The sequence below is a fragment of the Tenrec ecaudatus genome, chromosome 17 (assembly GCF_050624435.1).
Source record: "Tenrec ecaudatus isolate mTenEca1 chromosome 17, mTenEca1.hap1, whole genome shotgun sequence".
NCBI lineage: Eukaryota > Metazoa > Chordata > Mammalia > Afrosoricida > Tenrecidae > Tenrec > Tenrec ecaudatus.
In genome coordinates, this window is record NC_134546.1 from 40,050,417 (window position 1) to 40,122,284 (window position 71,868).

Here is a 71,868-nt window from a genome sequence, read left to right on the forward strand (position 1 = left end):
CCACCTGTCAAAACTGTGACTATTCTCACTCTGCCCCCGGGAGGAAGCTGCGAGGCAGGGCCCGGAGTGGAAATGCCGCGGCCGTCGTTCAGAACCGCAGGAAGGGCACCATCTGCCGGGGCAGCGGGCGGCCCGGGCGCCTGGACGGGACCGGGGGAGGGGGGTGCGGGGTGGGGCAGGGAGGGGCGAGCCCTCGGGACCCAGCCCGCCCAGGACGTCTCGGCTGGGGCTGCGGTTCTCCACGAGAGGACCCGCCACGCAACGGCCCCGGAGAACCTCTGACCCGGCCCAATACCATTTCATTAAAAAAAAAAGTGTTCCGTTAGTTTGTTTCATTTTATTGGCTCAAGATTAAGAAAGCGCCAGCGGCGGCGAGCAGCGCGGCCCGGACCCCGGGCGCGGGGCTGGCGCGGGGAGGTCCCGGCGCGCGGCCGCCTACCGGGCGGCGCTGGTCTCGGCCAGGCGGTTGTTCATGATGCCCAGCGCGCCCACGCCGCCCGAGAAGCCGTTCTGGCGCGTGTGCACGCACGCGCCGCGCGGGCAGCCGTTGGCCGTCTCCGACAGCTGCTTCTGCAGCAGCGCCAGCGACACCTTGTTGGAGGCGGTGAGGTCGCGCATGGAGATGAGCTCGCCGGACAGGCGGCGGCCCTCGGCGTCGCTGTCGCGGGCCGCGGGGTGGCCGCCGAGCGCGGCCAGGCGGCGGCGCAGCCGGGAGCCGGGCGTGATGGCATTGCGCCGGGCCAGGGGCGCGCCGGGCGCCGGGCAGCAGCGCGCGCAGCAGCGGCAGCTCAGCTTGCGCAGCATCCAGTTGAGCACCTGCTTGATGAGGATGGAGATGACGTTGAAGAGCGAGTAGATACAGCACACGCCGAGCAGGATGAAGAGGAAGTTGCCCAGGCGGTAGAGGCCCTGGTGCTGGTACGCCGCGTGCTGGCTGCTCACCAGGTCTCCGAAGCCGATCGTGCTGAAGGTGACGAAGCAGAAGTAGAGGGAGTCCACGTAGTCCCAGCCCTCCACGCTGGTGTACATGGCCGAGGCGCAGCACGACAGCAGCACGGCGAACAGGCCCAGGATCAGCAGCACGTGGTACACCGAGGGCTTCCAGCCGGCCAGGCCGTCGGCCTCGGACAGCGCCGAGCCGCGGCGGAAGGTGGCGGGCAGCAGGCCGCTGCGGCGCAGCTGGCGCTCCCGGCAGGTGCGCATGATGAAGGCCAGCAGCGAGATGATGCGCTCCAGGAAGAGGTTGAAGAACAGGATGGTCCCCGCACAGCCGAACAGCCCATAGGCGATCAAGAAGGCCTTTCCGCCCACCGTCGCCGGGGTGGTCATGCCAAAACCTGCAGAGACAGCGCAAGGGTCAGCGGAGGATGGGGCCTGACTGGCGGTCCCTACCAGCACCAGGGTGCCCGCGGCGTATGGGTGCGGCGTGGCAACACGCAGCTCCAGCGAAAGTGGCCCTTGCGTTTCTCTCACTTGAGGTCACGATATAAGGTGCCTGATCTTAGCAATCACACTGACGGAAGGGACATGGCCCTTCATCTTGAGGATATAGAATTCAAAATGCACGGGGCAGAAGAGTTACGCGGGACCCACACAACAGGCCCAATTGCACACGTGCACCCACGGAGATGAACATAAAGCACACGTGTGTCCACTCAGCGGCTCCTTTCCCCCAAGCACACCCAGCCGCCGAGCGCTCTGGAAAGACAGCTCTGCCAGGGCTGCGGCTAACCTGGAGCTGCGCGCTCACCCTGGTGACCAGAGAGCTATATTTAACAGTCTCTGGAAAGGACTTTGTGGCACTGACAAAGAATTGAGCCTACACCTCTGGGGAAGGGGTGGAGAGTGAAGCTCTCAGCCTGGTGCTTTTATCGCTGTGGGTGCAGCTAAGGTTTGGCTTCAGCCTGGGTCTGGGCCTTGGCTTGGGTTGTGAACGTCCTGGGAGGTTTGCTGTGCCGCCTGGGCAGATGCCTATTGCTTTAGAGCCGGATCATTCGCTTTAGCTTAGTGGTTCTCAACCTTCCTAATGCCTTGACCCTTTCATACGGTTCCTCATGTTGTGGTGATCCCCCAACCATAAAATGATTTTCGATGCTACTTCATCACTGTCATTTTGCTACTGTTATGAATCGGGTGGCCCCAGTGAAAGGGTCCTTCGACCCCCAAAGGGGTCAAGACCCATAGGTTGAGAACCCCTGCTTTAGGGGCTGCACTTACTTGGAGACACAGTAGTTAAGGGAGAGTCTTTCTCAGTTGGTTTCTGCAAAAGGGCTGGCTCCCACCATGCTGCTCAGGGCCCTGCCCAGCAGCAGCCTGCCCCTGTCCAAGCCCCTCCTGGTGCCAGCTGCCATCTCTCGTGCGGCCCAGGGCCGCCTGACTCTGGCTGTGGGCTGGGGTTTGCGATCGTGGTGGAAGATTTACTCCATGCTTGGACTCTGACCTGACAGCAACATCATGGCACCTTTCAATACAGGAGGTAGCAGACATTCAGGGGGCGTCCCTGTTTACTTCAAGGCCAACGCTGCCAGTGGAATGGGGGCCAGCCCGGGACCAAGGTGTCGAAGAGTGTTGCTCCATTCGGCTTACTGGTTCCCTAAACTGGCCAGGGGGAAACAATTCTTGTATTAATTTCAGGCTAAGTTCTGAAGCCTGTTTGCTAATAATTCTCTAGGTTTCCCGTGGGAAATGTCCAGTTGCCTGACCACAGTCTCTACACGTTGCTTAATGAATGACTCAAGGGAGTCTTAGATGGATCACCCAAATCTTCAGCAACATAAGCTGGGGAATACTACACAGCAACAAAAAAGCACAGACTATAGTTATTTGCTACAAAATGGATACAGTTGGGCCAACAAAATGCTGAATAAAAGAAGCTGGGCACAAGCAATGTATTCTGTATTCTAGTTATACAAAATTCAAAACTAGGCAAACTGAGACTGCAGTATTTAGCATACAAGGTTGCCTATTTGACTGGTCAGATGATAAGGAAATGCACAGAAGTATCTTGATCAGTCAGAACTTTGGTTTGGAGGTTGGCAGGGGGGGGAGGGTGACTGGAAGGGGGTGCAAGGGGCTGGCTAGGGTAGTAAGAATAAACTGCTGACTTGGGCGATGGTCAGTCACATGGGTATTAGCTACATAATCATTTCTTAAACTGTAATAAGTTAAAAAGTTGTAATCGCATTTTAAGAAAAACATATTGAAGTCCCTAGGCTGTTAGAATGCTATCAGCACCAGCTGCGGTCCAGCTGATTCTGACTCAAGCCATTCCCAGAGGGTCTTCACTCTGTATAGTTTTTCTCAATGGCTTTTTGCCTGAAGGTAAACTCCTCCAGTCTTTTGACTGTCAAGGTCTCTTCCAACCTTTCTGTTAGCGGCCAACAGCATTAACCATTTACCTCCGCCCCAAGGGCTCTAGTGGGAACTGTAAGGAACCTTACTTCCGATCTCCCTAACTCTCACTGCCTAGGTGAAGCAGCAGGGACAGAGGGCATGCTACGTCCAGCTAGTTGGGGGACAGACTTCTGTCCATATATCTCGGCTTCTACCCTGGTGTCTAGATCAGTAAACAACATTCTATGCATTCAGAGAAAAGAAGACATCTAGCAGATGGAAAATCCTGAGCCTGGAAAAATCAGTCCTTTGCTTAAGAGGATGCTGAGTGAGCTGTTCCTATATTTTAGGATGTTTTCCCCCCAGTTGATTCCCCAAAGCTGAGAACATCATGCAATGCATTATTCCGAGTTTGATGGGAAATACTAGACATCCATGCTGGACACAGCAAACCCCACCACATCTCCAGGCTACACTGCCTTCTCCCGGGTGGAGGGAGGAGAGGAGTGCAGGGAGAGAGATGGTGTGAAGTGGGGAGGGCTGCAACCTTCTCTACCCTAACCAGGTGGGGTGGGGGAAGGTTCTGGAGACCCTCCTGGTGGCAGCTCACTGCCCAGCAGACACTGGCGGCTCACCCAGGAGCACTGGGGCTGAGCTGGGGCAAAGTTCTGGGTGTTTGGAGCTGTGCTGGAGACTTGTCTGGGCAGGAGGTTGGCAGGAGTGGGGAGGCCCAGGAGGGGGCGCAGCAGTGGGAACCATCTGCACCTTCAGGCCTCACTGCATGGAGGAGGCATGGAACTGACATGGGACAGTGGGCCCTGTCCGGGAGGAACGCAGGGGCTGGCAGGCAAGCCTGAAGGGAGGAGGCCTGGGGACAGGTGAGAGGAGGTCACGGAGGTAAGTCGGAGAGTGACTCTCCCACCCTGGGGATGGGACTATTGTCCAATATGGGGCCTCCGTCCGAGAAAGAGGGCCCTGGAGGCAGCCCCATGAGCCCAAGCTGCGGGAGAGCTCTGGTGGCTGCAGGGATGAAAGGAGGGAGAAGAGACCCTGGATGAGAAGCGAATTTGAAGATCTGATTGAGACTGGACTGGATTCTCAACACTTGAGGATGAGCCTCAAATCTCAAAATTCTTGAAATTTGTATTTGGAAAACTAGCACCCGCCCAAGACACTATGAAGGAATGAAGACAAAGGCATTCCCCGGGTCGAGTCATGTAATGAGCTGGCTCCTGGGTTTCCTCCAGGCACTAGAGCTCTAGTGGCATAGTGGGTTATGCGTTGGGCTGCTAATGGCAAGGTCAGCGGTTCGAAACCGCTACCGGCTCTGTGGGAGATCTGCCCTGTAGTAATCATCTTGTTGGCAGTGGGGTTGGTTTTCTGGGTGGTGGTAAAGGCTCGTCACCTACCAGTGACAAATGCCACACACTGTGACAGCCCTGTGCTATCATTCCACCAGACAGCAACCCTGTGAGGCAGGCATATGGCCATTCAACAGCAGCACGAGGGGGTGAGCAGCTTGCCAACATTCCACAGCGCTGAAACAGCAGAGCTGAGGCTGAAAGCTAGCCCTGCCAGGGTCGAAAACCCGGCTCTTTGTACAGCACCAGATTGTCTCCCAAGGGCACCTAGGAATCTGCCTTCCTGGGGGAAGGGGAGAGGTGATGTCTCCCAGGACTGACCGTTTAAGGTGGGAGGGGCCTGCCCTTATAGTTAGGACTCCTGTCCCCCGGAATCCACTGGCCACTGCTACCCTTTGACCTGGGGCAGCGGGGAGGGGCCACTGCTTCTCCTTTAATGCCTCTACCAAGATGCACGTGGCACCTTCTCCTGACACAACTCAGGCAAGTGGGGCTGTGCAACAAGGCCCAGGCTAGGGAATGGCAGTGGGGATGACATGCGGGCTGTCTGGCTGACCACATATGCTACCCTCCTTACATTCCTCGGGGTCCCCTGCTCACAACCCCTACCTAGCCACCCCCACGTGCATTTCCAGGTGTCTGGACTCCCTAGGAGTCTGTTTTCCTGGTCTGGGCCTCTTCCCTGGGTGGTGAACCCAGAAGGAGACCTACTGTCCCCTATCCTTCCGTCCTCCCCGTCCTCACACCCACCTATCCAGTCCTTCAGTGAACGTTATCAAGGAAGGACCCTGGTGGGGTAGCTGACAAGGCCAGTGGTTCAAACTCACCAGCCCCCATTCCCTTGTGAGAAAGATGGGGCTTTCTACTCCTATAGAGAGTTACAGCCTCAGAAACCCACAGGAGAAGGTCTATCCTGCTCTGTAGGGTCACCATGAGTTGGCAGTGAGTTTGGCTGGTTTTGGAGGACTGGCGGGCATCATGCTGGCTCCGGGATATGATGGAAAAGACAGGCACAGGGGGCATCTGGCCTGCTTCTTAAAGGCCCCACGCTGGGTTTCTCAGGGGCTCCTTACAGCCCCTATTTCCTCTGCTGCCAGTAGGCTCTGTGCTGGGATGTGGCACGGCTCTCTCTGGCTATCTCCCCCCCACCCGCCCCCCGCAGGCTAGCCCGGTGACCTGGCTCAGCTTCTGGTCAGCGTAACCACCTGTGAGTGTAGGACCAAAGAGATAGCACATCTTTGCCTGGCCCACTGCAAGGCACTCTGCCCAGAATGAAGGGCACAGGCATGTCAGGAGGGCGGCCCAGCACAGAGTGCGGTCAGGGAACATGTTCTGCCCCAATTCCTATGGTCAGACTCCTGTGCCCATCCCACCCTCCTGTGGCTAGCTGCAGATCACCCTCTCACGGGCTCTGGGATAAGGTGAGGGCCACAGTCCAGCCTCCTTCCCCATCAACCTCAAGAGGCTCAGAGCCCGGGGATGCATGCCAAACTCGTGGGGCCCACACGCTGCCACTGACAACCTGGTTGCGTCCTTGAGTTGGAGGTGGGGTGGTGGAGATTTCTCAAGTTCCAGCGATGTGCAGGGAGCCAGCCTTGCTCAGGAGAAGGGCCTTCCTGGAAGCTTCAGCCAGAGAAAAGGTCAACCCAAGCACCCCAACCATGCCTTCTTCTCCCAGTCACACCCCGCAGAGGCGTCCTCTGCCCCCAGTGGGTTCGCCGCAAGCCTGCTATTTTGTTTATACCACAATTGATCTGCCATCCAGTTTGCAAAGAACAGACACTTGGGGGCTTTATTATTGCCACTCTGACTAAAGCTGTGACGCTCCCACCGCCTGTCTGATGCCGCCTTCGCAGTGGAGCCCCGTGACAGGGCCTCTGTGGTTCCCAGGAGGAGCAGGCCCCGTCAAGTCACAGCTTGTAAGTGGCTGAGCCGGCCCAGAAGCCTGAGCCCCTTTTCTGGGGAGTGTCGTCCTGCCCAGGCACCTTTTCCTGCTGGGCTCTGGACTGCCCACTGGGCTGTGGGAAAGGAGATGTGCTGCCCAGTCTGGGGTCCTCTCTGAGAGTGAAAGGGGGCACTATTGATAACCACGTGGGGACAAAATGGTCGAAGGCCACTTGGTGGGGAAGAGAGAGTTTCTTCTACAAAATGGTGTTGGCAAAACGGGGAATTAAATTGCGGAAAAATGAAACCGGATCCACATGGCACACCCCACACAGCAACAAATTCCAAAGGAATCAAAGACCTGAGTGTTAAACCTAAAATGATAAAGTTCCCGGAAGATAACACAGGGACAAAGCTGGACCCGGGTGTCCAAATCTATGGCACACATAACACTATCAAACAAGAACAACAATGCTCAAACAGAAGAGAAGCTAGATCATCGTGGCACAAAAGCCCTAGCCAAAAGAAGAAAAAGAGAAGCTACGTGTGTGTGTGTGTGTGTGTGTGTTTGCATTTTGGGGTAATGACATATCTGACAAAGGCCTAAGTGCTAATATACAGAAAACGTCAAAGCCTCCACAACAGGAAGACAGACGATCCAATGAAAAAGAGGACAAAGGCCGTGGCTTCACCAAAGAGAGCATTCAGGCGACTAGCAGACACAAGAGGAGGTTGGTGATCAGTAGTCAGTAGTCAGTAGAGAGATGGATCCAAAAGACAGTGAGAAGCCACCTCCCTCCTACAAACAGAGCTCTGACAAAGAGGTAGAAATCCACGGATGCAGGTGAGGTGGTGGGAGTCTGGGGCTCTCATACATTGTGTGGGATTGCGACGTGGTACGGCCACTATGGAAAGTGGTATAGTGTTTTCTCAAAAACTAGAAACACATGTGAACTAGTCATTCCATTTCGAATCCTATATCGTTGAGCAGCAAGAGCAGTGACGTGAATAGACGTATGTCTACCCAGGTTCAAGGAGCCCTGGTGGTGCAGTGGTTATGGGTTGGGCTGTGATCTAGGTCAGGAATTCGAAACCACCAGCGGCCTCGAGGGAGAAAGACGGGGATTTCTACTCCTGTAAACGGTTACATTATCAGAAACCTGTAGGGGCAGTTCTACCCTGTCCTATGAGTTGGCATCGACTCACTGGCAGGGAGTTTGTTTTTGTTATCCATGTCCATCGCGTTATGCATAATAGAAGGAAGATGGAAACAAGTTTCCATCCGTGGATGAGTAGATGAACAAACTGTGGTGTTGACAAACAATGGAACACTGCAGTGATGGAGAATCGTGATGAGTCCTCAAACATAACACAGACAGATCTAGAGGAAATCTGTCAATCACAAAAGGACAAATGTGTGGTATCACTCTTATAAAAAGTCAGGGATAGGTTTAGTCACAGAAAGCAACATTCTTTAGTGGCTACCAGGGTTGAGAAGGGGAGGGAGGGAGAGTCTCTTACTACAAAGTCAAAACTTCAACAAACCCACTGCCAGTGAGTGGATTCCACAGTGGCCCCACAGAGGGTTCCTGAGACCTCACATCTTTACTGGAACAGACAGCGTCATCTTTCTCCCACAGAGACCGGTGGGTTTGAACCCTTGGCCTGGAAGGTTAGCAGTAACCCACTGTAAAACCAGGCTCCTGTGGCTTGGGACTGCCCTGGTTTGTACATGCTGTCTGGGCATGATGGTTTTGCCTGGTGTTTGGACAGTTTATTGTGTCTGAGATGAAAGTCTGCATCGAACATTAGTTTCCCATCCAACGATGCGCACACCGATCGTCCTGCCACATGGAGTGCTAGCCCCACGAGGTGTTGGTGCTGTTCCCACTTCCACCTTGCCTCCTCCTTTCCTGGGTCTCCAGGTCTCCTGCCTCAGCCTCTGGGCACAGTTGATTGTGCTAAGGAACATTCCTGAAGGGGTGACCGTTAATGTTATAGGCCAGTCTCTCGTTTGGTTGAAAGGTGACCTCTGAGAGTGGTACCAGTCCGGGTTAGCAGGATCCATAGCAACAGGGAGGTCTGCGTAAACCTCAGATCCCAAGGCAGGTCCCACGCCACAGGTTTTTGAGGGACGTGGTCCTGGGATCTCTCTTTTAACAAATGTCCTCTGATGAGATTGGTGCACATGGACCGAAACACTTTCCTTGCAAAGGGGACGCTACCAGGTATCCTGGATGGAGTCTACTCAATGAAAAATCTTTCCATTTATACTTCCAGGGACCTGTAAGGCGTGGACACTTCACTGATGACACAACAGCTATGTCTGTAACTACCATTCTCCCCAACTCCGACCAGGTAGCAGCCAGGCCCGTGGAAAATGCCCCTCTCTCCGTTCTTGAAATGGGCTCTAGTAGTCTCGACCAAACAGCATAGCCCAAGCCCCTTACGGGATAGCTGAGAGAGCCCTGGTGGAGTATTGGCTGCAAACTATACAGGTTCAGAGGTTTGAAACCACCAGCTGCTTGGAAGGAGATAGATGGGGATTTCTACTCCTGCAAAGAGTTACATTCTTGGAAACGCATAGGGGCAATTTTACTGTGCTTTGGAGGCGTCATGGTTAATCCCTGGACTGCATGCGATCTGCATGGCCGGCAGTTCAAAACCACAAGGTTCCAAGGGAGAAAGACTGGGCTTTCTGTTCCCCGTAAATGGCTACAGTCCCGGAAAGCCACAGGGTTGACTTAATGGCAGTGAGTTTTTAATTTATTTTTTAACTTAAGCGGATTCAGCCAAACAGGGCAGGGCTCTCCTATAGCAATCGTGATTAGCTCAAGAATAGGCCTGTGGCCACATTCCGGCCAATAGGATGAGGAGTGGGGTCTGAGCATTTCTGGTTAAAAGTTCCCCCACTCTTAGGAGAGAGTTGGTGGGATTCAAGGAGCAGGACGTGGCTCCAGGAGCAGCTACTTGGGAGCTGCATGGGGCTCTGAGGAGCAGCCCGCCTCGAGATGAAGCGGAGCTACAGGAAGGTAGAGAGGGGGCAGTCTGAAAGACAGGTCTTGGTGACTGGTGACCTGTGAAATCCAACCGCCCTACCTCTGGGCTCCAGGTGCAAGAGCCCATCCATTCCTGCAAGCAACTCAAACACCAAACAGCCCAGAATTAAGGAAATTGCACTGCCTTGAACAGAATGGTTTGTGTCTCCTAAAAGCCGAGAGGTAGCGGGAAGTCACTGACTTCTCTGAGCCCCGTTTCTTCACCTGTGAAATGTAATAGGCACCCCTGCTGTAAGCGGTACTACCCCAGCCAGAGTGTGTTCGTCAGGCTGCGGTCTAACTTAGCGCAGGGCTGGGGTGACGGGTTCCCACGACGGAGGAGCAAAGAGAGACGAAATAAGGGAAACCAGAGTCTACATGGCTGGACGTTTCGGGGCACCTTCTGGGTGAACATGACTTCTACATGCAAGAAGAACTAGGTGACGCGATTCAGTGCCCCGCAAGCGAATCTGACCTAGAGAGTGCATTTGGTCACCTCCGGTCACTTTTGTGTTTCCTTGGGCCATGCCGGACTCTACTCAGAGGAAGAATCAAGAGCGGCACTTTGTCAAGCAGTGACATTTTTAAAGTTATAGTCACACTGCATGGTCAAGGACGGTGGACAGTTCGTAGCAATGGGGGGGGGGGCAGGTTCGTTGAGTGCATAAATGGAACCCTTGCTTCGTGGAGTCTTGGGTGGAGCCTGTGACTTTTTAGGTTTCACCTGCCTCCAGGCGATGCCTCCGAAGCTGACCAGCGAACCTTATTTTGAACAGCCAGGACTTGAATCACCGCTCATGATCAAATTGGCGACATACTGTGCTAACTATCTTTGGGGGCTTGTCTCCACAATGAGAATGGGGACTCCCTGCAAACAGGGGCTACATGTCATTGGCTCTTTGGCGTCTGACTGAATCCTAGCTCCGAGATGCCTTCACTGTGGGTCTTGAAGCAAATTAAATCTCTCTTTGCCTCAATATCCCCATTAGTGAGATGGAGATGATAATAGTATGCGCTTATACAGACACACAGCGGAGACACGCGCAGCCCTAAGAACAGCGCCCGGCACGCCAAGACTCCTTCAATGCGAGCTCGTTAGCATTAATCTACCCTCCACAGAGAAGAGGGGAATCTTGCACAAAGTAGGCACGGACAGCCATTTGTTGACTAGATGACTAAAAGCAAATGTTTAGAACTATGAGGGCGTGTGACTAACAGCGCTGAGCTGGGGGCGGCGATGGGCAAAGACGGAAACACCGGGATTGCCAGATAAAATACGGAATGCCCTGGGACATATGAACATCTGCACCACAACACATCTCCTTTCAATTCACTCACTCCTCGGACTGTCTCCTGATCCGACACTTCAAATTCACGACACAACACATGAACCCCCGACATGGATTTTGCACAAATGCTGAGGTGATGGTGATGGTGACGGTTGAGGTGATACGTCCTGGCGGTGAGGCACTGATGGAACTTGGCATCCATGTGACAACATAGGTTTGCTGCATGTTAAGCTCCGGTGTGATCGCCCTCCTTTTTCACACAACAATGCTTTTCACCTAATGAGCTGGTCTTTGGAGAGTGTGTATATCTCTAAACTGGAGCATGGGGCATGTTTATTTTTAAAAAAAGATTAGTTGTTTATCTGACATTAAAATGTAACCAGCTGTCCTGTGTTTTTATTTGCAAAATTTGACGACGCTGTCCATGGTCCCAGTTGTCTGCTTGGCACAGTTCTGCGGTAAGCTTTCCTGATGCACCCAGCTGGTTTGGGCCGTGCCTCGGGACGGGCGGGAAGAGGCACTGGTGGCCTCACTCTAAGAATCCAGGAGCACAAGGCTTGCACACGACGGTGCCTGGTTCAGGGCCACGCTACCTCTTGGGCTGTCCAGCTTCCGCTCGTAAAGAGAACAGTGGGAGATGGCTTCTTGGAGGCCAGGTGGCCAGGTACACCATGGGGTGGAGGGCTAGGGGCAGGGAGTTGACAGGTTCTCTTATGGGTGGAGTCTAGACACTGATTCTTGGGAAGGAGGGGGCCTCCTGGCCCTGTCCTCTGGGGGAAGGGCTGGACAACTGAGAGGACAAAGGGCAGCAGCCTCATGGCTGCCTGCAATGGTGTCTCCATGGGCCACCGAGTCATTCCCTGGCTTTGCCTGGGGCCTTCTTGTGGTAGTGGGGCCTAGAGAACGAATGGCGGAGGCAGGTCGGTACAGAATTTAATGAAGAATGAACAATTGAGGGTGAATCAAAATAACAGCCGTTATTTTTAACTCACTAACCTAGGCGCCCCGGTGGCCTGGGGATAACTTGTTGGGATGCTCATCCAGTTCCAAACCAAGAGGAGGCTTTCTGCTCCCTCTAAGAGCTGCAGCCTTGGAAACCCACAGGGGCCGTTCTGTGGGGATGGATTCGGAAGCAGTGAGGTTTTGGAGGTACCAAGATCTCCCTCTCTTCAGTCCTGTCTATCAGTTCATTTAATGCTCACAGCGCCCTTCCGAGGAAGTGTGTGTCGAGTCTAAGCCACGTGTTTCTTGCCCTCCACATTTTAGCATCTTTATAGCCTGAGCGTGTTTTACAATCGATGGCCTGGCGGAGTTTACCTGGCAGCATTTTTTAATTCTTGATGACACGGACAGTGCTAGTGCATTCAGAGGTACCTCCGAGTCGAGGAACTACAGTGAGCATTGCTGTCAGTCCCATTTCTTAGCGCAGTAACCTGCGTCACACGGAGCAGCAAAAGACAAGGAGATGCAGTAGCCGGCCTACGATCCCAGAGCAAACACTGCTTAACCTGGGCCTGGAAACTAGAGGAAGGAGCCCGCGTGACCAGGAAGAGAGGCTTCACACAAAGAAGAAAGAAGAAAGAGGTTGCTTGTTGTGGAGAGTAACAGTTCTCAGCTCTGTATCCCAACAGAAGGACCTGGGAAACGTCCAGCGATCCCAGTGCCAGGCGCACCCAGACCAGCTGGATCAGCGCAGGGGCTGAAGCTCTCCTGGTGGTTTACGGAGGCAGGATTTGTGTTCTGTTGTGAAAGTGGCATGGTAAATTCATTCCGTAGGAATCTTGGTAACGGTAAAATCTCCCATGTACAGGCCCAAGGCTAACTCTGCCATTGACCTGCCCCTGGTGCCAGCTAGAGCCACCACCCTCTCCAGTTGAGCGTGGCATGGGTGGCATGCGTGACAATGGGATGTGAGGAAACGGGGTTGTTTTGGGAAAGCTGTGGTGATAGGCTGTTGGATTTTCTGCTGTTCGAGGGCTGGTGGCCCTGTGCATTAGGTTACAGTTCAAACCCACCTGCTGCGCAGCAGGAGAAAGTTGAGGCTGTCTGCTGCTGTCAATATCTGAAGTTTTGGAACCCCAGTATAGAGCTGCTCTGAGTTGGAATCAACTTGAGGGTAGTGGGTGTTGGTTTGTGGGGTTGTCTAGCAGGCTGAGAACAGGGGCTGGTGTTTTCTCGGCCCCTCCGCAGTGAACTGGTTGCTCAGAGAGCCGCCCTCACCCTGTGTTGGTATTTGCTTTTCTGTCTTCTTCTTTGGGGCGTGGGTGATAAAAAGAACAGTGTCACACGGGCTGCACATCTTTGGCCATTGGAAACATTTCGGCAAATATGAGACAGGGCAAGTAACTCCCAAATCGGGGCTGCGGCTTGGCACTGGCACTGCTTCCCCTGCCACCGGGTTAGAGGCTGCCTTCAGCCTCCCCTGCCGGCCCGCTCAGCGCTTCAGCTGTGGGGTTCACGTTTTCTCTCCTCACCAGAAATCTTTCAGCAAAATGAGTTATTAAAAGCTGGTTAACTGCTTCTGCCTCTGGGTAGCTCCAGCTTAATGACCTCTCCTGGGGAGCAGCTGTCAAGATAGGCCCCCAGGAGCTGACTCATTTACATAGAGCTGGCCTCCCTCCTGCCTCTCCCTGTTTCTCTGATGACTAATTCCTTTCTGGGATGAGATCATCACCCCCTGCTGACCCCTACCGAGAGAGCAGAGAAGACTGAGTCCAGGGTCGCCATTGAGGGGACAAAGGCCAAGTCAACCACAGCCCTGGGGCAGGGGGGTGGGGGTGGGGGGTTGGGGGGGAGGGTTGTATGTCGATCATTCTGATTGGTTCCCCCTCTCCTGCGTCTCCCACCACCTTCCCCTTTGCTCATGGTATTACTACTCTCATTGGTCCTGAGGGGTTTAACTGTCCTGGATTCTGTGTGTCGAGAGCGCTTATCTGTACCAGTGTACATGCTCTGGTCTAGCTGGATTTGTAAGGTAGAACTGGGGTCATGAAAGTGGGGTGGAGGGGGGAAGCATTAAAGAACTAGAGGAGTGTTGAGTATTGTTGGTGCTATACTGAACCCTGGCTGAATCGCTCCTTTCTTGTGACCCTTCTGTCTACAGATGGGCTTTGGGTCTCCACTCTGATCCCCTTCTCGTTCACATTGAAATGGTTGTTTGCTTTGAGTCTTCTGATGCCCAATACCATCAACACCTCGTGATCCCATGGGTTGATATGCTTCTTCCATGTGGGTTTTGTTGCCTCCCTGCTAGATGGCCTCTTGTTTAACTTCAAGCCTTTAAGACTCCAGATGCTATATCTTGTAATAACCGGGCACCTTCAGCTTTCTTCACATTAGCTTATGCACCCGTTTTGTTTTTAGCAATCGTGTTGGGAAAGTGAGCATCATAGAATGCCAGGTTACTAGAACAAAGTGTTCTTGCATTGAAGGAGTACTTGAGTAGAGGCCCAATGTCCATCTGCTACCTTGATTCTTAACCTATAAATATATGTGCATAGACCTATATCCCTATCATAATATATTAATATATTTATATATGTACATGCCCATTTTATACCTCTATAACTATCTTTTGCTTCCTAGTTCTTTCCTCTATTTCCTTTATTTCCCACCTGTCCCAGTATCATGTTTGACCTTCATTTAGCTCTCTGTACTTCCTCTTGGCTACATTGCACTTGACTGAACCCTACCAGGCATTCTAAGCCCTCCAGACATTGAGTTTAGATCTCTTGTTGTTCCCTTGTCCCTGGGTTAGGGGTCTGGTTCTACTGAATAGTTGTCCCAGCTCTTGGTTCCACTCCCACCTCTTTCCACAGCAGGTGGCCCTGGTTGAGGACTAATAACGATATGAGGGCAATTGGAAACAAGCCGTGCTGCCAGCTGTAGCCGGGGAAGCATCTCGTGGGCCATGGTGAGTTTTCACGATGAGACTGACCTGCTAGCCCCCTGCTAACATGGCTATGGGAAGAGGGGGCTGGTCTGAACCTCTGGCTGGAGGCTAAGTGGTGAACCAAAGTGGCGTGGGTGGCCTGGCTCCAACTGGGTGTTCTGTTTTCAGCCGCCGTGGAGGGAGTGGAAGCCATCTTCTCCCTGGCTTACAGAAACAATGGAAGAGAGTGGAGTTAGGGAGCCCCCTACCCAATGCCAAAGGAGGCCTGGTGGCACAGGAGATGACATGTCAGGCTGTTAACCACAGGGTCAGAAGTTTGAATCCACCAGCTGCTCTTCGGGAGAAAGATGAGACTTACTGTTCCTATAAGATTGACAGCTTTGGAAACCCACAGGGGGAGTTCCACCCTGTCCTGTAGGGCCGCTGTGAGTGGGAATGAACTGGATGGATGGCGGGCAGTTTTTAAACCTGGCGCCGAGGACACACTCTGCTGCTGTCCCCACACACTCGCTCCTCAGAGCAACTCTGGGCCGGAGGTGTTGTTATGCCCATTTTATGAGGGAGCTTCAAAAAGTTCACAGAGAAATTCCATTACATTCTCACTCTATTTCTCCACACACTTTTTGAAGGCCTCCCTTCCCCGGAGGCCAGGTGAGAGAACTCACATTCCGACAAGTACCTTGAGGGAAAGAACAGGCCCCCGGCCTCACACACAGGTTCTTTCCATCCCACTCTTGAGGCCTAACAGGGCCTTGGGTCAAAGAGCGCACCTGTGATTTTGCTCTGAAACACGTATGCATCGGTCACCCGAGACTTGCTATGCCTGCGCTGGGTCAAGGGCATGAGTTTGCGTTCAGGGGACCTGTGTGGCAGAGGAAGATGAAGGCTGAGGTTCAGAGAGGTTGAAGACCTTGCCAAGGTGACAGGAGATGGAAGATGCCGGATTCCAGCTCAGGTGTGCAGAGCTCCGAATCCCACATCCCTTCTACCTCCCCACCTTGCATGCTGCAGGTGTTCATCACGGGGCCATCAAACACACAGAGGTTCAGATGAGGGCGGAACCAACCTCTCCAGCTTTCTGGGGACAATCTTCTCCATTTGGTCTGTTCTGCCTACTTGCCAGGCCCCTTTCTCCCCACTGGACCACAGCCCTGCCGACATCACCCGGTTGGGATGGTCTTTGTGTTTGTGCAGAGCTATCAAATCTCACAGAGCATGAGCCACAATGGTGCTGTCAGAACAGAGCTCTGGTGGTGTAGCAGTTGTGTTGAGCCCAGTAGGTGGGGAGGGTGTGACTCTTGGCACAGGGGTCTGGGAAATGTGGGTTGGCGGCATGGATTCAGGGATCATGGGGATAAGAATTCCCAGGGTCGGGAGAGAAGGAGGTGGGGGAAAGGAAGGGTGGAACTAACAAACCCAGGGACAAGGGAACAACAAATGATCTAAAATCAATGGCAAGGAGGGCACAGGATGCCTGGTAGGGCTTGATCAAGTGTAATGTAGCCAAGAGGAATTAACGAAAGCCAAATGAAGGTTAAACATGATAGTAGGACAAGAGGAAAGTAAAAGGTAATAGAGGAAAGAACTAGGAGGCAAAGGACATCTATAGAGGTCTAAATATAGGCATGTACATATGTAAATATATTTATATATAACCATAGGTTATATATATATTTATATATAACCATGTACATATATTTACATGTTAAGTATTAAGGTAGCAGACGGACATTAGGTCTCTACTCAAGTACTTCCTAAATGCAAGAACACTTTGTTCTAATAACCTGGCATTCTGGGATGCTCACCTTCCCCACATGATCGCTGGAGACAAAATGGGTGCATAAGCAAATGTGGTGAAGAAAACTGATGGTGTCTGGCTATTACAAGATATAGCATCTGGGGTCTTAAAGGCTTGAAGTTAAACAAGCAGCCATCTAGCAGGGAAGCAACCAAGCCTATATGGAAGAAGCATACGAACCCGTGAGATCATGAGGTGTCCATGGGATCAGGCATCAAAAAAATCATATCGATGTGAATGAGGGAGAGCATGGAGTAGAGGCCCAAAGCCCATTGTGGCCAATTGGACATATCCTCACGGGAGGGTCACAAGGAAGAGAAGAGCCAGGCAGGGTGCAGAACAGCACAGATGCAACATACAATTTTCTTTTGTTCTTTAATGCTTCCCCCCCCCACTATCATGGCCCCAGTTCTACCTTACAAATCTGGCTAGACCAGAGCATGTACACTGGTAGAGATAAGAGCTGGAAACACAAGGAATTCAGGGCAGATAAACCTCTCAGGACCAATAATGAAAGTAGTGATACCAGGAGGGTAAGGGGAAGATGTGGGGAGAAAGAGGGTACCAATCACAATGATTGACGTATAACCTCACCCCCAGGGGGAGGAACAACAGAAAAGTGGGTGAAGGGATACAGTGGTCATTGTAAGACATGAAAAAAAATTATCAAGGGTTCACGAGGGAGGGAAGGTGGGCAAGGAAGAGGGAAAATGGGGAGCTGATACCAAGGGCTCAAATGGAAAGAAAATGTTTTGAAAATGATGATGGCAAACATATGTACAAATGTACTTGATATAATGGCTGTATGCATGGGTTGTGATAAGAGCTGTGAGAGCCCCCAATAAAATGATTGAATAAAAAGAATTCCCAGGGAAAGAGAGCCCCAGGGAACTCAGCCTCTGAGTTGACAGGAGCCGGTGCAGGGGATTTTCCTTCATTCACTAGCGGGCCTGTGGGAGGTACTTGGCACCAGGCACTGTGCGAGGCCCTCGGGAGCCTCTGGCGATCAAACGGACAGAGTTCCTGCCCTCATGCGGGTGACATTTCAACATGGGAGATGGAGTGTCAACTGCAAATAGATCAGGTGGCATGTTAGAAAATGGTGGGTGCTATTTGGAAGAAAAAAAAAAAGAGTAGGTGAGGGGTGGGTGGTGGGTGGGGGGCAGTGCATACTGTTAAGTTGGAGTCCCCACCCCAGAGTACCTTGTTAGAAAGGACTGGCAATCTGCTTCTGAAACACCAGTCGTGAAAAATCCTACGGAGCACATTCTGCTCCGACACATGTGGGTGAGCCTGGGGCTCGGTCGGCTTGAGGGCCTCTGGCTTGGCTCCTGTGAAGGGCCTGACAGCCGTCTCAGGTGGCAGCATTAAGGGGGAAGGGGAGGGCAGGCCCGGTAAGGAAGTGGCATCCGTTAGGTGAAGCCCTTGAAGAAGGCAGCCTCTCGAGGTGAAGTGTTCCAGGCCATCAGCAGCCAGAGCAAAGACCCTGAGATGGGAGACAGGGCTAGAGAAGGAGGAGAAGAAAGGAAGAGAAAAAGGGGCGAAGCCAACCCTCTTCCCCCTAGCGAATGAAGAGATGAGCCAGCAAATCCCTTATGCGCACTCTGGGCAGAATGCAAACGGCCCACATGTCCGGGCACAAGAGGGAAGAGCAGAGGCTCTCAATTGCTTTCAGCCCGAGGGGGAGCCCGATAAATCGGTGGCTGTGGAAAAAGAGGAGGAGGGGTAATAAATGTTCATGTAGACTTCCCATGACAATGGAGAGGCCAGAGATATTCGATACCTGCCTTTCCTGCTAGCCAACCGGCTGAGTGTCACACAACCTGAGAAGGAATTTTGATGAGAAAAACCATCCACATTAAAAAAAATCATGCCGGGCCGTTTGTAGAAGCCGACTGTTATGTCTTGTCTCATGTGGTCAGCACCATCACCCAGAAAAGAGACTGCTGCCAATGTTCCTGCTTTATGGACGAAGAAATGGAACCCGGGGGGCATAATGTGACTTCCGTGACCTCTGAAGGCTGAGCCAGAATGGGGACTCCCCATTAACATCCCCACCTTTCCAACCTATGCTCTGTCAATTGGACAAGGGAAATGCTGCGGGCACATCAGCTTGCACTCTGCACACCATTCCATTTAGATGCTCCTCCCCCGGGTTCCTCTGTGGAACAGTGGTCTGGAGTGAGCTGCATTCCCCTGACCTGTGTCCTGTGGAAGAAAGCTTTCTTTGTGGTGTCAGGGAGGTCCTTCCAACCACTATGGGATGTGTGTTACACCCCATCACCTCTGAGAGGTGAGCGGCATAGAGATACACAAGCACAGCAGGGAGACAGATGTCGTGGCAGGGTCAGCAAGGAATCCAGGATCACGCCCGATCATAGGTGAGATATACACTCTCCCCTTGAGAGGGCAGACAGACTTCTAGTCTTACTAAGAAAGCAAACTCTTGGGACTTCTGTTATAGCAGCATTAGGAACTCACCAACCACACCAAACTCTCTGGCGTTATGCCTGTGACACCACAGGGAGGGTAGCACATAACTCTTGATGGGAATAGAAACCCCCCTTTTTCCCTCCCCAGGAGCTGAGGGTGGTTTTGAACTGCTGACCTTGCAAATCACAGCCCAATGCCTAACCACTGAACCATCAAGGCTCCTCCGAAGACACCCAGGCAGTAATTTATACAAACTATCTCCCTGGCTGTTGTGTTGAGTACAGACTGCAGGGGGCGCCAAGGAGTCCAACCTGATAGGGCTGGAAGAGGATGGGCCCAACCAGGGTACGGGGAGAATGAGAAGGCAAGTAGTTCAAGGAGGAGGAAGGAATGAATGGGCATGGGGTCTAGGAACTGGGGAAGAGGTGGGGCATTACCTTCAGGGGAAGCAGAGACAAAGAAGCAGAAGAGGGAGTGGAGACTGCCTTTGCTGCGGCTTGCTGGGAAGGCAAGGGTACCCCACGCCCAGCAGGGGCTCAGGACTGAGACAGGCACGCTCCAAGCCCACTGCTGTAGGTCCCTCTGCTTCTACAGGATAGAGCAGGACTGCTCCAGAGGGCTACTAGGGCCCATATGCCATCTCGATACTGAACCTTAACATTGAATCTTTACATTAAGTATTTAGAGAAGCCGACTGCCACATCTCATTCCTATGGAGTGGCTGGTGGGTTCGAACTGCTGTTTTGGGGTTGGCAGCCTTAAGTACAGAGTGTAGCCACTGCACCACCAGGTCTCTCCCGCCTTCTCTTTAAACCACAGTGTCCTCTGATGTACCCAGGTCAGCAGAGTGTAGCTGTTAGAAATCACCAGCCCTGCAGCCAGAGATTTGAGCTCTGAGCCAACTTTTACCGTACACTGCAGGCTACTTCCTATGCCTCAGTTTCCTCGGCTGCAAAACAGATACAGTGTGACATCGCAGATGGTAGGAGGGTTAGATGGGACGATTCATGTACTCGGCCAAGTGCTCAGCACAGACGATAGCGTTCCTATCTTCATACCCCACAAATGGCCAGGACGGGAGGGGAAGGCCCAGCCAGGAGCAAAGACCAAAGGTGGCCTGAACATGTCACAGCAGCAGTGCTGCACCTGGATGCTATGTAATGCTATAGAAAGCCTACTATGTGCCAGACACGAGGTGCAGCCATTGTGCCAAGAGATGTCGTTTCCGGCCTGGGAGTGAGGGCACAGGCTTACCACCCCCTGGGGGCTTGAGCCAGAGCCTGGCGACCAACCTTTGCAGTAGGGCCCCTCTTACGGCATCTCCAAAAGCCACATCCATATTGCCAGCTCTTCAGGCCATTTGTCCTTTCTCCCCACAGGAACACCATCACTGGGGTTTCATGGTGAGCCCTGGCAGCATAGTGATTATGCATTTGGCTGTGATCCAAAAGGTCGGCAATTCAAAACCACCAGCTGCTCCCACTGGAGAAAGACGGGGGCTTTCTATTCCTGTAAACAGTTACGACCTTGTAAATTCACAGGGGGCCGTACTACTATGTCCTATAGAGTCGCTATGAGTGGAAGTGCGGTTTTTTTCATTCCTCCTCCCCCGCGGGGGCCCCCCCCCGTTATAAAGGAACGGGGGAGTCCTGGTGGCGTAGTCGTTACACATTGGATTGTAATTCAAAAGGTCAGCAGTTTGAAACTACCAGACACTCCTTGGGAGAAAGACTGGGCTTTCTACTCCCATACATAGTTGCAGTCTCAGAAGCATGTGCAGCTCTCCCCTGTCCTTTTGGGTCACTATGAATCAGCATCAATTCTGTGGCAGGGAGAGTGGTTCAGGAATAGTCGGAGCACCCACTCAAGGAACAATTTCTGTGTCTTTTGCAAGACCCAAGGGAAGAGCACCACTGCCCAGGTCCTTATTTAAAGACCCATGAAGTTCATTTCCCCCTAGAGTCCAGTAACTGAAGGTTGTTTTTCCTGGGGGCTTGTTCCCACTGACCACCCAGCTCAGAGCTGATGTGACAAGGGATTGCTGAATGAGTCTGTCCCAGCACTTGGTACATTCCTTGCCTCTTTCTGACAGCTGTCCAGCTCCCCTCACCCTCCCTGCTGTCTTCCCCTTTTCCTTCCTCCTTCCTACAAGATCTGCTGAGCTCACGCCTTGTGCAAGCACTGGGCTAGGACACAGCCCTGCCCTCTTAGAGCTTGCACTTGTTTGGCTCCTTTGTGGAGTAAGCTGGCCTTGAGTCATCTGGAATCATAGATCATATATAATAAGCAACAGCCATTTCTAATGATCCTCAAATCACAATGTTGTCAGGTGCAGTCACCCAATATAGGGCATCTCTCTAAGATGGTCTTTCAAGTCCAGACTGGCTCTCTCCCCTGGAAGGTTCTGCTGAGTCTGCCTGAAGGCAGGGGCATGGCGGCGTTGCCCCTTGTCCCCTCAATACTGCGCATCGCTACACCCTGCTCATTCTGTGTTTTGTAGCAGAAGCCGCCGCAGGAGCCCAGGATGCAATGCTTAGCTCCTGATCCGGAGCTGGTGTTTATATTTATCCTGCTAACTGCAGGGGACTGTTTATACCCAGAGAAGCCAACTCCCAGGCGAGCTGCGGGCAGCCAAGGACTGAGAGGCTTCTGTCAGACCTGCTGGGCTCCGAGCCCAGTCCATGCTCTCTGGTCCCAGGTTCTCATGGTGCTCTCTGGGGGGTTCCCCAACCCCACCTGGGCTCTGGGGACAGGGTGGGGTCTGGCGTTCCTGAGCACCTGGTGGTTAAGGAGGCTGACTGCTTCTTGGGAGCACGCCAGACCAGGCCAGCCCCAAGGGCTGGTGCCTTTTCAGACTAGCACGTGTCTCCTCTCAGTCAGATGCAGCCCAGTGCCTGAGCACGTAGCAGGTGCTCAATAAACCAAAGAAGCTTCTTGGTTTTAAAAATCATCATCTTGGTAAATTGTCAAATGTCTGTCATCCCCCCCCCACCCCCTTCATGTTCCTTTTCCAGGAGAGGTTTTGTGGGGGAGGGGCGTTCTTGACACTGGGCTTGCTCTGGGGTCCTGTAGTCAGACTGGGGTCTCTCAGGAGCCTGGGAGGGATTGATAGATTCTTGTTTGAGCAGAGGATCCCTGCCAGCACTTGGAGGATGTCACAAGGCCAGGGAAGGTGCCCGGTTTCTGCTCTCTGCAGAGGGCCTGAGGGAGATGGGGTGCGAGCGGTAAGGCAATGCTGTGCCTGAGAGGGGCAGCAAGCAGGCTTGGGAAAGAGCAGTGGTTTCCAGCGCTGGCTCCCAGGCTATTGCGTACTTCTGGGCAGAGAGACTCGGGGTCCCTCCACACGCTGGCACCTGGCCTTAGAGGCAGTATTTGAGGAGGGAGACTGAATTTCCTTGAGCAGATGTGAGCAGGAACCAGCTGCCACTGAATCGATCCATTGAACTCCTGTGGGTCAGAGGAGAACTGTTCTCCACAGGGTTGCCACGCTTGTTCTTGCAGAAGATCAACGGGCTTTTCTTCTCAGGTGGCTCTGGGTGGACCTGAATGTCTACCTTTCGGTTAGCGGATGAGCACGTTCAAGGTTTGCACCCCTTGGATTCCTTCAGCAGATATGTGGTGCACGCGTCTGCCATCCCTCACAGATCCTGTCCCAAGTCACAACCACCAGCCCCGGCGCCGGCCCAGATGTCAGCACCGAGGACAGCGACATTTGTTTCCCTCTGTTCAGCACACCGCGCTGTGGCTTTCCTAACTAGGACTTTAGAGAGAAGTTCTGCACACAATTGCTTCCCTGCTCTCTCAGCTATCTAGTGAGGCAGTGCAATTGTCCTTGGGTTTCCCACAGGCACTGGGCAAGGCCGCTCAGTACGGTAGCACGAGGGGGTGTCAGAGTCTGGGCCGTCGGCTGGCACTGCTTCCCCACACCATCTCAGGTGACCCGGCCAGGCTCTTCAGAGCTCAGCTTCACCGCTGGGCTCCCCGAGGGTGTGCTCGTGGGGAGAAGGAACACAAGGGCCTGGACACTGCCAGGGCCTGGCCTTCTGGGAGCTGGGCCGGCACGCTGGTTGGATGGAGCCTAGCTCATTCCCCCTGCCCCTCCCCCCTTGCCCTTGGTGACAATGGTTTTTGGAGATCGGTAAAGAGATGTTCCTGTTCGAGAGTCCCTCCTTGTCACCACTGTCCACCCAGCTCCCATTCTTAGAGCTACTGTGCCACCAAGAGCAAATGGGCAGAGGTTCTCTCAGCTGACGGGCCAGGAGGAGGTGCCATTTCTGCTCTCGGGAGCAGGGGTTCCCCCAGTGTGGCACTGAGTTCTCAGGGCCCACTGCTCCTCGTCCGCTCTCAGTGGCAGCAAACGCCAGGCAACATGCTGGGAATGCCACCACCAAGTCTCACCTCTCCTTCCACTGGCTGACCACTGCCTGTGAGCAGACCACTAGAAAGACACAAAGGCCGAGTGTGACCCTGAGGTCAGACACACAGTCCCCTGCACTCGCCCGTCTCTGCCTCCCCCATCACAACCACTTGATGTCTCAGGGATAGCGTGAGACCCATGGCAATTCCATTGAACCGACTCTCAGACTAGTGGTCTAGCTGACGCTTCCTGTGGTGGTGACATCATTTGTTGTCAATTGGAGTCTTAGGAGTGAAGAGGTGGAGTCTAGCCTGTCATTCAGGTCGCAGCTTGATGACCTCATTTGAATCCGCTAAGGAGATAAATAGCTCACTGGAGGCAGGACTCAGGCTCATTCCCTGGGAGACATTGCAGCTGACAAGACACATGGAGTTAGGCTAGTGCCCTGAGCTGGAGAAGTCACGTGGAGACCCCTCCCAGCACTAAGATGCTTAGAATGCCACTGGATCCACAAGACTTTCCACCCACTGGCCTGTAATCTTCCTGCGTTCGGCGTCATTGCATATATTTTGTGAGTCTGAAGAGGAATTTATAGATTGGTATCAGACATATGGGCTGACATCAATTCAATTGATGTCAATTGATCTTGTATATAAAGTTCTCTCTTACACACTTGAGTGTCTATGAGTTTGTTTCTTTAGTCACACCGGACTAGCACACTTCCCATCTGAAGAGTGGCCCCATTAGCAAGCCCCACAGCCCAGCACTTCTCCGGGGCTTACACCATGCTTGCTCTGATACCGGGGTTACCAACTGAGGAATGTGTCTCGGGAAGCCTTGCTCCCTCCCCGCCACCTTCCCAGGCCTCCGGGCTGGCTGGCATCTTGTTTCCAGGCTTCTCACTAAAGCACCCCAGTCGTGGGTACTTTCATATACGAGTAACTCAGGGTTGCAGAAGCTGTAATTTCATGGGGTTTGTTTTAAGCGCCCTTTGTTGGCAGATGTGGGCTGTTTCAGCACTCTGTAATTTTCCAGCCTCCTAACCTCTCTTTCCAACCCCCAGACAACCCAATTACTCACTCGCTCACATGGTCTTCTCTAGGGCCCTCCTGGTCAGGGTGGGGTGGAGTGAATCCCCGGACAAGGTCCTGTGTGGGGGTGGGGGTGGTAGTGGCGGCTCCAATATTTATGACAACCTTTGACATATATTTCTCTCCAAGGAATTCTGTGCATCCAACAATAGAAACACTTGGGGGGGGGAATGTCTATATTATATGTAACGACGCCCAAAGCAAGGTCCAAAATTTATGCCCAGAAAAACCCCCACAAAAAACCAGACTCATGGGCAAATCTTGGTAGTAGTTTTATTCCAGAGGAAATATGGTCTATTTTTTCCTTTCTCTTCTTTGTGCTTCTCCATTTTCAAAGTGTTCTATAATGAGCATATATTTTCCCAAGGAACTAAAAACATTTCATCTCATCTCTATCTTTTTAAAGGCAGGGTAGACCAGAGTGGATGGAGAGGAAAGCCACCCAGGTGTGATGCTAACAAGGGGGCGGTGCTGGGTGTCAGATGGTGGGGTGACAGGATAACCAAAGTGCTATGGCAGAAGTGGCAGGTCACCACAGCCTGAATGATCAAGGTGGGCTCCCCCGAGGAGGCAGACCATGATTACTACGTGGATTTGGGATCTGTGAAGGATCCAAGAAAGGAGAGGGCATCCCAGGCAGAGCAGGGGTGAATGGAGACCCAGGGGTGGCCCAGGGCAGAGTTGGGCTGACTAGTCTGGACAGATCTGAAGGTGCATCGGGGGTGGGGGCCACGGTGTGCCACAGAGTGGGGTCTGAATAGTGGTTGGAAAATACGGTCTTGGTGATAGAAATGGAGCTGGGGGATCACATGATAGACTTTTGCCAGAACAAGACTGGTTGCAAATGCCTTTTTCAACAACACAAAAGGTTACTACACACATGGACTGCTTCAGAGAGAATACACAGGAATCAGATTGACTGCATCTGTGGGAAAAGATGATGGAAACGCTCGTTACTTGCAGTCAGTCCAGGGGCCAATCATGGAGGAGACCATCAATTGCTCATATAACAGCTCAGGTTCAAGCTAAAGAAAATTAAAACAAGGCCGTGAGATCCAAAATACAACCTTGAGTCTATCCCACCTGAATTTCAAGAACATCTCAAGAACGGGTTTGGTGCATGAAACACTCCTGGCAGAAGACAAGATGAGCTGTAGGAGGACATCAAGAACACCATTTATGAAGAAAGCAAAAGGTCATTAAAAATACAGGAAAGAAAGAAAAGGTCAAAGTGGTATCCGAAGAGACTCTGAAAGATGTTCTCCGGAGTAGAGTAGCCGAGGCAAGTAGAAGAAATGATGAAGCAAAAGAGCTGAACATAAAATTTGAAAGGACAGTTTGAGAAAACAAAGTAAAATATTGTAATGAAATGTACAAAGACCTAGAGTTAGGTAACCCAAAGGTAAGAGCATGCTCAGTGTCTCTTCACCTGAAAGAACTCAAGAAAAAAAATCAGGCCTCAAGTTGCAATATTTTAATATTCTATGGGCAATCTATTAGATGATGCAGGCAGCACCAAAAGAAGATAGAATGAATACACAGAGTCACTGGACCAAAAATAACTAGTTGACATTCAACCATTTCAGGAGTTAATAGATGAGTAAGAACCAATGGTACTGAAGGAAGAGTTCAAGCTGCACTGAACACACTAGACAAAAACAATTCTCCAGGGATTGTTAGGCTACCAACAGACATGTTTCAATAAGCTGGGGAAACATTGGAAGCACTCATCTGTGTATGCCAGGAAATTTGGGAGACGGATATTTGGCCAAATGACTGGAAGTGATTCATATGTATACCCATTGCAAATAAAGGTGACACAACAGAATGTTCAAATTATAGAACAGTATCACTGATATCACACGCAAGTAAAATTTTGCTGTGGTAATTATATAATCTGTTGTCAATTTGAGACTTAAGAGTGAAGGGGTGTCAATCAGGTTGTAGCTTGAGGAACTCATTTGAATCTGCTAGGGAGATAAATAGCTCGCTGGAGGCAGGACACACGCCCACTTCCTGTGAGGCATTTCCATTGACAAGACACATGGAGCTACGCTAGAGCTCTGGAGCTGGAGAAGCCACATGGAGACCCCTGCCAGGGCTGAGATGCTCACACCACCACTGGATCCACAAGACTGTCACCCCACTGGCCTGTCATCTTCCTGCATTCGGCGTCCATGCATGTATTTTGTGAGTCTGAAGAGGACTTCATAGATTGTTTTCGGACATATGGGCTAATTTGGGACTTATGGACTTGATCTGGACTGGGCTGGGGTGTTTTCTCAATATTCAACTGCTCTTGTCTATAAAGCCCTTTCTTATATACATATGAGTCTCCCTGGGTTTGTTTCTGTGTCGACGCAGACTCACACATTTGCGGAAGATCATGAAACAACAGTTGCAGCAGTACATTGACAGGGAGTTGCCAGAGGTTCAGACCGGATTCAGAAAAGCAAGTGGAACAGGGGATATCATTGCTGACGCCAGAGGGATCTTGGCTGAAAGCAGAGAACACAAGAAGGATTTTGCTTGTGTTTTATTGACTCTGCCAAGACATTCGACTGTGTGGACCCTAACAAACTATGGGTAGCCTTGAGCAGAATAGAAGCTCCGGAATAGCGGCTTGTGCTCCTGTGGAGACGGTACCTGGATCAAGAGGGAATTGTGCACATAGCACAAGGCAATACTGCATGGGTTAACATCAGGAAAGGTGGGCATCTGGGTTGTATCCTCTCACCATACTTATTCAATCTGTGTGCTGAGTGAAATCGTCAGAGAGCTGGATCTTATGAAGAACGCAGGAGCAGGGTGGGAAGAAAGAAAACTTACTAACAGCCTTCCACATGCAGCAATCTAGCTGAGAGGAATTACTAAGGGTCAGAAGAAGGGCAAGTGTGATGGTGGGGCAGGAGGAAAGTAAAAGGAAACAGGAAAGATCTAGAATGCAAAGCTATGGATAGAGGTGTAAACAAAGGTGTGTACATATGTAAAACTATTAATTCATAAAAATAGAGGTATTGTCCTATGTACATATATTTATATGGAAATATATGGAGGAAGTGGACAGACTTTGGGCCTCTGCTCAAGCCCTCCCTCAAAGCAAGAACACTTTTTTCTAACAACCTGGCATTCTGTGATGCTCACTCTCCTGACAGGATCGCTGAAGACAAAGTGGGTGCATAAGGAAATGTGGTGAAGAAAGCTGATGGTGCCTGGCTATCAAAAGATGTAGTGTCTGGGGGTCTGAAAGGTTTGAAGTTAAACAAGCAGCCATCTAGCAACAAGCCCGCATGGAAGAAGCACACCAGCCTGTGCAATCATGAGGTGTCGACGGGATCAGGTAACAGGCATCAGATCCCCCCTCCCCGCAAAATACCCCAACAACATATTGTTCAGAATGAAGAAGGTCAGAACAGAGACCCCAAACCCATCTGTACACAACAGGACATCCCCTCACAGAAGGTTCACAAAGAAGGGATGAGTCAGCCAGGGCACAGTATAGCACTCATGAAACACATAATATCCCTCTGGTTCTTTGAGGCTTCTTCAGCCCCCACTATCATGACCCCAGTCCTGCCTTTCAGTTCCGACTAGACCGGAGCATGTACACTGGTGCAGGTAAGAGCTCACAACACATGGATTCCAGGTCAGATAAACCCCTATGGTACAGAAATGGGAGTAGTAATACCAGGCGGGGGAGGAAGGAAGGAAGGGGGAACCGATCACAAAGATCAACACATAAACACCCGCCTGCCCCCCGAGGAGGACAAACAACAGAACCGTGAGTGAAGGGTGATAGTAGTCGGTTTAAGATATTAAAACAATAGTAATTTATAATTTATCAAGGGGTCACAAGGATGGGAGGGAGGGAAAAAAGAGCTGATACCAAGGGCTCAAACAGAAAGTAAATGTTTAGAAAATGATACCAAAGATATGATCACGTCCTTGAGAATTTTAAGTAATTGAAAGAAGTGATAAATGTGGAGAATATAAGGAAAAGTAATGAACATTGAAGAAACCAAAACCAAACCTACTGCTTTCTAGTAGATTCTACCTCAGAGCAACCCCATTGAACTGAGTAGAAGTAAGTGCTCAACAAGGTCTTTGAGGCTACAGATCTTTACGAAATCAAACTACCTCATTTTCCTCCCACGGACTGGCTGGTGGGTTTGAACTGCTGACCTTAAAGTTAGCAGTCCAACACTTAGCCCACAGGTCCACCATGGTCCCTTAAAGGCATTTGAAACTTTTGTTGAACAAGAGGTAAAAAAATCATGTTGGGGAGTTTTTACGCAGTCATCAAATGTAAATTAACTGGCTTTTTGGAATTAACTCATGGACAAAGGACTGCAGACTTAATTATGATTAGAATGGAAAGGGAAACATTTTAACTCTGGCAAAATATCTGAGCATCTGATGAGAAGGTGAAAAGAAGAGATTGGTGGAAACAAGGTGGTTAGAGGTCACTTTGGGAAACATTGGTGTAGATAGTCCTGGAGATGTATTTTTTTCTTTGAATCTCTTGTGTTTTTCTTTTCTGTGTGGCTCTATCAGTATGGGCTTAGTTGTAGCACACATGGCCACCTGTATACCAATGGACCCAGATTTCTTGGTCCCTGAGACTGTGTCCTAGGCTGTTAAGTGACTTTAGCATCAACACAGCTAGAGTTAAGAGCGAGTGGTTGTTAGGTGCTGTCAAGCTGGTTCCGACTCACAGTGATCCTGTGCTGAACAGAATGAAACACATCCCAGTGCTGCGCTATCAAACAAGTGCTCTGTTTGAATCCACTGTTGTAACCACTGTGTCAATCCATCTCCCCGAGGGTCTTCTTTTTCCCTGACTCTCTACCAAGCATGATACCTCCACCCTGTCGCATCAGCGCCAACTATCCCTTTACTGTGTGCAAGCCAAAGAGAATCTCTTCCTCTCCCCGGACCTTCAGTGCACCACTGCCATTAGGTGGATGTCTGAGACTGTAAATCTTTATAGGAGCAGACAGCTTCATCTCTCCAGATCAGACTTCTCTTTCACCATAACCCACCAGAAAACTGGACAAAGTAGATTTAAAAAGTTATTTTCAGACTTTGGTAGACAAATACAGTTAGTTCCTGACTTACGATAGGGTTACATTCTGATGACTCCGTTGCAAATTGGTTCTGATATATGTTGAATACCTCTCTCTCTCTCTCTCTTTAGTTTTTATGATTATTTCATTTTATTAACAGTATCACTATAAATACAACCTTTATTTGCCTTTGGGGGTTGGAAACATTATATATAACATAGTTTAATACGTACATAAAACACCAAACTCACAGCCATTGAGTCGATTCTGGCTCATAGCAACCCTATAGGACAGGGCAGAACTGCCCTTTGGGTTTTCTAAACTGTAAGTAGAAATCCTCTCCTTTCTTCCTAATATATCCACCCCAGATGCACAAACCATGAAACACACACAACTTAAAGCATCTACTCCAATGACGAAGAGCTGCAGGTCACTGCCCTTCTTCAGCGGCAGCAGCAACTCCACCGTGAAAGGCTTTGCATAGACTGGATCATTTCTGGAAACAGGTAGGATGTTGCTAGTTAGAAAATCAGTGCATGTTGCACGATCCTTTTCTGTTTTCCTTCATATACTTCAGGGGGATGTCTCACTGCCTTCTGAATCTGCCTAGTGACGCTGGCAAAGCAAGCAGCATTTGGATCCCTGTTTTTATGCAACTGAAGCTCTGAATTAGTTTAGAAAAAAAACAAACCAAGCCAAACTCCTCTGTTAATCTTTCTCACCAGAATTTTTTTTTTTTGGACGACTTCTCTCCTTCCTCTTCTTCATTAGTTCTAGACGTGCTGGACCATGAAGTCAGCCTTGGGGTCATCACCGGGAGGGCAGAGCACATGTTACTAATGATGGATGCGCATGCCCATGCAAATGGGTGGTTTGCTGTAACTGCACTACATCATAAATTGGGGATGACCTGCAGTGTGGGGGTTGGATCCTGAGACAAGGGAACGAAACAAGGTGAACGCTTTGATTGCTGTTCTACTTTGAAGCTGCGACAAAGGGAGGCAAGACAACAACCGAGCCGGACAGACTTACTGCGCTGAGGAGACAGGGATTTGGACTCAGTGGGGATGAGGCGGCTGTAACTTGTAGTGTCAACTACAGAGAGGAGACCACCCCCAAGAGAAAGCTCCATGAATTTGTACAGCGGTTTCCTTGAGCCTCTGGCTGAAAACGAGCTGCACAGAGGTGGGGCGGAACTCTACGACCAGGACAAAGACTGGAGCAGCAAGTCAAACAGTTCCTAAAATCCTCGCAGAGCCAAGAATCGTCTGGGTTCCATCAGGCCCCATAGAGAGATCTCATTAAACACGCATGGCGCTCAGTGGAGGCCCCACAGAGCTACACTCACTAGTGTGGGCTTAACAGTCCCAGAACCAAGGTTCCTACACATCCGTTGGATCAGTCAAGAGATAAAACCACACATTTTCATTAGGCAAATCTTCTGCACAAGACCTCTTTAAAGTGTTGAAAAGGAAAAACGAAAAGAAACAAAAAACTGTCCAGCTACAATTCTATACCCACTTAAACTATCTTCTAAAAGATCCAGCCACTTTTCCACCAATATCAACTTGGTTCAGGTCATGATCATCTCTCACCAGCATTAGCTCAAAAGTCTGTTTTCCATGCCTCAAATCTTGCTCCCCTTCTCTTGATACAACAGCCTGGGTGATTTTAAAGTAAGTCACATTACCTCACCCCTGTAATGGATCCCCGTTTTACTCAGTGTAAAATCAAGTCTTTGTGATGATCTATAAAAAGCTCCACAATCTAGTCTTCTGCTATTGCTCCAAGCTCACATACTATCACTTTCCCTTTAATTCTTCTCCATACACGATCCCAGCCACACCAACTGTTGGCTGCTTCTTCAACAAACCATATAAGTTCCTGCTGGGATTCCCTCAGAGAATCGCATGGCTTATTTCTTTGTTTAATCCCAAGACTTTGCTCGATGCTTATGTCCTCAGAAAGACCCTACTAGGTCACCCTGTCAAAGCCGGTACCTCTATTTCCATAACTCGATTCCCTATCCTTGTACCTTTTCCTTCTTGCAGCATTCATCACAGATGCATTTCTTTGTCTACCGACTGTCTTCCACAGCTACAGTAAGGCTCCATACTGCAGGGACTGTGACTGTCCAGTGCTCTATCCCTGGGGATTTGGGCACATGGTGGCACACACTAAGTGCTTAATAAATCTTTATTGAATACACTGATGAAGGCAGATCATGTTCCTAGGTTCCAACTTGTAATACAAGCCTTATAAGTGTTCTGGAAAACACAGAATGTGAAATTAATATACATGAATATAGTATCTCTATGTGCGTGCATGTGTGCACATTTGCACACACACATTGCTTGCATCTATATTTCAAGTCTTTCTAGAATTTTCTAGTTCTGGACTCCTTGCCAAGCACATTTTGATGCCAGTTCTGGAGAAGACAAGCAGTTGGTTTAAGATTCATCTCCAGCCACAAGCTGCCCTGTGCATAGCCCCAAGCAACTGGGAAGTGCTGTGACTGACATATCATTCTACTCTGGTGCCCTCACCTTGAGTTGAAATCCCTGCGAACATGATAAGGAAGAAGAGACAGGGCTTGGCAGATGCTAGCTTATTCAATCCTGTTACACAGAGAAGTGGGTGCAAGATGAAGAAATGGAATTAGAGTAGCACCTCTGAGCCTGCACCTGGGGTTCCCTTCAGCCTCAAGAACCTCCAAGTAGGAGAAGAAATTTGATGGAAAGACATTAAGAAGCAAAGCAGGCATTTAGATGGAAGTGAGGTGATTCTGAGCACAAAGATACCATGAACTGGAATCAATCACCAACCTCTGCTTTTGGAGCCCTCCCTACTTACAGGGCTCAGGAGGCTGACCTGTGCTTTCTCCAAGCAGGTGGGGGGGAGGGCTCCTCTGGGGAGCACAGTGTTGAGGGAGGGGCTAGCCTCAGCCTGACTTCCCTCCCACTTCCTGTATGGCTGCAGCACCTTCAACCGCCCCCTCTTTCAGGTGACACACACACACACGCATTTCCAGATGCACTATAGGAGCCCCCGGACCCTGAGTCAATGTCTTTCGCTGGATCTTTGTGGCTTTGATGCCATGTTATGAGGGGGTTGGGGGTTGACAGCCAAGCAACCCGAGAGTGGCAGAGGTAGTGTTGAGAGCTGATCTCCAGACCCCGCCATTTGGCTCCAGAACATAGCACACCTTCTCTCCTGATCCTTTCAAAGCCCCCATAGTCCTGGCCCTAGCCGGAGCACCCCAATTCCAATTCACTCTGCACACAAACACTCGGCATCTCAGGCTACCATGTAACAACTGAACAAGCATTTAATGACCTTGAACGTATTGTGCAGAAACACATCTAAGGTGTGATAGGTATAACAGGTGCCCTGGGGGTCACTAAAAATGGGGCCACACTGAGCAGTTTCTATTAACCATCATCTGCCAGCTGTGAGAGATCATCCAGCAAGTTAACACGAATACTCTCGTATTTGAGCACCTTCATGGGTCAAGGCCGGCTGTGTGAGTCTAGAAAGAGAGAAACTGAAGGGGAAAAAATGGACTTGGCGGGCATCCTAGACCAATTCTCATCGGTTACAGCAGGGAGCGGACAGTTGTATTTTCCTGCAGTGCCACAATGCATTTAGTGAAAAATGAACAAGCTTGACTTGTATGATCTGGTAAAGGGAGTTCTGGTAGCATCGTGAGTACATCTTGGGTTGCTAACTACAAGATCAGCAGTTCAAAACCACCAGCCACTGGCTCCTTGGAAGAAAGAGGGGGCTTTCTATTTCCTTCAAGAGCTATAGTCTCAGAGACTCATGGGGAAGTTCTACCTTGTCCTACAGGGTCACTGTGACTCAGTGGTGGGGAGAGGACATGGGATGTGGTGGGTTATGGTCAAGCGGTCTAAAGGGTGGCTGTCAGATGGGTGAACAGGGGCACAATATCAGAGCTTGCCCCTAGGTGCTGTTTTGCATCTGCCATTATCAGCGTCCTCCTCAGGCCCCTGTGAGGCAGACATCTCCACGAGAAAGACTTGTGGGTGCCTGCTAAGTCTGTGTTCAATGTGTGTACAACCAATAGCCGTCGAACACAGTGATCACCGTCATGGATCATGAGCCACTTAGAGCTCATGAGGAGACAATGCACATTGGTAGTCATCTTGAATGAATTTAGAATTGCATAGTGATTCTCCGTATTCAGAGCTGAATATAGAGCATACAGTACATATGCCTCAACGATTTTCCACCCATAGAGACACGTAAGCTCCCCAGGAAGTGATGGGGACGGCTGGCCGTGGGCTGACAAATAAAGTGAACAGCCAACACAAGGGACTTCACAGTTTCCAGGCAGTCTAGAGACCGACAATTTGGGCTAACCAGGCTGCCTGAATGCGTAACATGACTACATGGTGACTAAGCAGCCTGACTGCTCTTGTGACCCACTCTTCATCACATCACTTCCTGCTCAAGAAGGGGTTAAGATGTTCAGCTGCAAAGCAAACAAGAGGTGCCAGTCCACCCGAGGCCCTTTGACAGAGATGCCTGGCAGCTCCTTTCAGAAGCCCAGCCACCGAAAGCCCTGTGGAGCGATCCACTCTGACCCTCAAGGGATGGCTGCGAGTCAGCGCCGACTAGACCCTTCTCATTTTGTTGCTTCCCTCGCCAAGTCTGAAACCTTTGGTCTAGCTGTCAAGGACCTCCTATCTGACCTCTGCTAGTAAACCAGCCTCACCTGTACCGTTCCTGAGTGTGCTTCAGGCTGGCTGGTGGCAGCAGAACTGCCCTGCTGCTGGTCTCCGGCCGCCTCCTGATCTTGCTCGCATTGTCCCGCAGAGAGGCAGCACCAGCACACTGGAGAGGGCAAGAGATGGGGCCAGAGGCCTCCGTCCAGTCCGGGTCCAGCTCTGCCACTCGCTGAGTGGCCTCGGCCAAACTGTTTACTAATAAAAACAATAGCTCATGTCTGCGTGCTCATTAAAGGCCAGGGCCAGACTAGTACTCATTGACTCATTTAATTCTTCCCACAGCCATGTGAGACCGGCACTGTCATGAGTTCCGTTTGCATGATGCAAACAGCGCATTGCTGGATGTCCATCTATGTATTCCACAAACACCAGCTCCTGCGCTAGGCAACAGGACAGCACAAATAAGAACCCTGTTTCTGCTGGTTCAGGGAGTGGGCAGAGGTCAGGCAACAAACATACAAACATCAGATCATTTCTGACAGTGTCCATGAGAGCAAGGTGACAGGGTAGGATGCAGGGGGTGGCTCAGGTGGGCAGGGACTCTGTTGTAATGAGGGTGTTCCAGGACCACCCTTTGGAAACATGACATTTTAGCAGCGGCTTGAATGTGGTTGAGAAGACAGCTATGCCCAAACTCAGGGAGCAGTGCTCCATGGAGCAAGTGCAAATGACCTGAGGCCTATGTTGTGTGTGGTCTCCTGCTCCAGCTGAGAGCAACCCTGTCTAATAGACTCCTCTGGCCTGTGGGGTTTGCTAGGCTTCAATGTTCACAGCAGAGATCACCAGGTCTTTTCTCCCAGGGAGCTGCTCATGGGTTTGAACCACCAATCTTTTGTGTGGGAAACTGAAAACTGAGAAGAGCGTGTATGTGAACAAACTCAACATTCATATGTTAAGGAGTCTGGGCCCCCGCATGGAGGGACCATTTGTAAGTTCGAGATATGTTCCACTCACATTCTCCTATGTCAAAGTCATTCCCCTCAATGCCCGCCCCCCCATGATAATGCCAAATTAAAGGTGCTGTTTGCAAACACATGGTTGCTTATTATACCCTTGAAGGCTCCTTGCCTGAAGGCTGTCTGCCATCCAAAGCAATCAGACCTTATTGACTGCCCGCCCTACACAGGGCCACTCCCTCTGATAAGGGTCAAAAGTTGTCCCCCTGGAGAAGAGTTCAAAGACACCCAAGGTCAAGCCAGCTCAGAGACCACCAAGGTTAGGCTGCCATACTGACTCAAGAGCCCGCCCATCTTGTTACATACATATCTTCCTCTCACATGTGTGCCTCTAGTAGTGCTTCCCCTTCTGTTTGTGTGTACACCGCTAGCTCGTCCCCCTCAACCCCTTCCTGTTATACAGGTGCTTCCTGGGGCTTGCTTGCCCGAGACTATAGAAGCTTATGAGAATACATTATGGCCTCTCTCTACGCACGGACCCAACTCCTGAAGCATGCTGGAGGTAAGCCCTTGCATGACTTGCTTTATGTCTCTAATTTACCCCTCAATCTGCCCCCTTGGGCCCACTTGGTGTGGAGGCTGGTCCCCCACACTTGGGTTAGCAGCCAAGCTCTTAATGGTTATGCCACCAAGGCTCCTGAGGTCTAAGAAGAGGTTCAGTTTAGGTGTAAGAAATTAAACAAAGGGGAGAGCAGGCAGGACCCGTGAAGGAGAGGGACAGGGTCAGATTACAGAGGAACTTTCAGGTCACAGTAAAGAGTCACGTTTGTGCAATGGTAAGTTGCTGAGGTCTTTCAATTCAGGGAGAAACCTGACTGGCTCATGATCTTAAAGACCCGCTTGGCTGTGCAATGGTAAGTCACCGAGGGTCTTTCAATTCAGGGAGAAACCTGACTGGCTTATGATCTTAAAGACCCGCTTGGCAGCCGAGTGAAGAACAGGGTCTCACGGAGGGGGATCAGCTAGGAGGCTGCTGCAGTCATCTCTGCAAGAAGTGATGGTGGTGGTCAGGCTGGGCCAGGAGGGACGGGCATTAGATGGATGGGATCTGGGGGTCTTTTGCAGGTGGGACTAATAGACCTTAAGGATGGATTGGATGTCAGAGGTGCGGGAAAAACAAGGACATCTCTCCATGTTGGGCACCTCCACTGAGAGGAGGAAGACCAGGAGAGGAGTGGCCGAGTGGGCTAGGGCAGAAGTCAAGAGCCTTATTCTGGCCTCTTTAGGTTTGATGCATATGTATTAGAAGATGGGGGGGGGGGGAGGATGTCAAGTAGGCAGTTGTTCATGTGCTTCTGAAGTTTAGAACCGAGACAAGGTCATTCATGTGGGCGTCACCAGCAGCTGGACGGTGGAATGAGCCGAGGGTGGAATGAGATGGTCTAGGAGTGCAGACAGGAGGTTCATGGCGTGACTGTGGGGCCTGCCAACAACAAGAGACTTCAAGACTTCACAGAAGAGGAGACAAAGCAGCAGCCGGTGCAGAACAAGGCAAGCGTGGTGCCCCAGAGTCCAGAGAAAGAGGGTGAGAAGGAAGAGTGCTTGGCCGTGACCTGTGGCTTTTCCCCAAGGAAGCCCCTGGGGACCTTGTAAGATCAGATGCCGTCGTATAAGGTAGAGGCGGATTGCCGTGGATCTCAGAGAAAATAGGAGGCAAAGAAAAGGGACTGAGGAGCATTTTGGTAAAGGGGAGCAGTGAAACGGGGAGCTAGCTGGAGGTGAGGGCCAAGGGAAGGGTATATTAAGAGAGCTGGACATACAGCATGCTGGAGCTGACGGAGTAGACATAAAAAGCCCAGATTTGTAGGAGCAAACTATTTGTTCCATTGGGGAGAAAGGGGGAGCCGATCACAATGATTGACATATACCCCCACCGCCCCCACCGAGGGGGATGAGCAACAGAGACGTGGGTGAAGGGAGACCGCAGACTGTGTAAGATATGGAAATAATAATTTATCATTTCTCAAGGGCTCATGAGGGGGGGAGGTGAGATGAATAAAAGAGGAGCTGATACCAAGGGCTCAAGTAGAAAGAAAATGGTTTGAAAATGATGTTGGCAACATACGTACAAATGTGCATGATACAATGGGTGTATGGATTGTTCTAAGAGCTGTCAGAGCCCCCAATAAAATGATTTATTAAGAAAAAGAAAAAAGAAAGATAATTCAAGGGGACTGGACCCAGTGAAGCTGGCAAGTGAAAACAGACCTTTCACCCATGGTCTCATGAGAGAGATTCACCTGGTAGCTCCCTACCAGCAGGTGAGATGATAAAGGAGTCTCTGTTGGAGTACTTGTAGTTTCTTCATGAAGTACTGAGGAAAGGTTGTTAGCAGAGGCTGAGGCCTGTGGGAGGCTGGTGGTGTGACGATAGAGGATAAACAGTGACCTGGCCTGGTCGGACAGGTAGGAGGATGCCCTACTGGGTGGCGAGTCTATCCGGTATTCATGGGCCCCTTCAAAGCTGGACTTGTCGGCATCACTGCACGGTCTCGTCAGCCATGCTCAGGGGTCGGGGTGCCAGTGAGCAGCAGGTGCAGACCTGGTTGGTATTCTGATGGTGGCAGAGTGGAGGGAGGGTGCAACACAGACAGAGGGACAAGGAAGCTCAGGACCCTTGTGAAGCCGTGAATCCAGTCTGTGTCAGAGAAGAGTGAGGGCCCAAACCTGCTGCTAGACGCAGAAGAGCAGGCGTGTTCATGGACCGCAGGCCTCGAGGAGGCCAGAGGATTGGTGAACTGGCCACGACAGGAGATGAGAGCTGGAAGGATGGGGGAGGGGCGGTCAGAAGGTGAGATGTTCTGAGACTAAAAATGTTTAGTGCAACGAAAAACATGGACACAGCTAGAAACCTGGGAATGACGGACTGAAGCGGACCGGAAAACACCGTCGAGGAGATAGCTAGTCAAGGAACCGGGAGTTCTGGTTTTCTTGGATGGGTCCACCAAGATTGGGGTCTGAAGAGCGGCGTAGGGAAAGGCAATGAGCCAAACATCCTTCATGCTTAAATAAGCCGACCAGCGGATGATGGCAGCGGGGTAAGGAACGTACTAGGCAACCTATCAGGGAATGACAGAGCTGAGAGTCCAACCCAGGAGCAAGGCCCTTGGTCCCCTCTCCTTTACTGTAGCTTTTGGCTTAGAGATGCAGATTTCTTCAGTCTTAAACAGAGATAGGTAACAGAGATACCTACATGGTCCATCAAGCACCTTGTCAAGCCAATGTCTGTGGGTTGAGCGTAGGACACAGACCCTGCTACACTCCCCCGGGAGTTCTTCCCTGAGTCCTGCTCCTCTGTCAGTGCACGTACACTGTCCATGTCAGTTCTTGTCATAGATACACTGTTCTGAACTGCCCACGACTTGGACCCTAATCTCCTTGACACTGGAGACCGGGTTGCCTTAGTTTGGGGCTTGTGGAGAGATGGAAAAGACAGTGATGTGGACTGTCTATAGCTGCTGGAGTCCTGACACCCTGTTTTCCTATGCATCTCATTTTAAATGCCTAGCATACCTGTCTAGGGTACCTGGGTGGCCCAAGCAGTTTGCATTCAGCTATTAACCTAAAGACTGATGGTTCAAATCCACTCAATGGCAATGAGGAAGAATGACCTGGCAATTCACTCTGTGACGATTACAGCAGGGAAATCATGACACAACAGCTCTACTCTGTGACTCACGAGGTCAACATGGGTTGGGATCAACTCAATGGCAATGCATTTGGTTTTCTGGTTAGGGGTATTTACAGCAAACCTGGAATAAATCCTTTACATGTTTACAAATGGATTCATCCAATTCATAAGTGGTGGGACTTTTGTATTTTCTTTTTTTCAACCTGGTGCCTGTGTAGAACTGAGAATCTTGGAAACAACTATCCATTCACGTTGTTGTCATTCATTCCATATATATGAGGGGGTACCCCCTCTCAAAAAAAAACTGATGCTTATTTGTTTTTTTGATGTGAGGGGGATAGCGCATTTGGAGTTCGTTCCACCAGGTCAGACTGTTAATCAAGCTTTCTATTTAAAAGTTCGGAAAAGATTGTATAACAGTGTGCAACAAAAAGGCCTGCTGATGGCAAATGGGGGACTGATTTTGCCACAACAATGCACTTGCTTATGCAGCCAACTCAGGGCACTTGTGTTTGGCAAAAAATAGCGTGCCTCTCTTGCCCCATGCACCTCACTCACCCAACCTCACTACCTGTGACTTTTTTGTTTCCACAAATGGAGAGGGACATGAAAGGACAGCAATTTGAAGAGGTGAAGAAAAAAATGAGGGAGGTGCTGTCAGCCATCTAAACAGATAAATTTGAAAAAATATTTCCAAGAATGGAATCGCAGATTTGAAAAATGTATTAAGTGTAATGGAGAGTAATTTGGAAGATGAAAAGGTTGTTTTGTTAAAAAAATTAAATACATAGCTTTGAAAAATAAAAATTCCATTTTAGGGGGGTACCCCTTGCATTTCTGGAGCACCTCCCATGCACCAAGCACAGACAGACCAGCTCCTGATCTTCACAGACTCCGTCTGGCAAGAGAGGCAGGCACTAAATAGTCACACATGACTACATGCCCATACAACGGGATTGTCAAGAATTTCATTTTATTCAGATGCACAACCAACATCCAAGAAGTAGCAGTCACGAGATAAAACGCCACACTGCGTTGGGCAAATCTACTGCAAAGACCACTTAAAGTGTTAAAAAGGACGCCACTTTGAGGACTAGGCACACCTGATCCAAGCTATGCTGTTTTCAATCACCTCTGATGGAGGGAACACCTGTACAATGAATAAGAAAGATGGTAGAAGAACTGAAGGTTTGAATTATGATCTTGACAGTACTGAAGACTAGGGACTGCTTGAGGAATGAATAAATCTGTCGTGGGGGGAGTACGACGAGAGGGCTCATGGGAAGTGAAGATGGCGAGGCTGTCTCATGTGTGGTGGGCATGCTATCAGGCACCAGTCCCCAGAGAAGGCCATCATGCTTCGTTATGCAAAGAATCAGCGGAAAAGAAGACCCTCGATGAGATGAATTGACACTGGCTTCAACAATGGGCTCAGAGAGAGCAATGCTTGTAAGGGTGGTGCCAGGCTGGGCAGGGTTCCATTCTGCTGTACACCGGGTCACCATGAGCTGCCACCACCACCGGAACGGGGAGCAGCGGGAGTTCTGTGGATGCAGTCCCCAGCACTGACACCGACACAGCCTCTTCCTCACCCACCACCCAGAGCTCCATCGGGATCACCCATCATGTTAGCTCTCTTTCCTGCCCCTCCGCATTGGAACCCAACAGCCTCAAACCGCACGGCCTCCCAACTGAGCTCTGCCCTCAGAGGAAATGCCAACGCACTTCACATGGGCAGCCTTCCTGTTTTCCTTCCCGCCTCGGGCCGTGCGGCACTTCTGGCAGGCCCTGCTGTCAGCAGTCAGCAGCAGAGCAAGCCTGCGCGAGGTGGTTGGCATTCAGAGCGCTTGGCAGCAGGGACTGAGAGCACTGCCATTTGGAAGGGATTAGGGGGAAGTCATGCAGGGCGAGATTCAGGGTTTGCATGCCTCTCAACCATAACTTTCCACAACACCAGGATACTCAATTCCAATAAAGGCCTCTAGAATATTTTCGGAGGTATTGTGAGGGTGCTGGACCATTTGAGGGGTGGGGGCGGGACTTTGCCTAGTTTGTGGAACTGCCTTCAGCTGTTGATTACATTGGAAAATTTCCACTTCGGAGGGAATGTGTCACAGGCAGGTAAAGGGAGAAGGTGGACTTGATGGACTACAGGGCAGAATTCAGTGGGGTTATTGTGGTTCAGGGATTCACCCAGGGTCAGTGCTAAATGGAGAATCTGAGTCACCGGGACCAGAAGCCTTGTTCAGCAGTCAACTTCCTCCACCACATTATCTCCCCACCCCCACCATGGGCTAAGGTTACTGAGAAGCAGAAGCACCTGGGTGGGTCCCAATCCAAAGATTCGAAGCACGTGGCTCGGCCCCATTCCAAGGACTGGTTGTCCAGGCATCCTCACTTCTGCTGGGCCCAGGAAGGTCACAACAAGGACCCAACTGATTCATGGGGCAGGGGTGTCACTGCGGGCCAGGGGAGCCCCAGATACAATGAACTGGGTGCTTTGCTAAGCGACGGTCAGGTACCCAGAGGTCATTAAGCCAACAGCAAGCAGAAGGGCCAGGGCATTGCCAGCCTGGATATAAGTGGCAGTGGGGGATGCTTTGGGAGGTTCCTAGACCCCAGTCTGGGCCCAGTTTTTTTAATTTCTGCAGTCCATGATTTTCACTTAATCACTCATCCATTCCACAAATATGGATGAATCACCTACTTTCTGCCAAGCATTACACTGCATGATTTACAGAAATGACCTCTTTAATTATCTCCATCTCTAGACTCTGTGCCCACTTCAATGGCAGTCATTCAGTGCACAATGGCTGCCATTTGGTTATTATTACCTTTAGCAGTGACGTGCACCACTGCTTCTGAATTAAAGGAAACAGAAACTACTACCTGCTGTGAGATCCTGCGCCAGCTCTCGACACACTGTGTCCCTCTGAACAGAGGCATATAGTATGGAAACTGACATGCAAAAAAATGCAAACTGAGCCGGGGGAAAATGACTACCAGATACCAAGCACAGGCAGATCTCAGCAACTACCAGAGGTTCCACTCCGTGGGATATCCTGCACTTCCTGGCAGTGAGAACATCAACTTCAATTCCTAGTAGAACTAAGTTTCTTCAAGTGGGAGACTAGCAATGGGTGCTGACAGACTCTTCTTTACCACGCATCAGCTGCACAAGCTGTTTCTGTGTGACCCCCGCCCTCCCTAGCACAGCTGATTTTTCCTGGACCCCAAGGTAACTCAGCTAGCCAAATCTCGTACCCCATTGCCCTCTGGGAGCCCTGTGTGGATGGCAGACTATGTAGCAGCATGGTACAGACATTCTCAGAATACACTGTTTTTAATTTTGCTCAATTTATTTTATCTTATTAATAATTATATTGGGGCACATACAGCTCTTATCACAATCCATCCTTCCATCCATCCATTCACCCATTGTGTCAAGCACATTTGTACATATGTTGCCATCATCATTCTCAAAACATTTTCTTTCTACTTGAGCCTTTGGTATCTATCAGCTTCTCATTTTCCCCTTCCTTTTCCACCCTCCCTCCCTCGTGAACCCTTTATCATTTATTTTTTCATGTCTTATACTGATCGATGTCTCCGTTTCACCCACTTTTCTGTTGTCTGTCCTCTGGGGGGGGATTATATGTAAATCATTATGATCAGTTGCCCCCTTCTCCCCCCACCTTCCCCTATGCTGCTGGTATCGCTACTCTCATTATTGGCCCTGAGGGGTTTATCTGTCCTGTGTTCCCTGTGTTTCCAACCCTTATCTGTACCCATGTACATGCTTTCGTCTAGCGGGATTTGTAAGATAGAATTGGGGTCATGAGAGTGGGGAGGAGGAATCATTAAAGAACTAGAGGAAAGCTGTATGTTTCACAGGTACTGCACTGCACTCTGACTGGCTCATCTCTTCCTTGTGACCCTTCTGTAAGGGGATGTCCAATTGTTTACAGATGGGTTTAGGTCTCTACTCCACACTCCTGCTCATTCACATTGATATGATATTTTGTTCTGGGTCTTTGATGCTTGATATTTGATCCCATAAACACCTCATGATCACACAGGCTGGTGTGCTTCTTCCATGTGGGCTTTGTTACTTCTCAGCTACATGGCTGCTTGTTTATCATCAAGTCTTTAAGACCCCAGATACTCTATCTTTTGATAGGCGGGCAGCATCAGTTTCCTTCACATTAGCTTATGTACCCATTTTGTCTTCAGCGATCATATCGGGAAGGTACACATCACAGAATGCTTGGTTTTTAGATCAAAGTGTTCTTGTATTGAGGGAGTACTTGAGTAGAGGCCCAATGTCTGTCTGCTACCTTAATACTTAACATATAAATATAGGTACATAGATCTATTTCCCTATAGTTACAAATATATTTACATATGTGTATGCCTGTATTTAGACCTCTATAAATGTCCTTTGCCTCCTAGTTCCTTCTTCTATTTCCGTTTACTATCTTCTTGTCTCACTACCATGTTTGACCTTTATTCAGGTTTCAGTAATTCCTCTCAGTTACACTGCTCTTGATCACGCCCTACCAGGCATCCTGTGCCCTCCTTACTATCGATTTTGGATCACTTGTTGTTCCCCTGTCCCTGGGTTTGTTAGCACCCATTTCCTTCCCCCAACCTCCCTGCCTCCCATGGCCCCTGGAACGGTCCTGTTGTTTTCTCCTCCAGAATGTTTATCTTACCCATCTTATCTAGATAGACATGGAGAGACAATAATGAGCACAAAAACAAGACAGAGCAAAACAAGAGAAGAAAAACCCTTCAACAAATTAAAAAGAAAAGCCTATAAATAGTTCCTGGTCTGTTGACTTTTAGAAGCACTTTCTGTTTGAACATGATGAGGTGCCAGGCCCTGGTCCCAAAGTCTATTTTTTGGTATTTCCAGGGGACTTCATTGCTTTGCTCCCCTTGCTGCTCTGTTGCACACCCTTAGCACTTAGGTCCAGTGTGGTGGAGTCAGATTGGGCACAATTCCCGCACTGTGCCTCCCGTGTTGTCCCTCATAGCACTATGGGTCAGTGAGGGATGTCGAGTACATTATTTTTTCCTTCCTCTTTCTTTTCTGCTTGTTCTCTGGCACCCTACCTCTCCAAGATACTTCTTTCTCTCCCAGGCAGCACATGCAAACACAGAATAACAATTCTAAGGGGTAGGAAGCCCCACGCACAAGATGATTTTATTTTTCAATTTCTTTTTTGTATTTTTAATCTATGATAATACTTTTATTCATTTTTTTCTCCTAGTTCTCTCCCACTTTCAAAGTATAAATCAACTCTTTTGGTGCAATTCCAACTCCTGAGAACATGCATCCCGCCCCCACCCTCGACCTCCAATCAGGTCCAAACAGGCAGGCCTACAGATTTGGGCACACCAACCTACACAACTCCCCAAATCAAGAAAAATAAGCACAAACAACCCACACGCCCCAAACCCAACGGAGTATTCTGGAAAAAGTGGCACTGGAACGACCAGAAACAGAATTCAGAAGGATGAAGCTTATGTCAATTCAAGAGATGTGGGGACACTCAGAACAACAAATGAAGAACTTGAAAAACTAAAATATTTGCACCACAGGAATCCCAGAAGATACATAACGAGATAATAGAAGACCCGAAGAACAGTGGAAGAAAAGGGAAATCGAACACATGAGCTCAAAGACAATCACCCCGACTACAATCAGCGAGAGAAACAACCGAAAAAGCAAAGGAAGCTGAAGAAAGCCCCCAAATGAGGTGGAATTCTATCAGAAGAAACAACGTACATCTCATCAGGGTCTGGAGCAAGACGAAACAATTTAATCTACAGAAAAAGCAGTACAAGAGGTCATGGAAGAACATTTCCCCAACATCACAAAAAGAGAAGCAAATAACCATTCAAAAAAACTGAGAGAACTCTAAACAGGACTGACTGGCAGGAGGAATGCATCATGGCATATCATCATCAAACTCCATTTCCAGGAAAAGGAAGGAATTCTGAGGGCAACTAGAGAGAGAAGAACACTCACCTGTAAAAGAAAACCAATAAAGATAAGCTTAGAATTCTCACCAGTAACTATTCAGGCAAAATGACAACGGAGTAACATATATAATATTCTAAAAGAAAAAAAATATCTGCCAACCAAGCATCTTATATCCAACAAAATTATCCCTCAAATATGAGTGGGAAATAAAAATATTTCCAGACAAAGAAAAACTAAATGAATTTGTAAAAGCAGACCAACATTACCCCCCCCCCCCCAAAAAAAAAATTAACTGGATCGCTATGGGCAGAGTCCACAACAGCAGACAAACTTGAGAACATCACAGAGCACACCACCACACAGAGACCAACACAACAGAAGCAGCACTCAAGCCATCACAGAAATAAAGGAGGTAGAAGGAAGCCAATAAAACCACACACACACACACACACACACACGAAAAGAAACCAAACACAAGCACAGCAAGATGACAGCAATCAAGTTGCAAATCTCAATAATGACACGGAATGTCAATGGATTAAATGCACAAATCAAGAGACAGAAAGTAGCAGACTGGATTTATATGTTGCCTACAAGAGACACACCTTAAACTCAAAAACAAAAAAAATCATGACCCAGTGAGATTTAAACAGGGATGCAAGGAGGATTCAACATATGACAAACAATCACTGTCATCTCCCACATAGACAACACAGAGTAAGAACCACATAAACATATCAATAGATGCATAAAACCATTTGACAATATCCAACACCCATTTCTGATACACTAAACAAAAAAGGATTAGAAGGGGAATTACTCAACATAATGAAGACCATATATGAAAACCCAATGGTCAACATCACGCTCAACTGGAAAAAACTGAAAGCAGGAATTAGATATGGATGCTCCCATCACGACTCTTATTCAACATCCTGCTAGAAGTCTTAGCCAGAACCACTCGACCCCAGAAAGAAATATGGAGGACAATGGAAGCCCAGTATCCATTTGCAGGGTCCGTACATAGATTAAGCTCCTGGTGAAACCCTCTAACCATAGTCCAAGAATGAGCATGGCCTTGCTGTCAGACAGAGAGCATTGTAACGTGGATGACAGCAGAGGCAGTTAAAGTTAAAAGGTGACACCTTATCATTTGATCTATTTTTTTTCTTAGTTCAAGGATCGTTTGTTGGCCTTTAGGAGTGTTTTCCAGTCCAGTCTGTTAGGGCACCACGCTCTGGCCCCAAAGTCCACCTTCAGCATTCCCTGGGGACCTTGCCCCTCCATTCCCTTGTTGTTCTGCTGCACTCCCCCAGGGCTTTGCCTCAGTGCATTTGATCTATTTTTTGACCCATTTTTAAAGTTGTTTCCATTTTTAATCTTTTCTGCTTTCTTTTTCAATTGAGTGTTTTCTCCAGTTTGTTTGTTGCTTGATCCTGATGTGTTTTATATGATTGATATTCTGTAGATGAAATCCACGATATGTAAGTCCATAGAAACAGTAACTGGATGAATAATTACCTAGGGGCATGGCTTGACGGCAGTGAGATTTTTTGCTTGTTTGTTTGGAGGGGCACAGCAGGGGAGGTTGGGAGAAATGGGGAGCTAACACAATGACTACTACAAGAAAAAAAAATCCCAAAATTGATTGTGATGATGAAAGGATTAAATTGTGTGATATGTAGGGAAAAGCGAAAAGTTAGAAATTGACACTGAGAGTATAATCAAAGAGGCTTGGAAAAATATATGTGAATTTATGATATTTATGAACTGGACATAACTCTGCAATTCTGACAATGTTGGAGGAAAACTCAAAATTTATAAAAATCAAAAAAATCGTTTTGTAAAAAAACACGACGAAAGTATTTAAAAGTAAAAACGCAAACAGAAACTCAAACTCATGGAGTTGATATTCCTGTAGGAGAGGGTACAACGGGCCGGGGGCCTGCACTGTAACTCTTTCTGAGAGTAGAAAAAAAGCCTCATCTTTCTCTTTCCGAGCAGCTGGTGGTTTCCTACTGCTGACCTTGCAGTTAGCAGCCCAACATGCCACCAACTACACCACCAGGGCTCAAGTCACCACGTAAAGAATTGGGAGCAATGAAGGGTCTTCCCCATGGAGAGAACAGCCTGAGCCCAGGCTTGGAGGCTTACAGTGCCTGGAATGCAGGGGTGAGAATGGAGTGTAGGTGAGAGCCCAGGCTTGCTGGCTCACTATTGCCTGCAGTCTCCCTCACTGAGAGGCGCCGTGCTGTGGATGATCAGCTTCAGTGCAGCTGCTGAGGCGGCTGGAACACAGCGCCACCAGGTCCCCGTGACCCTAACTGTGCGTGAGCCTGCACGGAAGCCTGCTCATTCTTCTCAGTGCACACCACCCACTGTGGTTCTCCACTCTGCGTGATGATGACGTGCATCTGGGTGCTCCCTGCCTGGGGAAGACTTGCTTTGTGTTCTCTGAACTCTCACCTGTGAAATGGAATATTACCTTCTTCTCTGCTGTTCTAGGTGTTTTGGGGGAGGAAACATGGACAACAAGAGTCATTTGGCAAATATGACACACACAGGAAGCGTGTATGTGGGGAAGCAACAAGCCTGATGATGCTTCCCTTATTCACTCTGGTGGAAAGTTTGGAGAGGGGAGATGCTCCTGGGTTTTTGGCCCCCTCACAGCCAGGGAAGCCACAGGGGGAAGGCCCAGGGCAAGTCTGAGCCTGAGACCTGGAGCGGCAATCTGGCCGCTATCCACACTGGGCTGCAGGCTGTGTGCAGTGTGCTCCCCAGGAGACCTCCTCACCCAGTCCTGACACTGGCTCTCTTGGGCCACCTCATCCAGGATCAAGCCTCTTGGAGCCCCCAGCCCACCTGGGAACCAAGGCAGGTTGGTGGGCAGGCTGTGTCCCTCTCCACACTGGCCTGAGGCTGGACTCTTGGGGTGAACTGGGTCTAACCTACCACTCACAGGCCGTCACTTGTTTACCAAATGTGCTACTTCACATGATTAAAGAACAGCGCTCACATGAGGCATTACTGAGACATCTTAGTTGAAGATAACACACCATGGATAACCTTGAGAACAAGGGGAATTCCAGAGTGCTTCATGTGTTCATGCAGAATATGTACTTGGAACAAGACAAACAGAATGAGGGAACACCGCACGGTTGAAAAGGAGGAAAGGTGTGTGTCAAGGTTGTATCCTGTCACCATCCTTTTAAAATCTGTATGCTGACCACCAAGTAACCCAAGGAGCTGGTCACTATGACAAACGCAGCACCGGGATTGGAGGAAATCTCATGAACAGCCTAGGCTGTGCTGGAAGCGAGGAGGTCTTGAAAATGAGGATCCAGGATCGCAGCCTTCAACATGGATTTCAACTCAATGTCAAGAAAACCAGAATCTTCACAACTAGCCCAGGGACAACATCATGATCAAAGGAGACAAGATTGAAGGTGTCAAGGATTTCTTTTTGCTTAGGTCCACAATCAATGCTCATGCAACCAGCCATCAAGAAACCCAAAGATGCGTTGTATTAGGAGAATCTGCTGTGTAAGGCCTCTTTTAAAGGACTGAAGAGCAAGAATGGCGCTCTGAAGGCTAAGGTGGGCCTTGACCCAAGACGTGGTACTTTCAGTCACCTCCTATGTATATAAAAGCTGGACAATGAATAACAGTTTCAAGTGATTCAATGTAATATTTCTTAGTATCTAGTAGTCGAATACTAGAAACAAGAAAATTGTCTTGTTACCGCTTTTGGTTTTTTGGCCTTCTTTTCCTTAATTATTACCTCATTCTCAAGACAGTCATGGAGAGAGATCGACACATAATCATCATCACCACAGTATTGTAGCTAAAACACCAGGAAATTGGGCAAAATCAGGGTATAGTAATACCACAGGGAAACAAGATGGTGGACCAGGCACGTCTGCTATCCAGATCCTCTGCAGTGAGACTGGACACACCGAGTGAGGTGGGTGCTCGGCAGTCCTGGAGCCCAGAGTTTCAACAGAAAGGGTGAAGAGTTAGATGAAATACCGACGAGAGGGAGCGAAAGAGTGAACAAGGAGAGTAAACCGCTCACCAGCACAGCAGGCCAGTCTGAATGGCTGCATCAGGTCTGCTTGCCCAGAACTGTACCAGCATCTACCAGCACCAATGATGGGGACCAGAGAGGAGTGACTTCCCCACTTACCTTGCACAACTTCCCAGTGACTAGAGATGTGACCCCCCTCCTCCCCCGCCCCACAACCCCTACTCACCCAGTAGCAGGTCCAACCCAATTTCATGCTGCGGGGTCCCATGACGTGGGTGCCCCCCCCCCCAAACGCCTGCGTAGTTAGCAGCATCCACTCTCACTCCTCCCAGAGGGGCACGATCCTGCGGACCGAGTGCTGCCTCCCTTTTATTGACTCCTGAACGGGACAAGGAGGAGCCCTCCTGGTGGAGTGGCTTTGCATTGGACATATTATTAGAAGGCACCTGGAGAAGGGCATTATGCTTGGTAAAGGAGAGGTGAGCAGAAGAGAGGCAGACCTTGAATGAGAAGGATTGACACAGTGGACATAGAAATGGGCTCAAAGATGCCAACCATTGTGAGACTTGTACAGGGTCAGGTTTATTCTGCCAGGATTACTATTGACAGCTATGGGGAAAAAATCTTTCATTTGGTGCAAATCTGGGATGCGCCAGGCTGAGTGAAGAATGCTTTCCTTCAGCTAGCCGGGCCCAGGCATGTTGGTAGACCAGTCCTGGGAGCCTGGGGAACAGGAGGCAAGAGGATACAGGTTTCCACCCTCTGACCTTCCTCTTCATGTCTGGCAGCTGCTCCTGTCTGCTGCTTCTTCCTGCCACCCCCACTCACCCGAAACTTCTCCAGGAAGCAGCTCTCAGTAAGCAAGGGGCTAAAGACATTGACGCACACAGCCTTGTTTGGGAGGCAGCTCAGCCTGTGGGACAAAGTGTAATTCTGGAGAAAACCAAGTGACTTTGTGGTCCATTTCCATGGAACAATGAGCCGGCTAACCGTCAAAGCGCTGCTAGGTTGTGTAAAGGCTGCTCGATTTAGGAGCGATTCAAAAGCCTCTCACTCCAGAGGCTGGCTACACGAGCCCTAAAGACAAGCAGACCCTTTCACTCAGCAATTCCATCCTTGGGAATTCGTCCCAAGAAGGAACTAAGTCGGAAGGAGGAAAAGGCCACACGCATAAAGGTGCTCGCTGTAGCGTTACTCAAAACAGCCCATGTTGGAAACCACCCAGCTATCCTGCCACCAAAGCAGCTGCCCTCAGACCAGTTCCATTCGCGGTGCGCCCACGTGTCTGAGAGAGATGTACTCCACAGGGTGTGCATGTCTTTGATTTCGCCTGGGTGGGTTCAAAGTACCCACCCTTCAGTGAGGAGCTGATCACTGACATGTTTGCACCACCCATGCACTCCCCGAACCCCAGAGCAAACTCACTGCCATTGACTCCTAACAACCTGATAAGGCAGGGCAGAACAGCCCTGGAGGAAGCCCCATCTTTCTCCCTGAGAACGGAGGGTGGTTTGAACTGCTGACCTTGGGCACTGCAGCCCAACACAGAACCATTCTACTAGGGCTCTAACGGGCAGTAAGTTACAGAACATCAACTCAATGAAATCTTATCCACCCACGACCATTAGCATAAGGAGTCCTGGTGACTCAGTGGGTGTGGTAGTCACTTAATCGGATATCAATTTAAGGATTAGGAGTATAGGGTTGGAGTCTAGGCTGTCAATCTGGAGATAGCCAATGAGACTTCTGTGTGGGCATGGCCTTCTGAGAATTCTGGTACTTCCTCCTTGGAGGCGGAAGACACCTCTCCCTCTGCCACTCCCTGGGAGACATTGCAGAAGACAAGCCACATGGATGCAACCAGACCTCAAGCTGGAGAAGCCACAGAGACCCCTGCCAGCACTGAGATGCTTACAACGCCACTGGACCCAGACTTTCTACCCACTGGCTTGTGATCATTCTGCATTTGGCTTCATTGCATGTATTTCATGAGTCTGAAGAGGACTTTATAGATTGGTATTGGACATATGAGCTAATATCAGCCTTATGGCCTTGGACTGGAATGGGTGGGGATGTTTTCTCAATGTTCACTTCCTCTTGTATATAAATCTCTTTCTTATACACATGTGTGTCCAGGGATTTGTTTCCCTAGTGACCCAGACTAACAGTTGTTAAAGTGCTCGGGTTCTAACCGAAAGGTCAGTGCTTTGAAGCCACCAGTGGTTCCATAGGAGAGAGCTGTGGCCCCGAGCGTCTAAAGACGGCACCTCGGAGCCCTCTGGGGCACTTTCCCTCGGAAGTCGGAATCTACTCCCGAGGAAGCACGGAAGCAATGTTGAAGCAGCAGCTCCGCAAGCCTATCCTGCAGAGGAACTTAGAAAATGAAGCGTCGGCTTGAGGCTGTGATATGAGTAAGCTGCTGTCTGGTTCCTTTAGTAAGAATGATTGAGACGGATTTAGTACGAGCCTGGTCTAGTGCTGGGCGCTGGGCTTGGAGCAGAGAATGAGGAAGGCATTTCCTGCTCTCCGCCTAGAGCAGTGCTTCTCAATCTTCCTCATGCTGCGGCTCTTTCCTACAGTTCTTCATGTGGTGGTGACCCGCCCCCCCAACCACAACATTATGTTCGCTGCTACTTCATCACTGTCATTTTGCTACGGTCATGAATCGGGCCACGCCTGTGAAAGGGCTGAGAACCGCTGACCTAGAGCTTCACACCTAATGATGCATCTCCCCCAAACGTCCTTCAACTTGTCAGTACAAACACAGGGGATGAGAGCCATGGGCAAGTTAAGGGGCTCCTTACTTTCTGGGGACATCTTTCCCTCCGGGGATCAGAATCGCTGCAGCTTACATCACACACGTGTCAGGAGAAAGCCAGAATATGAATTGTGACATTTCAGTCTTATAATGTCTTAGTCTCCTTTGTAGCAAAAACATAAAAAAAAAATCCATGTTAAAAAAGGGTGGTGGGTGGGGGAGAGTTAGGACTTGTTACTAATCTTGTGGTTGAAATAATTAAGTGTGCTTAATTCTGAAAGTAACGAGCTAAATTATGCAGTGCTGAAAGCGCCAACTCTCGTACCTACAGCGCCCCTTCTATAGTGGCACGATTTCAGCTTCATAGCTCACATGTGCTGCCAGAGAACCTAATAACAGGAAGCAAGAAATATTTCTGTTCAGATCAAGCTGCCGTTTGAGGAAGACTTTGAAATATGTTCCTCTTCCCTATGTGCACGCCTGACAGCAGTTGCATACATAAATCCCAGTGGAGAGCTAGCTTCCTTTCCATCTTCCCAAAGTAAACCAATAAACCATCCTTTAGGACGGGCATGAGGGACGGGTGCCCTCTGAATTGCTTTGAGGTCTGTGGGCTGGCTCTTAGAGAGTCGAGGGGATCCTCCTTCTCGTTGTGGGTGTTAGCCCACCTTGCGTTCATTTTAACTCCTGGTGACCCATGTCTGCAGAGCGCAACTGGGTGCTCCCTGGGGTTTTAGCGGCTCTGACCTTTCAGAAGCAAAGCACCAGGCGTGTCTTCTCAAGCTCCCCTGGGTGGGTTTGAACCACCAACCACACAGCTGGGAGGTAAGCATGTAAGTGTTTGTACCACCCAGGGACCTATCTGTAGGGTCTTTTTCTTTAGGAGTTCATGGGACCCCAGGGGCGGTAGATAACGGCGTGGCAAAGGCCGCACACGCACCGTGATGCGTCCTGCCGGCCTCGAGCGTGAGCTGAAAGGAATGAACAAATGGAGCCATTCACGTTCAAATAAACTTGATTCCAACCTTGATGTCACATGCCCCACAGGAGAGAATTAATAGCTCCCCGGGCCTTCAGTCAGCATAAGCAATCGATATGAATAATTTAGATCACAAGGTGGATTTTCATTTTCCTTGAACTACTGAGGTTGAATTTTTCGCAGCCTCAACCACTGCTGAATAATCACTGGCGAGGTTCCCCACTGGGGTTGAGCGGTGTGGACACAGGTGTGTGTCTAGATAATGCAAACTATCTCACTTTAGAGGTAATAAGCCTCGGTGGAAGTCAGATGTCCGACAAATAGTCCATTTTACCAGGGCGTTTCATCTCATCTTGTGTACACACTGCCACACGGGAGCCTGCCTCCGTGTCCCACTGTAGAGAAGGCCAAGTCCCGTCTCTTCTTCCCCTCCCACACGCACACTCAGTGTGCACACAGAGAACAAAAGGCGGCGCGCACGTGGTTTCTGCCACAACTAACCACAAGTCCACATGCGAACCTCCTGCTTTTCACTGTCTTTAAAGGGCGATTGCCTGCCTGGTTATCTCAGACCTGCCAGGTGCTCTGGGAACGCAGGCTGAAGCAGGGAGTGAAGTGGCTGACCCACCCAGCTTTCTCTGGCTTTAATGAGCCAGTCCTCCTGCCAAACCCTGGCCCAGAGTCTCTCTCTCTCTCACACACCCACCTACCTACCCACCCACCCACCAGTTACTAAGGGCTTCAGCGTCCAAAAGGACCCAGTCCTCCTGCCAAACCCTGGCCCACTGTCTCTGTCTCTGTCTCTCTCTTTCTCTCACACACACACACACACACACACACCTGTTACTAAGGGCTTCAGCGTCCAAAAGGACCCAGTCCTCCTGCCAAACCCTGGCCCACTGTCTCTGTCTCTCTCTTTCACACACACACACACACACACACACACACACACACACACACACACACACACACACCTGTTACTAAGGGCTTCAGCGTCCAAAAGTAAGGACCCAGCACTTATGGACATGAAATTAGTAGAACATACATTGTACGACTTGGGTTCTGGACCAAGCTGGACCCCGAATTAATGACATGACCTTGGACACAGGTGCTGTGTTGTTCTAACGCCCGTTAGTGAGGATGGTGAGGAGAATGCCGCCTATCAACGCTCAGCTCCGCTGCCCGTGTTAAAAGACTCTTCAACCTGTGCCGTGGTGCGGAAGCGTTCACCTGTCAACATAACAGCATCAGCCTGATGCGCAGAGCATCTTATTTGTGGAATGCATGGAGGGAGAGTTTTCTACGCACGATCTAGCCGCTACCCCAAAGGTTATCTAACTTATTTGGCCTAGCACCCCCTTTCAGGAAAAAAAAATTACTTAGCACCTTTTGATAATTGAAAAAATGTTGTACTAGAGCCCATAATTCAGGATAATGTGCAGGTGTCTTCTTTGCCAGCTCCCCAGGGGGTGGTTTTGCCCACTTTGAGAAACAATGCTCTAGAGCAGCAGTTCTCAACCTGTGGGTCACGACCCCTTTGGGGGGGTCGAACAACCCTATCACAGGGGTCGCCCGATTCATAACAGTACCAAAATGACAGTGATGAAGTAGCAATGAAAATAATGTTATGGTTGGGGGGGTCACCGCCACATGAGGAACTGTATGAAAGGGTCGCGGCATGAGGAAGGTTGAGAAGCACTGCTCTAGAGGCATCTGGTAGTTTCTGGATATAGGAACAACTGTAGCAGGGCAGGACCAGGTGGCTTTCACTGTGCTGTGCACAGGGTCGCTGTGGGTCAGAAATGCTCTACGGTACCTAAAACAACAACACCCAACACAAAGCTTCCTGAACACGACAAAAGTGAAAGAGCATTTTAACACGGCAGCTGGAGCTCAGCGTCTGCCATCACCATCCTCACTAAAGGAGGTTGGAACAAGAAAGAGCCTTTGGTCTAGTCCCATCTGACCCAGAGTCATATGGGACTAGACCAAACTCACAGTTAAATAGGGGTCCAAGTAGGTCCAAGCAATCCAATCCTGAAAACCCAGCCATTGAAAGCCCTAAGGATCCTGGCTCTGCTCAGACACACGGGGTCACCATGAGTCAGAATCGGCAAGAACCTGCTTAATACACAACACACACACAAGAGAAACTTCCTGTTTGATTAGGCAGCATGGGCATTGGAATGAGATCATTTGGGACCTCTGAATTCCACACGGCTGCACCAGCCACGGACAATGTGTTGTCATCATTGATAAAATAAAACCAAATCTATGCTCATTTTCCTCTTCTCTGGATGAGCTGGCAAAGCAAGGGTCCTCGCTGTCCATTTTGGGCAGAGCTTTGGCTCCCTGTGCTGCCGAAGTCATAACGTGTCGGTAATCATAATAATTGTCCCCGAAGACTGAAGGCATTTAAGGGAAAGCCACCAAGTAAGCAGAAAAGAAGGCTTATAGGGCTTTACTTAAATCTCCTCCAAGAGCATTTTGCAAAGATAAGGCCAAAATAACAGGCATGGTGTTTGAGAATTCAGCAAAATTTATCTGACAGAGGTGACCAATTTGAACCACTGCCCAAGATCAGATAACTGGCAGAGACCCTGCTCCTCAGGAGGCTGTCTTGGCACCCCTGCAGTGGGTCAGTTTAACTCTGAGCAGGGCACCGGCTGGTCTGGATCCATGAGTGTAGCTCCCAGCAGAGGTGAACGCCTCCCTGCAGCAGATCTGGGAAGCAGTGTGCTGGGTCAATTGTAACGCAGCCCCCCCTCGTCAGTGTGGCCTCCCCAGCACTATTCGCCCATCTCTGAAAACTCAAACCAAGGAAGCGCATAGAGTGCCTTTCTGCTTGACTGAAAACCAGCCAATCCTGCCAGGAGCTTAAGGGCTGAGGCTCGGAACAATTTGCCAACCACGCCGACTTGAATTCAAGCAATGAACTGGGGGGCAGCCTTAGAAGCTGGAAGCTGGACTTGCAACCGTGGCTTCCAAAGAGGCCTCGGACCGAGGATTGAGGAGGGCCAGTCAGAGGCACAGCGACCACTGGCCACTGGAATGGACCTCTGAGGGATGGCCTCATATGGCTCCTTGGGGAGGAAGGCACTGCCCACAGCTTCCCCGCTAGCCTGTGGGTTCCTTTAGGAAGCCAGAGCATGCCCCAGGGAGGAAATGCTGTGTCCACAGGTGCGCCTCTAGGTGAAAATAACAAAAGGGTGTGTTTACCAGAGGAAGAGCACACATCAGTAACGGGCTGTGAACACATGATGTCATCCCCCAGAACTAAGCATTCTTAGTACTTTGAAGGCACTACACACACACACACACACACACACACACACGTTGCCATAGCAACTTGACAGCTCTTTAAAAGAGGATTTTTTGGAGGGGTCGTTTTATATCTTTAATCACCATAACAACATAATATAGCTTTAAAGGGTATTTTTATCCAATTTGTGTGCACTTGGGACTTGTGCCACATTTGCCTTTTCTGTTTAAAGGACCAGATTAAGCGTGACACATGAGAAATCAGTGAAGGAGCGGAAGCCCATTCACAGACTACACCTATACTCACAGAGAGTGCGCTAGCTGCTCAAATCCCCGACAGGGATGCAGCCTTCCTCTCTGCCGCCAAGCAGTGCTCCGCACTGGCTCGCACAGGTCGGCTGTCTGAGCTGGCAGAGCAGCGCCCAGAGTCCTTTATCGAGTGTGAAATCAGCAGGCAAATCCAGTCCCTTCCCCCAAAGACAAAAAATGAAACCAACCAACCAACAACACCCCCACCCCCCACCCCCAGGACACCACCAAGAGACAGAGACTGATGTGTGTGACCAAGGGCCTACTCTCACCTCGAGGCCCCAGGAGCAGGAGCTGGTGGGACCCCGGGAAGTCTTACCAAAGTGATAATCCTGTGTTATCTTCTACACCTTGCACAGGTGAGCAACTGTGTTCCCCATAACACCCAGGGTCCAGGGGAAGATGGGGTGTGGGAAAGTGGGTGAAGGAGGAAAAGTGGGGAAAGAGGAGGGAGGAGTGGGGGGCTCTGTGGTCTCTTACAGGCGTAGAATCTGGTGGGGAAAGGAACAGTGGGGGGCTTGAGTGATATTGACACTGTTTTCTTGTATGAAGTTGGGAAAACATGAACTGTTTATAACAAAAAGTAGTGATGGGGAGGAGGGGGGATGGAATATATGGGGAGCTCTTGTCCACAAAGCAACCGGTTGGAAATGACGGAGAGGAGTCCGAGAAAAGGGAAAGGGTGAGGAATTCACAGGGAGCTTGAGAAGGGGTGGGTTGAAAACCAAGGCAGTCACCGAACTTCTGCAGGGCAAGGCCTGGCTTCCGGCACCGTCTATGAAGAGGCCTTTCTTTGGGGGGCACGGGTGGGTGGGGTGTAGGTGGTGCGAGAAGCAGGTAAAAAAGAGCCCTACGGGAGAGACATTCTGAAGCAAGTGGTCCTCCTTCCCTGGGCAAAAGACCAGAGGCTACTGAGGGGCGGGGTAGGGTGCAACAAGGGAAATGGGTAGGAGTGGGCGGGGGGTGGGGGGGGGCAAAAGAAGTGGAAATAAAAACAGAGGAAAGGAAGAGCTTTCTGAATCATCAGTGTGAGGAAACAAGGGTGTGGGGTGGGTGAGTGCCACGTGGGAAATAAGACACCAGCGGGCACTTGAGGCACCGGTTAAGTTCCCTTAAAGGGGAAACGGAGGCTCAGAGAGGTTGTGATGGCAGGGGTGGGGTGGGGAGTGTGTGTGTATGTATGTATGTAAGCGGCGGCGGCGGGGCGGGGGGGGGGGGGAAGGGGAGGGTGGTCAGCTCCGCGTCCGCCTGGCGGAGGGCTCTTCCCACCAGGCATCACTGCCATGTGAGTCATCGTGAGGGACTTGCCCCAGATGGGTCTCCCGGGGCCCCTTCCGCGCTAAAGTCCAGGACCGAGAGGAGCAGGAGGAGGAAGTCGGGCAGAGAAGGGGGGGTGGAAGCAAACCTAAGCCGGGGTCGCGGGCGCTCCGCTGACACTGCCACTCAGCGGAGGGCAGGGCGGCCAAGGACCGGCGCCGGGCTGGTGCGCATCGCTGCGCGCGCGGGGCGCGCCGCTCACCTATGGTCGACACCACCGTGCCCACGAAGTAGAAGGCGCCGGGGAAGTCCCAGCGCGGCCGCAGCGCGTCGGCGCGGACGCCGGCGGCCAGCGCGGCCTCGTAGTGCCGGAGGAAGGCGCGCAGCTCCGGCTCGGCCACGCCGTGCGCCGCGCTGAAGTTGCGCAGCGTGGCGCCCCAGCGCGCCCGCGCCTCCGCCTCGCCGGGGCTCTCGAGAGCCGAGAAGACCGTGGCTCCCGCCACCAGGTAGAGGCCGATGAGCGCCGCCAGCAGCACGAAGCGGCCGGTGTCCTCGTTGAGGTGCGAGCGGCGGCAGCAGCAGCAGCAGCAGGCGGGGCGCGGCAGGCGGCGGCGGCTGCGGCGGGGCGGGGGCCGGGGGCTGCGGGAGGACATGGTCCGGAGCTCAGCCGCGGGGCCGGGGCGGCGCTCGGGGCCCGGCTCGCGACATCTCTCCCGCGGGCACCGGAGATCGAGGATGGTGGACAAGGGTCGGAGTCTGCCGCGGGGCCCCTTGCCGCCTCCCGCAGAGCCAGCCACGGCGGGGCACCTCCTGCCTTCTCGCCGGCGCTCAGGCTGCTCTCGGGTCCGGCGGGCCTGCGCGCGTCCGCGCTGGGGCGTTCCTCTGGGCGCCCCGACGCCTCGCCGATTTCCGCGGCTCCTCACCCGCCGCCCTGGGGCGCGGGGCTCCGCTGCTGGCCCCCTGCCGCCTGCTGGCCGGCGCCCGCGGGGCCCCGGGCCTCATGCTCCTCTCCAGGCAGGCCGCGGGCTGCTGGCGGGGCGGGCCGCGAAGCCCAGGGGCCTAGGAGCGGCCCGCGGCGGCAGGGGGCCGGGGGAGCCCCTGCTGACCTCCCATGGGCCGCTCCAGGCTCGGCCGCTCCTCGGAGCAGGCTGGGCGGGCCGTCCTGCTGCCGCCCCCCGGACTGCGCCGGCGGCGTCGGCTTGGGAGCCTCGGAGCGGAGCCGCGTCCCGGGTAGCGCTCCTTCCCCAGCGCCAGTCGGAGAGCCGCGCGGCCCGGGGAGGCGGAGTCACCGGAGCCCGGGGCGGGGTGTGGGGCGGGGGCGGCGAGCAAGAAAGGCTGGGAGGGGGCGGGGAGTTGGGAAGCGGCGGTGTCTCCCGGTCGCTCGAGAGGCCCGAATTCGGGCGATCAGAGCGGGTGTCCGGACGGCGTGCGAGCTGCTGCCTCGCAGCGAACCCCTGCGGGGCGCTCGCCTGCCCGCGCGTTGGCTGGCGAACCTCAGCCTGTATTGCCAAGAGGCCGCCAAACTTTGCTCAACTTGATGGGGGCTCTGCGGTCCTCGCGGCTCCTCGCCAGCGCCAGTCCGAAGTTGAAAGTCCTTTTTGCTAGCCGGTTCCTCTGGGAGACAACCGCCGCGTCAGGAGGAGGAGGCTCCCTTTGGGGAGAGGATGATCCCACTGGGAATGGGGCAAAGCCTGGAAGGAGGCGTCCCCCCAACTCCGCCGCCCCGCCACCCCGCTCTTCCAAGCGGGAGCCCAGCGTCAGCACCGCGGACAGCGCATCGGCGCCGCAGCCCGGGGGCGGGCGGCGCCGGGCGAGACGAGTCACCCGGTTGCTTCGTGCTCCCCAAATCCTCTACCTCCCGTGCATCCTCCCCCGCCCCCCCCCCCCAACCCGAGGCTGGTGCGGCGGACGGCGAAGCAGCGAGCTGGCAGGGTGGGGACGCTGCGGGCCAGAGCTCAGGGAAGGAGTGGAGCCGGAGCGGGGAAGAGTCCGGTGCGGGGAGTGGGGGGTGGCAAAGCGCCCCGCTGCGGGTCTGCCCTCGCCACCCCAGCTCCCCCGATCTCGCCCGCCCGGATCGGGGAGCCTGGGCACGGGCCTGGCTGCGGCAAGGGTAGTTGAGCGGACGTAGGAGGAGGCTCCCTTGCGGGCTTCCAGCGGCCGGCGCGGCCGGAGCTCGAAACGTCCGGGCTAAGCGCCGTCTTCCCTCGCCGCGGCTTGCTGCGGTGCTCGCCCGCCGGACGCGAGCCCCCGGGGACACTGGCCTCTTAGCCTCCGGGAAGGGGGCCCTGAAGATGATGATGACAAGATACAGATGGCAGAAAGCAGGGAGGACGGTGCTGCGATGTACCGCGAAGCGAATTGGGGCAAAAGGCACGACTGCGCCCCCAGCCTCCAGGACGGCGCTGCCTAGCCCCCAACAATAGAAAACACTGTAAATGAAGGTGTCCTCGAAGTGACCGCCGCAGCGTCAGTCTCAGACGGCCTAGTGCGCCCCAGTGGACCCGGGACGAGCCTCTGCCACTAGTACACCAAGCAGTTCACGGCCACTAAACTAGAACCCTTGCACTGGGCTCCCGGAGACTGGGGGTGGGGGTGGCGGTGAGGGTAGGGGGCGTAGGGAGGGGCTGCACAAGAGCCAGGAGGCGTCTGACTTGAGACTTGTCCGTCCCCCCTCTCCACCCCCCCAACCCTCCCCGTCAAAATCAGAGTGCAGCAGAGACTTGGATCTTTCTGGTAACGTGCTGCCATTTACAGATAGGGCCAAACTGCAGTGCCGGCTGTTAGGTAGCGGAAGATAGGGAAAGGCTCCTTCCGCACCTGGTAGAATTAGATTTCCCAGCGCTGGAAGACACGTGACTAGTTTCTCAGCCCCGCTAGCACCAGGCAGGAAGACCTTTCTGTGCCTCAGAGCAAGAGCTTCTCTCCGAGAACGAGGAGCCTCCTCCTCCCTGTTGAGCCCAGTGGGAGCTGTCTACAAACCCAATGATTGCCTTTCGAGGCTGTTATTATCACTGTCAAAGTCCCCCGGCCTTTGGCTCCTCTGGGGTCTCTGCGGGCGTCCATGAGGCTCTCTTCCTCCAGCAGCTTCCTCAGTGAGGACAGCCCAGCTATGGGCCCAATTCCACCTGCTGGTGGCTGGCCTGCGTTGATAGAATCCCTGAGAATTGTCAGTCCAGGAGTTGGCTCTGGAGCCTCCAGATGCAGCTGAAGGGCATTGCCAGGCTTCTCAGAGGTTGTCTTTGCCCAGACTCCGAGGACAGGGACAGGGTGCTCTACTGCAGTGTTTTGTGCCGCTGCAGCAACTCCTGGCTCCTGGTCGCCAGTTGGCAGAGAGCTTGCCTTGTCCTCTAGTTTGTTATTCTAGCTTGATTAGCAGCAAACCCTTGGCATTCATCTTGGTTCTGAATGACCCGATCAATTTATGTAACAGGGAAATGATGAGCTCTCTGCACATAGGCACGGCCCTTTGGGGAACCAGCCCTTTGATGAAAGCAGCTTTGTCTACGCATCAGTGTTTAAGCCAGTGTCTCCCGCTTGGCGATCGATCTTCAGAGGCTTTACCTTGGCCCAGAATTGCTGCAAAAGAGGTTTGTTGTCTCTGAAGTCAGCCCATCTCTGCAGGTCCATCCCATTGGCACCTGCCAGTCATTGTTGTGACCCTGGCCATTTGATTCGATCCTCTGACTGGCTCCCCTCAGTTCCCTCAAACTATAAAATATTAGTCTTAAAAATTTGGCCTTGAGGCTGCCATTCCAAACACTTGATGCGATTCATCAACATTAGATGTGACCCAACGAATCATTCCGGGGTCATCTACGATCTCATTCTTGTCCCCCAAGAACTTCATGCTGTGTCCAATCACTGGACCTTTATATCCAGCTCCTTCTGGAGCGCCGTCTTCCCTCGTCTCCAGGTTTTCAAACATACACACCCACTCACATTAGACCCTTCCTCGACCCCATGGGAAATGGTCCCTGTGTAGGAGGCTTTGATTCAATCACTTTGATATTACCACTTCACCCCAAGATATCTGATTCCATCATGCACTCAAGAAACTCTGAACAGATAACTGGAATTGATTCTCTTTTTCCCTGTTTCTCTCTCTGCGTCTTTTACAGAAGAAAGCTCAATAGCAGGGAAATTGGGTATGGTTAAATGTGACCAGCTGGCGAGTCCACTCATATATATATGTCAAAGAGAATTGAAATCATATGTCCACACAAAAACTTGTACATAAATGTTCATTGCAGCATTATTTATAATAGCCCAAAAGTGGGAACAAGCTGTCTGGTCTCAGTTGGACTTCCTACAAGGAAGTATTTGGCAACAAAAAGAAAGGATGTGTTGATGTATGTTGCAACATGGATGAAAATATTATGCTAATTGGAAGAAACCAATAAAAAGACCTCATATTGCATAATTCATTTGTATGAAAGGGTCGACATAGGTCCATCCACAACGACAGGAAGTAGATTGGTGGTTCTTTAGGACTAGGAGCTTGGGTGGAGAGAGGCAGTGGCTGGCTGCTAGTGGCATGGAGTTTCATGTTGGGGTCTGAAAATTGATCATGGCTATAGTTGTGTAATTCTGTGAACATCCTAAAAAGTATTGATATGCACATCCTTTTAAAAACTCATTTTATTGGGGGCTCATACACTCTCATCACAATCCATACATCCACTCATTCTGTCAAGCACATTTGTACATTGATTGCCCTCATCATTCTCAAAACATTTGCTTTCTACTTGAGCCCTTGGTATCAGCTCATTTCCCCCTCTCTCCTCGCTCCCCTCTTCCACATGAACCCTCGATAATTTATAAATTATTATTTTGTCATGTCTTACACTGTTTGACGTCTCCCTTCACCCACTTTTCTGTTGTCCATCTCCGAGGGAGGGGGTTATATCTATATCCTTGTAATTGGTCCCCCCGGTGGGGGTTAATAGGGCCCTCAACAAATCATCACTGGTCCGGTAGGCACAACTGTATGGTTGAGATATATAAAGATTACATTAAAGTCATAGAGCATGAGAGAGATAGGAGAGAGAGTAAAATAAATAAGTCAGACATATTTCATGGTAGTATGCTCACCTCCTAGATGGCCCTGATCTTACCAGCCAGGTTCGCACACAGCCGAGTCGAGGTGGGGCAGAGAGCCAGCTGGCCAGATTTTCGGCAGGAGGGTGGAGACCCCGTTTATTGCTAACCAAAGGTTATATCTACTGAGGGGGGTGTGATTACAGGTAACCACACACCACAGGAAGGAGCAGTACAATCAGCATACAAGCAATAGGAGGGGGATATACAATGAGCATAGGTGTAACAAAAGAGGGTGAACTAGGGGCATACACATGATAGGAAGGGTAGGGACTAGGGGTATACATGTGACAAGATGGGTGGACCCTAGATTCATGATGGCGGCCTAACCTTGGTCGCCCTTGGGTGGGTTTGACCTCTCAGGGGTCTCCTACAAGGAAACAATCAACTACTATCCTTATCAGAAGGGAGTGGGTCCTACTTGTTGTGAGATAAACAGTGGTGACTGCTTTCTCTACATGACTGATCACTCTTAGGAAGAATAACCCCTGGCCTACTTCAGTTGACCTTCAAGTGTATAATCATTTGCTATGTGTAGCAAGAAGCTAAGTTTGGGATACATTTGGGGGAGACAACTTGGGAGGAATCTTTCTGTTTCCCACATCCCCTTTTCCAACCCACCTTCCCTTCACCCTCCTGGTATCACCACTCTCACCACTGGTCCTTAAGGGTTCAACTTTCCTGGATTCCCTGTGTTTCTGGTTCCTATCTGTACCAGCGTACATCCTCTGGTCTAGACAGATTTGTAAGGTAGAATTGAGATCATGGGATAGTGGGGAGCGGGGAATGGGGAGGAAGCATTTAAGAACTAGAGGAAAGTTGTATGTTTCATCATTGCTACACTGCACCCTAACTGGCTTGTCTCCTCACCAAGACCCTTCTGCAAGGGGATGTCCAGTTGCCTACAGATGGGCTTTGGGTCTCCACTCCGCACTTTCCCTCATTCACAGTGATATGATATTTTGTCCTATGTTTCCCTTCACCCACTTTTCTGTTCGTCCCCCAGGAAGGGGGTTATAGGTAGATCATTGTGATTAGTTTCCCCTCTCGTCCCCACCTTCCCCTTCCCCTTCCCCTCTACTCTCTACTGTCATTATTGGTCCTGCGGAGTTTATCAATCCTGAATTCCCTGTGTTTCCAGATCTGATCTGTGCCAGTGTACATCCTAATTTGAGTTATTCTCAACTTATTTTTCTTATTTTAGCTAGAGTTTGTAGATTTTGTTGATCTTTCCAAAGAACCAAAGCTTAATTTTCTCTGTTGCTTTTCTGTTCTCTAGTTTGACTCCACTTTCATCTACTTTGCGTATTTCCATTTACTAGCTTAGGGTTCAGTCTCTCTTTGTCCTTCATTTTTAATGTAGACAGATATGCATAGGTATACACCTTAGCACATTGTGGGTTTTTTATATTGTATTTCTGTTTAATTCATCTTAACCGTTTCTAGTGCCCGTTGTGATTTCTCTGTTGTTTCAGTAGTGTTTTAAGAGTGCATTATTTAACTTCCACACACTTGGGAATATTTTAGTTTTCTTCCTTTTTTATTGTACTGTGGTTATAGAAAATACTTTGTTTGAGTTTAATATTTTTTAAAATTTTGAGATGGATTTTGTACCCTATCACCTAGACTAGGCAATGTTCCATGTATACTGAGAATGTGTATGTTGTTATTATTGGATTGAGCGATGTAGTATATATTAGGTCTTATTGGATAGGTGCTGTTCAAGTCTTCTATATTCTATTGATTTTCTATCACTAGTTGAAAGTGGGGTAGAAATCTTCAGCTATTATTATAGAATTACATATTTTTGCCTTTAATTCTATTTTGCTTCATATATTTTAGTTCTATTGTTGGGTACATATATGTTTACAATTACTGTAGCTTCTTGATGTAGTCAATATTTCAACAATATATAATGTCCTTCTAGTAATTTTTATCTTAAATTTTATTTTGTCCATTCTTAATATAACCATTCAGCACTTTTTAAGTTATTAGTTGTAATATTTGGATCATGAAACTCTGTATATTTTAACTGAGCTTGCTGAGAATTCAAGTGATTATTCCTCATGCTATATGAGGAGTATTTTTAAAGAATATATAAATGATGTATCATTAACTTAGAATAAGAAATGCAGAATTAACTGAGAATACCGTAATTAAAAATCCTGGAAAGCAAAAAAGAAGAACGTGGAAGTATTGCTACGAGGATTCCGATCCATGCATACGCATATTCCAAGCAAAACGTGTGTGCACACGGCTCTGCCATCCGTGGATGCTGCGGACATCTTCTCAGTCATCCCCTTGTCTGGGTCTCATTAGGGTGCCTTTAAAAACTACAGTAAAAATGGTGACTTCTGAAGGGATTGTTGGGTCACTTCAATTCAGAAGATTATGTTGATTTGGGGAAGGGGGATACAAAGGGGTCGTCTTGATAGATTTTTGTGGAAGGACACAGGGTGATCACAGGGGCTTATTATGAAGAAGTTTTTCTAAAAATTGAAAACTGGACTGGTGAAAACAAAGACCAGGAAGTTTACACCAAGGAGTTTGTTTCTCCATCAAGACCGTGCATCTGCTCATTTCTCGTGGATAGCAAAGGCTCTCCTTTGAGGTTTTCACTGAGAAGCCTTACCCCATACATTATGCAATCCTGATCATGCCCATCCAGACTACTTTTTGTTCCCTACACTCAAAGAACATTTCAAAGGAACATGATTTGCATCCCTCAAGAATGCTCAAACTGCATTTTAACAGTATAAATCAAAGCCTGCAGAATTCTTTGGTGGAAAGGTTAGAGAAATGGAAATACTGTTTCAGCAGCATACAGACCCAGGTGGGAGGCCATGTTGAGAAACAGTACCTTCAAGGTTTGTACAATAAAGGTTTTGGAAATGATTTGTTTAATAAAAGATTTTTGTAGCAATACTTTTTGACTCACCCTCATATTTAAAAATAATTAATGAGTAGACACTGATTGAGAATCGGGTATTATTAGTATGTGATATGAGTTGGTTCTGACCCACAGCAACAGTATGCACAGCGGAATGAAACACTGCCATGTCCTGCACCATCCTCATTATTGTTCCTGTGCCTGCACCCGTTGTAGCCACTGTGTCAGTCCATATTGTCAAGGACCTTCCTCTTATTTGCTGCCCCCCCACTTTACCACACATGATGTCTTTCTCCAGGAACTGATCTCTCCTGACAGTATGTCCAAAGTACGTAAGACAAAGTCTTAACATCCTTGCCTCTAAGGAACATTCTGGCCGGACTTCTTCCAGTCAGATGGGTGTGTCCTTTTACCAGTCCATGGTACCTTTTCCAGCACCCACAATCCAAATGCAATGATTCTTTGGTCTTCCTTATTTAATATCCAACTTTCACATGTGCATGAGGCAATTGAATACATCATGGTTTGGGTCAGCGCCACCTTTGTCCTCAAAGTACCATTCTTGCTTTTCTATATCCTAAAGGGGTCTTGTGTCGCAGCTTTACCTAATCCAACATGTCGTTTGCTCTCTTGACCGCTGTTTCCATGGGTGTTGATTGTGAATCCAACAAGACAAAATCCTTGACAACCTTAACCTTTTCTCTGTTTATCATGATGTTATCCATTTGTCCAGTTAGGAAGAGCTTGATCTTCTGTACATTGAGTCATAATCCACCAGGTACCACAGTGTGTGTGCGTGAGAGAGAGAGGGAGAGAGAGAGGAGAGAGAAAGAGAGGGAGAGAGGAGCTGCCCTCCCTGCAAGATCTTAGAATCTGGCTGGGATGACCATATGTGTATAAGAGAGCTTTAAAATGTTTGTTTTTAAAAAAAGGGAATTAAAACATAAAAGACCTTTTCTACAACTTTTGGAAGCCACCTTATAATTATCAAACAGTAAGAATTATGACACAGCAAATGCAATTAAAAACTGATCATCTGGTGTTGATTCCTGAAGGTCCGAGAAGGGAGTCCATGGTGAGGATTGTAGAAGTTAGAGGACTCAATGGGTAAGAGGCTGGTAATGTGGCAATGGATCAGAAGGATGGGCATGTTGAGTGAACTGGAAGAGAGGGCTATCTCCCCAGAGGAACTGACCTTGATGCCAATGTGGAAATGGTCAATGTTGTTAGGAGCTCTGTGAGTGCAGTGGGTCTGGATGCAAGAAGAATGGAGAGTTCATTGTGTCTGGCCGCTGAGCCTCTCGCTGCGCATGATCTGAGTGCATGGAATAAATTACTTCCTAACCTTCAAAGGTAGGTATATCTTTCCATAAGGAGTGTGAGATATTTAATGTAAGTAAACATTGACTTGATGAAGCTAATTTCATGGAGAACGTTTGGTGTCCCACATGGCCACACCAAGGGGCGTTGGCTGTCTCTGCAGAGGAAACAGAGGGCACATTGGTGTGGAGCCAGGGTCGTATGCCCCTCGCGGGGCTTCATTTTCACATCTCTCTTTGTGAAGAATGCATTTTGTATTCTTTATGCCACCGTGATGCTTAAGGATCAACGAAGCCACTGATGCCTGTCTGCTTATAAGGACCGGGAAAGGAAGGCCAGACGCCCAGGGCGACGTGGAGCCCTGCCTTGAGGTCACGGGCGCATTCTTTGTCTCCTCATCCTCCTTCCAGACAACTGTGAGTTTTTGTCTAAACATCTCCATGAAGTCTTCTCTTCCAGCGATGAATCATTCTTTTGTAAGATGTGATTATAAATATCTATTTCAACTCTTTCTTATTTTAAAATCCAACATACTGTTTTTCTGTTGTTGTTCTGTAGATAAGATCATATATATATATGTTGATTTGCCCCAAAAGGGTTTGCAATGACATTTTAAAAAATGTCATTTTATTGCAGGCTCTTAAAGCTCTTATAACATTCCATACGTCAATTGTATCAAGCATATTTGTACAGATGTTGCCATCATCATTTTCTGAACATTTACTTTCTATTTGAGCCCTTGGTATTAGCTCCTTTTTTACCTCCCTCCCCTCTGGAATAACCTTTTAAAGACAGTATAAGTAATGCATAATTAGAGCAATTGAAAGAAAATCAGAAAAACAAGAAAGACTAAAATAAAAATTACTCAAATCATATCCTATTATCTGAAAGGATTACTCGTCAATCATTTAAATGATTGTACTGACTATAGCAAACTATCCATCTATCTGTTTATCTGTCTATCCACTTACCGAACTGCCTACTTATCTAAACATATACACATATACCACATTTGCATTTTACTAAAATAATTCATTACAATTAATTTAATATTATATATGATTCAACAAATATTTCCATGAAAATATTTGCTGGGCACTTACTGTAGGCCAAACACTGTTTCCAGTCCCTGGGATTGAAAATGAGCATGGATTTTACATGACTTTTATATCAATAACTATATGAGAGGGCTTTAAAATGTTTGTGGAAAAATGAGACTAAAAGGCCATGGTTCCCCCTCCACACACTCAGACTATTTCAAGCCCCCTTGTATGTACACAATCATTTTCTGGCACAGTGATTTCTCAAATGAGGCTCTAGCAGAATTGTCCCTTGGTAGGCATTCTTGGACTTCACATTGGTAGGCATTCTTGGACTTCACATTGGTAGGTATTCTTGGATTCACATTGGTAGTCATTCTTGGACTTCACAGTGGTAGGCATTCTTGAACTTCACATTGGTAAGTATACTTGGATTCACATTGGTAGGCATTCTTGGACTTCACATTGGTAGGTGTCCTTGGACTTCACATTGGTAGTCATTCTTGGACTTCACATTGGTAGGCATTCTTGGACTTCACATTGGTAGGTGTCCTTGAACTTCACATTGGTAGTCATTCTTGGACTTCACATTGGTAGGCATTCTTGGACTTCACATTGTTAAGTATACTTGGGTTCACAGTGGTAGGCATTCTTGGACTTCACATTGGTAGGCATCCTTGGACTTCACCTTGGTAGGCATTCTTGGACTTCACATTGGTAAGTATACTTGGATTCACATTGGTAGGCATTCTTGGACTTCACAGTGGTAGGTATTCTTGGATTCACATTGGTAGTCATTCTTGGACTTCACAGTGGTAGGCATTCTTGAACTTCACATTGGTAAGTATACTTGGATTCACATTGGTAGGCATTCTTGGACTTCACATTGGTAGGTGTCCTTGGACTTCACATTGGTAGTCATTCTTGGACTTCACATTGGTAGGCATTCTTGGACTTCACATTGGTAGGTGTCCTTGAACTTCACATTGGTAGTCATTCTTGGACTTCACATTGGTAGGCATTCTTGGACTTCACATTGGTAGGTGTCCTTGAACTTCACATTGGTAGTCATTCTTGGACTTCACATTGGTAGGCATTCTTGGACTTCACATTGTTAAGTATACTTGGGTTCACAGTGGTAGGCATTCTTGGACTTCACATTGGTAGGCATCCTTGGACTTCACCTTGGTAGGCATTCTTGGACTTCACATTGGTAAGTATACTTGGATTCACATTGGTAGGCATTCTTGGACTTCACAGTGGTAGGTATTCTTGGATTCACATTGGTAGGCATTCTTGGACTTCACCTTGGTAGGCATTCTTGGACTTCACAGTGGTAGGTATTCTTGGATTCACTTTGGTAGGCATTCTTGGACTTCACAGTGGTAGGTATTCTTGGATTCACAGTGGTAGGCATTCTTGGACTTCACATTGGTAGGCATCCTTGGACTTCACCTTGGTAGGCATTCTTGGACTTCACATTGGTAAGTATACTTGGATTCACATTGGTAGGCATTCTTGGACTTCACAGTGGTAGGTATTCTTGGATTCACATTGGTAGGCATTCTTGGACTTCACATTGGTAGGCATTCTTGGACTTCACATTGGTAAGCATTCTTGGATGCATCATCCTCTTTGCCTTCCCCATCGTTATCCACCACTTTCATTTTTCCATTAAAGTGTTCAGTGAAAGTTGGGTTTGGCTTCTTACTAAGAGTGCCAGTTCCCAACGAAATCTATTTTTTTCACCCCTTTCAGCAAAAGAACACCTTTTGTGTGTGGTGTCAATGTGCTCAGTTAAATGACCACCTGTTCCAGCCTCTCTTATAGGTAGGTGTTACTGGATTCTTAAGGTCTAGCAAATATGATGTGGAATTTCCAGGAAGACTGCCTGGAGGAAAGTATGTGATTTCACCAGGAGACTCTGCAGTTTCACACAGGGAGGTCCTTCTGCCCTCTCACTAGTTCCTCTTCCTTGGTCAGGCCTCCTAGAATGTAGGTGGGATGGCTTGGCTCTAGCTGCCATTTGGAATCAAGAGTGGCTTTGAGATTTGAGGCCACAGTGTGGAGGAAGAAGGCGAAATGAATTTAGGTAACAGAAGACTGTCTATTTATAGAGGTATTTTATAGGAAATAGTTAACCTTTATGTATTTAACCCATTGTTGTCCAATCACTTCGAATAACAATGGAACCTAAGCACAAGTGGTATAACATTCTGAACGTGTAAAAATTCCCTGCTTGAAATCAATCCAAGTTAGAGATTTAGGCTTTCAACTAAGGTAAGACAATCAACAGATCTACTTCTTTCAGAAGTTTCAATTCTTCCCTTTCATCCCCACGTGCCTTGTCCTCATTACTCCCCCTGCCCCAGGTATCTTGTGTCTGTGGTCTCCTGGTGGCTAGCTCCCCTGTGGGTGCCCCCCCCCCAATTTGGTTCCTACATATCCTTGTGAAACTGGGAAAACAGAAAGGTCCGCAACTTTTACAATAAAAACAACCCCAGGCTGTCAACACCAAGAGCAAAAAGAAAAGCAGAGGAGGAGGAGGGCAGAAGGAAAGAGATACTTTGGGGTTGCCACTGCTAATATCTCATTATCAGAATGACTCAGAGATCTAAGAATATTGAACTGATCTTTTTAGAGAGTTAGAACATTTGTTTCTGCAGGGAAAATTTTAAAAGGGGGCTGAGCCCAAGGGGAGAAAGTACCGGAAGGTGGTCCTGGAGAGTGGAGGAAGTTTGTAGAAGTGATTATCATAAGCAGGCCATCTTCCACCTGAGTAACTTGGATGTAGGTTGTGGAACATCTGCACAACCAAAATATTTGCTCATTAAGTGTTTCTGTAAAACTCCCATGCCGACAGTGGATCATGGCGTCCAACTCCACACTCCAAGAATGGAGAGGGAAACGGGTGCTAGCCATTTCCTTTGCTCTTAGACCAGAGATGAGTCTTGTGGGTGGGGAGGTTGCAGGAGGATCGTAGGGGTGTGGACAGTGTCTAAAGAGGTTGCTTGGGGAAGTCAGGTGGGGGACTTAGGTAGAAAGAAGAGTGGCTAGGACCCCTTTCCAGGGATTACACAAGCCAGTAGGGCTTATGGGGGGAAGTAGTGCTCCTTCTGGATAGGTCTCCATAGCTGAGCACCTGAGTGTGGTCACCCTGCCTTCCCTCTCTCCATACAAAAAAAGAAAAAAAGTTTCTACAATCTATTCTGCATATAGAGCTTAGGGGTGGTACCGATAGTTAATGCCATTGGCTACTACCAGAAAGACTGGAGGTCTGTCCACCTGGAGAGTCCCCCAAAGAAAGGCCTGGTGCTCAGCCATTATAAATGCTCTTACACACACGGGTCACCATGACTCAGAGTTAATGTGACAGTAGCTGGCTCCAGTGTCAGGCACTCTACTATTAGGAGGTTCTGACTCATTAGAAAACATCTTTATTTTGAGGGGTGGGAGGAGTGGCATGGGAATGAAATTGAAGGGCAGTTGGAATTCCTTTCAGGACGTCTGAGTTCCAGTGGGGCTGCCAGAGGTACTTACACCCCACAGCACACTTGCAATCTCCATCGACCAACACCTACACTCGATTGCTGGACCTGAAATAGACTGCCATCCACCTCCATGTGGTCCAGGGGCCTCCTGCATGTCTGTTCCCTGGGGTTCAGATGCAATATACAGAGACTGGAGTCCCAGCCCAGCCCTGCAGAATGTCTGAGATCAGGGAGGAGGTGGGTGGGAGAAGTTGAATGTCCAGCAGACATCCCTGGTGAATCTCTGGTACCTTGACACTGACACTTAGGACAGCTGGACTTGGGCTATTGGATCCGTCAAGGTGGACCTGACAGGGTCAGAGTCTGAAAACACTTACCAATCACTTGTGCAGAGCAGTGAAAGAAAGACAAAGGGAGCGCGGGGACCAGTTTTGCAACTCGTTTGCTCTGTGAGTAAGAAGCAGAACGCCAAGTTGAGAGCAAGTATGCAACACCTCGACCACTTGGTTACAGCAGCTTCAGGACACAAATGCAGAGGCGATAGTTTAGCTTTTCAGTGAAGTAGACA

The 71,868-nt window shown here is 49.8% G+C and overlaps 1 protein-coding gene across 1 annotated transcript; it reads right to left on the reverse strand.

The window, feature by feature from the left end:
- Window positions 1–350: 350 nt before the first annotated feature.
- Window positions 351–58,740, reverse strand: KCNK12 (potassium two pore domain channel subfamily K member 12). Its single transcript, XM_075535775.1, has 2 exons — window positions 57,725–58,740; window positions 351–1,337 (listed from the first exon to the last, which is right to left on the reverse strand). Exons 1-2 carry the CDS (start codon window positions 58,113–58,115, stop codon window positions 436–438), a joined length of 1,293 nt encoding a protein of 430 aa, XP_075391890.1. The 5' UTR covers window positions 58,116–58,740; the 3' UTR covers window positions 351–435.
- Between the last annotated feature and the right edge of the window lie 13,128 nt (window positions 58,741–71,868).

Excerpts from the sequence above, each read along its gene's own strand:
- KCNK12 (XM_075535775.1), bottom strand. The coding sequence starts at position 58,115 with ATGTCCTCCCGCAGCCCCCGGCCCCCGCCCCGCCGCAGCCGCCGCCGC. Across the intron at positions 1,338-57,724 it reads CACGGTGGTGTCGACCATAG|GTTTTGGCATGACCACCCCG; the intron begins GTGAGCGGCGCG and ends CTGTCTCTGCAG.